The following is a 64,328-nucleotide window of genomic DNA, read 5'->3' as shown; positions in this document are numbered from 1 at the left end:
TCCCAGAACTCTGGGATCATGACCTGAGCCGAAGGCAGAGGCTTTAACCCACTGAGCCACCCAGGTGCCCCAATGCCTAGCAATTCTACCAAATGCTTCAACAAATCTGTCCATTCCAAAAGATTTAAAATAAGAAAGGAGAATCGAAATTACGTATGTTTAAGAAATATGTAGTTAAATAATAGTTTACAGGGAAAAGTAAAAAAGAAAATTTATTAGGTCTTCTTTCTTTCTTCTTCCTCTTTCTTCTTTCTTTCTTTCTTCCTCCTTCCTGGAGACCTCCTTCCCCATCTGTCTTCCCTCTAAAACTGTGCTGGAGGCTCTATAGGCATGAGCGTGTCATCTGGAAGCTTCCCTCCCTTGCTTCTTAGTTGGAGCCTCTTGGTTGGTTCTCCCTATTTTATTAACCCATTTTGCTGAAGCCCATGGCACATGGGAGGAGAGGTTTCGTGTATTTCGGAAAATGTTTTCACTCCAACCTTGCAGTTGATAGGTGGTCTGGCTGCTGAGCCGGATGTTTTCCGTTTTCCGTTTGCCTCTCTGGAATCACTCTCCACCTTTCTCCACTCTGGCCCCTGCCCCCAGGAGGCTGAGCTTAAGGAACTACATCAGTGGTTCCCTTGCCTCCTGATTTTTGCTCGAGGTCAATCTCCGGGGAGGATGGAGAGGGAAGACAGATACTTATTCCCTTCATCACTCCATTAGGGGCTTGGCAGGCAATGGCCTTCCAGGGAAAGTCATTCATCCACTTGACAGACTTCTCTTTCTGAATCCTCGAAACCGCTACTTCCCCTCCTTCCTTAGGCTTAGTGATGGGAACAGCAGAACGTTGAGGACTGTGGTATCTCTTCCTAGTCTGTCTGTAGTAATAGCCCTTTATCAAAGGCTCAAATTATCCTAATTTTTTTTAAAAAAGATTTTATTTATTTATTTTATAGAGAGAGACAGCGAGAGAGGGAACACAAGCAGGGGGAGCAGGAGAGGGAGAAGCAGGCTTCCCACTGTATAGGAAACACTATGCAGCTTGATCCCAGGACCCTGGGGTCATGCCCTGTGCCGAAGCCACATGCCCCTTAAGGTCAACTTTAAAGTAATTTAGCTCCAAATCACATTGGGGTGTTGATTACAATCATAGTAATATAAATTAATTTGGGGGAAAACGACATTTTAAAATAATTTCATTCCAAATCTCATTGAGATATTGATTACAATCGTAATATAAATTAATTTGGGGAAAATGACATTTTTTAAACTTCAATCAGGGTAAATCTTTTAGTTACATCTTTTGTATTTCTGAGTGAGGTGGTTTAATTGTTTCCATATTGGTAGCACACACTCCTTGTTGAAATTTCTGGGGATTCATTTTAATCCGTCCCTGTGATGGGATTAGCTCATGATAGAGATGATAGAGCATGGGATTACTCATGACAAGAGCCTGACCCCTGGACGGCTGTTCACCAGAGCCTCCCTGAAGTCGGAATATGGCCTGGGACCTGGAAACACCTTGCTCCAGCCACACAGACTGAGTTTTCTGGGTTTACCCCAGAGGGTCCCACGCCTTCCCTGTTAGATTCCTGCAGCCCTGCCCCCATGGTGCACTTAAAATGAATACATTTTATTTTTTGTAAACCATATTTTAATAAAGTTGTTTTTTTTTAAATGAATGAATTATTGATGCATGCAGCAATATAGAAAATTCTCAAAGAGAAAAGCCCCAAAACGTTATGCTGAGCTAAGCAAGCAGACACAAAGAATGCAGATGCTTCTATTTAATGAAATTCAAGAACAGGTAAAGCTAATCTATGGTACTGGAAGCAGAACGGTTGTTGCCTATGGCTGTGGGTCACGAGGGAATTATGTAGGGTAGTGGCAATGTTCTCTGTCTTGTGTTGGGGGGGTTCTTACATGGACTTATGCATGTATTGAACGTCCTCATACTCTTAAAATCTGAGTCTTTCACCATCTTTAAATTTTACTTTTATGTAATTTTATGGAAAAAAAGACACATAGGAACAATAACAATGAAGACATATTTTGCACACATGGAATTGTTGAGTGAGTCATTTCTGTACATTGATTCTTCTTGCAAATGGTTGTGTAACAGGTATTTCCAGGGCAAAGGGCACGGTGGATGACACAGCCACCTGACACTGAGAAGCCACAACCTGCTGGACAGTCCAATGCCCTGTAGGGCATGTGGCTGTAACCCAATGTTTTAGAAATGTGTATAGTGAACAAAAAATTACAACATTAGTCATCAGCTCAACTGTATATGGAGAGCAACCGGGAGTCAGACATCACTCCGGAGAGGCAATAGTTGCCTTTTCCCAAAACCTTGGGCTTGGAAGGGCTCTTCCTCCAAGCGCATGGCATGGGAGCCATGAATCCTGGACAAAAACCTGTGCTCCGGCAATAAGAAAGAAGTGGGGTGGCTTTGGGGGCAACCAATACTTCCTGCTACACCTCACATTCTTCTCAGCTCCATAGGTATTCTTTCCAAGTCCCATGTCGATGTCCAGATCCATGTGCCACGCACAACTCCCAGGTGACATTGCTTTTCCTTCAAATGTACAAACCTCTTCTGGAAGATTGGGAACTGCTGGCCTACAATTTTCTGTGTGCAGGGTTCAATCCTCTTGGAAGTGCCTCGTTACTCAGGGCCAGGGCCCAGATGCTCCCAAAGCGTCACGGGGACCATAGGATCTATGTAACTAGGATTACCGTTCACCTATTATTCCATATCTGTGGGAAAGCTCAAGTTGGTTGAGTACAGATCCATGACAGTCCAAGAGCTTTCCCTTTTATGTTACTATCATGCCTTTAAGTATCCTACTTACTGCTCCCCATTGTGTTGGGGGGAGTGTGTGGATTGTGAGTTTCCTTGGCCATAGAAAGAGGATTGTCTCCCTGGTATGGGCTGGATGGGGTGCTGAGTGGAGTGGCAAACATGACTACCACTTGGATGAAGATGGCCTGCTGCTGTCTGGCAGTTCTCAACAGACCCAGTGAAAAGGAAAGCTGAGCTCAGGGGGAGGACAGGCTACTCCCTGGGGATTGCCAAGGCTGAGGTCCCTGTAGAGGCTTGGAGATATCTTGAGCTCATGTTCTCTTAACTGCTCAGCACCTTCCCTTACCCTTTCCCACTACTGTCTTTCTCTAGTCTAGGGGCCTAGAAAGTTCTTTCAGGTGTGTATCTGACCTTTTTGGGTCTCATTCTTAGACTGCATGATTTGTATTTCGGGTTTTTTTTTCTTTCTTTTTTTTCCTAGTTCTCTGGTGGCTGAACTGTGCCCAGCCATTTGGGTCAGGGGCATGGCCAGTGTGGGTGGAATGGGACCAAACTGATGAAAGAGAAGTTGAACAAAGGAAGTCTGAGTGGGATAAGGGGGGGTGCAGGAGAGAGAGAGAGAGAGAGAACATAAGATTAACCTTTCTTTGCCATATCATCCAGCTCCAGTCCTAGATACAAGTAGAATCAGGAACTTAATTCAGTATGTACTACAAAATTACTCCCACAAGGTAAAAGGGTTAATGCAACTTGCGAAGAATGCTGAGAATTGATTGAATGAGGATGGTATCGATTACTTGCTGCTTGTAATGGTTCTCCAAAATGTCAAGTAAACCCATTATCTTCCTCACCAACTGCCTTGTCTATAGTTAGTTGATCTCATTAGCCCTTTGCCCTCATTAAAATGGGTGTATTCTCTAACCGATCACCAGCTGTGTAATATTGTCTAAAGCAGTGTGAAGGATACTTTCTGCGGTGATGGAAATATTCTAAATCTACATTGTCTGCCATCGTAGCCACCAGCTACACGAGGCTAGTGAGCATTTGAAGTATGGTTAGCATAGGAACTGAATTTTTCATTTTATTTAATTTTATCAATTTAAATTTAAATAGCCCTGTGACTAAATGGCTCCTCTACTAGACCATGCAAGTCCACAATTTACCTGCGTGTTCTGGTAAAATGGGAAAGGACTTCGAACTGCCCCAGCTACTGAGGGAATTGGCATTCCACATAATACAGAACGGGTGCTCAGTAAACCCTCACTGAAATACCTAAATTGTTACCCTTGAATGGAGTGGAGGGGCTTGGATTTTATATAACAGCAGTTACGGGGGTTGGGACAGATGAAATTTCTCTTGCCAAGTCTCTCCATTTCCTTGGGTGAAACTCAGGATGTCCCTTCTAGAACCAAGGATTTGTTCTTGGGGGGCAGTTCCATTTTGTGTAGTAAGGTGCTGGACGTAGTTACCAGGTAAGGGAAAGATATATTTCAAGTGAATCAGGAGAATAATTTGTTGCTAAAAGGTAGGAGGACCTGGAGGTTCTTAGTGATGAACCATCACTTCCCAAAGTGTAGACAGAATTTATGTATAAGAACCAGGCTGGATCTCATAGTCTGGCTTAGACACCCCCCCCCCCCCAAAAGTTCCCTGACGCCAGGAAACTGCATCTACCCCTCATTAGATGATGAACTCTCTTGGACAAATATTGCCCAATATTGTATTTTGCTGTAGTACCCAACACCTTCATCGAGGCCTTCCTTTCTCTCACCACTGCATCCAATCTATCCTGCTGAGATTAACTCTCAGATGCTATCAAATCTATCTTTCTTTTCTCTCCTGGTTTCTGTTGCTTTCGTCAGAGCCACAGCAGCTTCTTCTGGGACCATTGCTGTCGGCTCCTTCCTGCTGCTCTCGCACTCCTCTAATCAGGATTGTGGTGCACAGTTGGGCAGTTTGTATACTGCACAAACAGCCTGCATTCCTGTGCCCTAGTGTGGATCTTTGTTTATCTGGAGAGAATACCTTCGTGATGTGCACGCAGGTGCCATATAATCCTGGTAGTATAGACCTGTACTATCTAAGACAGTAGCTACATGTGGCTACTTACCTTTTAATTAATGGAAATAAGTAAAATTTAAAGTTGAATTCCATAATCATACTAGCCACGTTGCAAGGGCTCAGTAGCCACTAGTGGCTAGTGGCTACTGTATTAAGCAGTGCAGAAAAAGAAAATTGCCACTATTGCTGCCAGTTTTGTTGGACAGCACTGGATGGACTTCACTTCTAAACCTATCTCTATACAATTTGCTAAGGTGAATGATTTTAATACAAATCTAAATATGACCCTCTTTTGCTTAAACGCCTTCAATGATTTCCACTTCCATCAGTAGTGATCAGATAGCAGGTGGTGAATCAATTTTGTGGGTCACAACCAGCGTAAGAACAAAACCAAGCTTATAAGGCCCTCTCTGATCTGAACCCTAGCTAACCCCTAACTCTCAACACTGTTTTTTGCTAGGTTCCACTAATTTAGAACTGCTGGTGGATTCGCATGAGACAGATCTTTCTTTCTTCCTCCTTTACTGCCCTCCTTCCCCCCCTCTCTTTTTCCCTTCCTTCCTCTTCCTTCCTTCCTTCCTTCCTTCGTTTCTTTCCTCCCTCCATCCCTCCTTTCTTCCTCCTTTCATTTCCTCCCCCCCTTCACCCTCCCCTTCATCCCCCCCCTTCATTCTTTTCCTTCCTTCATTCCTTCCTCCTCTCTTTCTTTCTTTCTCTCTCTCTGGTCAAGCTGAACCCTCTCTTAGGAGTTCTGGTTCAGCCTTCTCTTTGCCTGGACTTCTACTCATCCCATAAGCCTCAGCTTAAGAAACGGATACTCCAGGAATCCTGCTCTGAACGCTGCAGAGCGGGATGGATGCCCTTCTCTGACCTTTCATCACGAGCCGCAGACTTGCGTTAACAGGGTTGTAATACCATACTGATTTATTTAAGTGTTCGTTTCCGGCACTATTCCAAGTTCTTTTAGCGCAAGAACTATGTTTCTCATCTTTGTATCTCAAAGGAGAAAGACAGCGCCTGAAACATACTAGGCACTCATTCAATAAATATTTGTTCAAAGAATAAACGAGGGAAGGAAAGAAAAATCAGTCAGCTGCGCGGACAATGTAAGTGCATCGCAGGCTTTGGCCATCAGAGGGCGCAGGCGCACCTCGGCTGGTGCGCAGGCGCGCAGGGAGGGCGGGCGCCGTGGCGGCGGCAGCGGCGGCGGCGGCGGTCGTGGCTGCGGCCGGGGGAAGTGAATGGTTTTACCCAGAGGGCCCTGCGCCGCCTTTCTCCGCTGGCACCGGCGCTGCTCCCTGCTCCTCCTTCCCGGCCATGGCGTTCACGTTCGCGGCCTTCTGCTATATGCTGGCGCTGCTGCTCACCGCCGCGCTCATCTTCTTCGCCATCTGGCACGTGAGTAGCCGGGGCCGGGGGAAGAAGGGTGAGGAGGCGGTGTAGCCTCTTCTCGCCCCGGGTCGGCGGTCCGGGCGGCTACGGCCACCAAAGGTGCGCGCGCCGGGCGACGGGGCCGGAGCGAGGCAGGCCGCGCCGTGAGGGCTCTATGAGCACTCCGTCTGAGAGCAGGGGGCTGCAGGTCCGGGGGGTGCGGGTCCAGGCTGCGGTGGCCCGATGGATGCGCCCGCTGTGTCCCCTCGAAGGCCGCGCGCGCCGCTACTCCTCCCTGGATGGGTGGGGCGGCCGCGGTCCTGCGGGGGCCCCTGCGGGACAGCGCTTCGCCCGCGCGGACCTTAGCCGGCCCGGGGCGCGGCATCCCCGCATCCCCGGGGAGGATGTCAAGGGCGCACGGAGGCTTGCTGCGTGCTTAGCGGGAATGAAGTTTGCCAGTTACTGTTATTTAATCACATTGTCTTTCTTTCCGGGTTTCTGCCGGAGTGTGGCCCAGATGAGATCGGAGAGCCTACTTTAGATGAATTTCCTACTCTGTTTTCAGCACTTGTTGGGCGCTCTTCGAGTAGAACGCCCTTTTTTCCGGATTCTGTTCCCTTGTGAACTTTGATGCAGATTGGATTCATCACTTTGTTGACTGCGTCTCCGAACTTTTCCCCTAAATCATACTTTGACCGCCAGAGTTTCTCGAGATACTCTTCCTAGCCGATCCTGTCTTCAGGGTAGCTGGGTTCAGTAGAGGTAGTTTTAATTTGATTTCGAAAATGCTCACAAATCTTAAACTTCCCCAGGGCAGTTTTTTGTTTTCCTTTTTCTTTCTTTTTACTCACATCTTGCTGCAGGATAGAAGCACATCCTTACTGGTTTCTGTAAGGAACAAGTAAGTTCCTCGTGACAGTTCTACAACAGATTTTTAAGGATTCTTGTTTCTCTAGCACAAAATTAGAAGCAGCCTTCTGGAAGTCAGCATTCATTAAAAATGTATCTTATATTTGCTTCGCCCTCATATTCTTTTAGTGACTTCTGGAATATTAGTCTTTTGAATGATTGGACATGTTCATTCATGTACATTTTAAGTCAGGTTTCATCATGCCAATAACAAGGATTTCTTAGGGAACATAGCCTGGCAGAATGATTTAAATGGCAGCAGTGTCTTGTGTTTAAAAAAAAAATTCAAATGTAGAATGATAACCATAAATTACTCTCTTTTGATAAAGAGTGTGATTATGTTTGTAATTATTTTAGAACCTAACTGCAGTATAGTGGGGAATGCTTAGGTAGGCTGTTCAGTAACTGCTCCCTCAAAACGCTTGTCAGTAGGAACCAATAAATTAAGAGCAGTTTAGGCTCTTTGGTGGAAGAACAATAAATAAAGATAATTTGGAATGCAAACTAGCTCCACTTTAGTAAGCCTGTGGTGGAAGTGAAATGTGTGGCTCCCTTCCATTTGTAGATGTGAATTTAAGTCATTTCCTGCTTGATGGGTACTCTTTGTCTTTTTGAGACATGAGGATTCTAAGCAAGAAAGCTGTGGATGGCTTTGTTTACATTTTGAACCTGTTTGTTTGGCGTAAGGAAAATCTGAACTGCAAAAAAAAAAAAAGGGGGGGGGGTAATTTGGGGCACCTGGGTGGCTCAGTCAGTTAAGCATCTGCCCTTGGTTCAGGTCATGATCCCAGGGTCTTGGGATTGAGCCCTGTGTGGAGCTCCCTGCTCAGCAGGGACTCTGCTTCTCCTTCTGCCCCTCACCTTGCTTATTCTCTCTCCCTCCCCTTCCCTCCCTCTCAAATAAATAAAATCTTAAAAAAATAATAAAAAATAAATTTTAAAAATGGGTAACTTAGTTTCGGTGTTGAAATGAGAATGTTTCTGGTAATGTTAAGTCCTATTATAGGATTTTTAAAAATTCATTTATACTCCACAGATTAATTGAGAGCTTTTATCCTTGGGGATTTCTTCATAGTTCAGATGATTATGCATCCTTTAGGAACAGATTGAAAACTCTAAAGTATATAATTTTGATTTTTCTATTAACTGCATAACCTTCAGTTTATTTTCTTAGGTCATTTAAGTATCAGAAAACTCATTTGGAAATTTCAAATAGATATTCAAAGAATCCTGTTTACATTAATCATTGTATGGAGGATTTTTTTTATGCTAATGGTTACATCTGTCAGTTTACTCCTAGTTCATGTGATTGATACTCCGTGGAGAGTAGAGGTAGGAGCATAGGTTTGTTTGAACAGAAGTCATTCCCTAAAGACATGCACCAAATTTGAAGGTATCCTGAATTGCATAGTTTGTTATCTTTAGGTATATATCTTTTCTGCCTTAACACTCTGTGGGACTTTGTGAATATCTTTGTCCAGACGCACAGTCACTAAAGATAACGAAAACCAGTAGGTTAATCTTTACAGAAGAGTTGAAAACTCCAGTTTATAGTACTCAAACAGAAGCTCATACAGTAACATACCTGTTAAAAGATCCCTTGAGGTCACCTGAAGAAAATGTCCAGTCAAAAGAGTTAGTTTTAAAACATAAGATTTATATTCTGCTATTAAATTGGATCTTACTGTAGGCAAGTAATTTTATTTGCGATGACAGTCCTTACTTTGAACTTTATTACTAAGATGCATTGGGGATATATCACACAGCAAATGTCAGGTATTTGGTTAATAATATCCATAAGTAATCAGAAATTAGTATCTTCTAGTTGTACATTTATTTATTGTTTCTTTTTAAAAAATTTTATTTATTTATTTGACAGATAGAGATCACACACAAGTAGCAGAGAGGCAGGCAGAGAGAGAGAGAGGAGGAAACAGGCTCCCCACAGAGCAGAGAGCCTGATGTGGGGCTTGATTCCAGGACCCTGGGATCATGACCCAAGCCGAAGGCAGAGGCTTTAACCCACTGAGCCTCCCAGGCGCCCCTACATTTGTATTTTTAACATTTATAACATTTATACGTGTTAGGTTTCATTAACAAAGGCAAATGCCTTTTGGTAAGTTCTGTATTCTTTTTAAGCTAGCCCCCCCCCCCCCCCCGCCCCCGACTGGGCTCTGTCCCTTTCCTTCAATAGATATTGATTGAACATTTGAGTATGTGCCAGGGCTAGGGATATAGCAGCCAGCACAGCAAAATTGTCATGGAGTTTACATCTTGATGTCTAATTATGTTTTTCTATTACTATTTTAGTTAGAATTTTTATTTGGTAACGTTGGTTCATTTTGTAAAATTCTAGAAATTAAAAAACAACCACCATCTTTTTATGAAGTGAAGAACTTTAACAGGGAAATAAACCAGCATAGTAAAAGCTAGGAATATGGAACTCCATTGATTACTGGTAATATTGAGTAACACAGCCTCACACACGAAGATACTATTCCTAATTCACAAGTGGAAAGGCAGACTGAGTTCTCTATCTCCTGGATGACCAGTGGCAGCAACTAAAATAATTCTCCTATAAACTTGGTGCCTGTGGCTTCTTATTTTGACATCTGACCAAGTACCACAAAGTGGTGTGTTGCCCCTATTTTGATTTTTAATACATTTTGACTTTGAAGTTGTGCATTGAGTGACCCTGTTTTACAGCCACATTTCTCCAGAGTGTAGACATTTATAACTGTTTGACTCCTCTTACTGTGAGAAGTTGGTCTTACCTGGGTTACCCTTCTTCAGTCTTCAGTCGGGAAATCACCCTCAAGTGTAGGAGATGTGCATAGGACCCAGAAGGAGGTTGGATTGATGACTTTTATCATGGCCTTGAACGGGGCAGCTCTTGCTTCTGTGATGCCATTAGGTGCATTAGAACAAGATGCCTCTTGGGGCAGAAGAATTAGGAAAATCCTCCTGCCCACGCAGACACAGCTCCTCCGTGCAGAGCCTGATGTAGAGCTGATGCCAGGGTGCTTGGCAGCAGGAGCTCAGGCTGGCTTTGAGCTTCCACCCTGGCCTTCTGTCCCATGCAGAAATTGCACTACTCTGTGTGGCAGTCCAGGCCTGGTATTCCTCTATTCTGAGGCCATTTCTTGTTATTCCCTATTGAAGTAGGACTTTCAAATGTATGTATTTGGGCACAGTGGGAACAAACTGAAACATGTGAGTCCATCTCTAGTGTCCCACTGAGCTCTGATATGGGTGGGGCATGCACAAATGATTAAAAATACTTCACTCCGAGGGGCACACAAACCTGTACACAGATAACTCCACTGGAAGAAATGCCATATTGGTAGTATCGTAAAGCCCTGTGCTCTGGGGCTGTTAGACATGTATGCAATTATTTCGGCCCCAGGGAGTCAGGGAAACCTGCAGAGTGGAGCTGATGTAGGAAGAGGGTTTTTAGATGACGAATTTTTTTTTTTTTTAAAGATTTTATTTATTTATTTGACAGAGATCACAAGTAGGCAAAGAGGCAGGCAGAGAGAGAGAGGAGGAAGCAGGCTCCCCGCCGAGCAGAGAGCCCTAGAGCAGAGAGCCCTATGCGGGGCTCAATCCCAGGACCCTGGGATCATGACCTGAGCCGAAGGCAGAGGCTTTAACCCACTGAGCCAACCAGGCACCTCTAGGATGAAGAGTTTTGATAGATAGAAAAGATCATTTTAAGAAGAGAAAATAATTTCAATAGAGGCATTGAAAAATTGAAAATTGAAGATATTTATCACAGTGATACCAGATCATTTAAATGGTATTAGTTATTTATTAGGACATAGTGAATTTACTGTAAATTGGTACATGTAGTATTGGTATACTTTTGCTTTTCTTTTATTAACTTTATTCAATTATCATTTGATGATGAGGCAGGTTTGTTGCTGCTTTTTATTAAAGGTCCTAACTAATTTTAATTTTATTTTAGATTATAGCTTTTGATGAACTGAAGACTGATTACAAGAATCCTATAGACCAGTGTAATACCCTGAATCCTGTAAGTTATAATATAGGATTTTTCTTTAGATTTTTAAACTGTTTTTGCTCTTAATATAATTTGAAAATGGCCAATATACTCAGTGGCATGACATATTTGTTCTTTTTGAAGTAGGCAGGATTTACAAAAATACTCTTTCTCCTGCTTGACTGTTCTGACTATTATTAATCTGCCAGTGATCTTGTCAGCTGTCATACTAACATTCTTCCAATCTGCTTTTTACATTGTCGGCCAAAGACAGTTGAAAAGGTCAAAAAGATTAAAAGAGTCAAAATTGCATTAAAGGTGTGTACTGCTTTTTAGTTTAATGTTTTAATGCTACATTCATTTCATGGGGAGGGTTAGGGTATTTGTATTTGTAAAATGTTCTGTTTGGTGTGCTTGTTCATATGCCTGTTGAGGTTTATGATTTCATGAAATTCTGCATTTTATGCAAATGTTTGCTTGCTGGCCCAGTCAAGTAGGGAAAGCTGTTAAATGCTTATGCATTTTTAAAAATGTTATAGCCATAGGCACTTTTATATTAAATTATTTGGTGCAGTGTTTGAAAGTTGGTTAACATGAAATGACTTTAATAGATGGTAAGATGGTTTTTCTGTTGTGACTTATCGGGAGATAGTCCCAAAGTGGAGTCTTCAGTAACATGTCTGCTTTTATCTTTCGTTATGTCTATTCTGGAATTAATTATTCACTCTTTCAGCTGATGTTTATTCAGAACCTTTTAGGGGGATAGCTCTTTCCTTAGGCTCTGGAATCAGTCATGCTGACCTTCGGACTCACGCTGCCAGAATTTTGTGGATAACAGTTGGTCTACAAATGTCTACATAGTTATTTCTAATATAGATCCATTCTAAATTTCTAAGCCAGACTTGTCTTACATTAAGTTCTGAGCTCTGATGGATTTCGTTATAACATGGCTCCATTGTGCTTAGGGATTTATATATATTTTTGGCTTCATTTAGTTTACTCATTTAGGAAGATTCTCCTTTCACCTGTAGGTTTGATTTTGCCTATTTGGTCAGAAGCTGAAAGGTTGTTTGTAAGAAGGCCGTGGGTATGTCTCCAAGAAATAGAATATAATAATTTATCTTAAAAATTACTTAAGATGAGAACTTGTGTAGGCTTTAGTTGTATAAAACTATAAGACACTAGCACACCAGAGGGATTTTATTTAGAAAGGGGTCTTTAAAGTGAGTGTGCTACTTTATCATTGTTTCCTCTATAAATATGAGTGATGGCGATGGATTTTTAGTTTGTCTCTAGAGAACTGCTACAGTAAGACTTGATATAGGTACAATTAAAAGTATTAACTTACTAGCTGTTTCTCTGTTCTTACGAAATAAAATAGGTGAAGAATCTGCTTTCTCATTGGAAAGTAATAAGGTTGATTGTAAAGTATCTTAACCTACTGTTGAAACTGATTGTTACCAAGAGATTAAGGAACCAAAATTTCTTTTTTTGACATTTGTTCATTAATAGTATTCTGTCTTCTTTGGCTTCTCATTACTTCAAATAACCAAACGATGATGAGGATGATAAGAGCTGGAATCAGATGAGGGCTTTCCTAGGTAACAGGCGCTGTGCTTTTCTTGAGCTTTTTCATTCAGTGCTCATGACCAGCCTGAAGGGTAGGTGTATTGTCATTCTCTTGAATAGGAGGATAGGCTGCTGCTTAGCAGGGTTGAAGCACTATACCAGCAGGGTCACACAGCTAAGGTAGAACCAGCATTTGAATCCAGACAGCTGGATTTTTACACTCATGCTTTGGTATTTCCCTAATATACGATAAATTTAAGAGGGACTAATTTAATTTTTACATATGTGTGATTTCTGACTCTCCTTCATGGAAGGAAATTCTCACTTAAAAAAATACATGTGCTTAGGACCTCCTAATGCTACATAGATTACAAGGAAGTTTTTGCAACAGCACAAGTTAGTGTTTGGATAGGGTGCCGATAATTGGCTTACTAGCAGCGCATCTGACAGTTTTCCCTATTTAAAATTTGTTTTGACAATTCTGCCAAAGTATGGGGGAAGACAAATATTATTTTTAAAAATGTGAGCCTTAACTAGAGAATATTATGATTTGCATTTAAGTACTATCATTTCAGCCATATTTGCATGAGGAATTTTTTTGGGTACTAGCTTTTGAGTAAACATTGGTTCCTAAATGGAACAATTTTTGTGCCACTTATGGGGAAATTTCACCATTAAAGAATGATTGGAGTGGACTGGTTTTTATAAGAGATGCATTATAAAAGTTTCTGGATGTTTTTGAGGAGAAAGGAGTGTGGCATGTGTTTCATATTAGAACTGGAAGAGTTGCAGATTATCCGTATTCTCATTCTTATTAAAGTATATTGTTTAAGAGCCATAGGTATTGTGCTTTCAAAATAATTTTCTCCCCATATCTCAGTCTGGAAGTGTAGGATGAAAACTTGAATGATGATTTGTATTGTTAGCTATCACTTGGCTTTGGAGAGCTGAGATAGACTTACTATATTGTAAAGAAAACTCCTGTAATTTAAACTAGCATTATAAACAGCTCTAGTGGAACTCCTAATACAATACTTATTTTTCTTGGTTTGTCCTGGTTGTAGTCCTTGTGTTTCAGAGATTTCCTGTGGATGTTTTCTTGCAGAAGTTTGATTTTGATCTTAATTAAATGGTGGCTTAATGGTTCATATTATTTACAAGTTTATATACCTATGCGGAGTTTATCTTTTGTTATTATATTGCTTAAGTTTGTAGAAGATACCTGGTTAGTAATATAGATTAGTTGGTTTTTGGAATTTCATTTAAAATATATTCATTAAAAAACTTTGCTTTACAGCTTTGAAATGGAAAAAGTGACTTGGGAGTATTATAAAGTGGGCTTGAATATGTAGTACAATTGTAATTATTTATACAGCAACGGTTTCCTCTCAGGAATGATCTGATGATGTTGAGGATTCATATAATTTTACTTCGGTATGATACAGTCATTTGAGAAGCTGGCTCTGGCTGTGACTTGCAGGAAGTTATTTAGCTTAAACTTGCAATGAAAAGTTTGGGACTTTCATTTAACAGAGTCATTAGGCTGAATGAAGTCTTTAGGATGAAAAAGATTTATTAAAAATAAAGCATGAATTCTTGGTCATATTATAAAAAGCATTTTGCTTGAATTAATTTTTCTCATTTAGTATCACCTACAATAAAAAAAATCATTTTGTTTTTGAGTTCTGAGTGTCTCTGGGTCTGCTGTGTCTGTAGTAGTTCACTGGAAAGCAGGTTTAAAGAAACAGGAAGCCATGTCAGAACTGGAGCTCAGGAACTGGGAAAATTTCAATTTTATGGTTCAGAACTGTCTTTTCCCTCCTACATTGCAGAATGCACATTGTTTGCATCTGTGTATATTAGTATTCTTTCCCCCCGACTGTGCTGAGATTATTGGCTTTTGGCTTTCCATTGAAAAATTACTTTTGTGATAGTGTGATGTGGTTTGCTAAATATTGTTTATGTAACATTCCTGGTTTCTGTTAAAAGCTTTAAAACACTAATATGTAAAATATTCCAAAAGAGAGTTTTGTTTTGTGGATTTTTTAATATAATGTTGCATGTGACCAGATACCTTCTTTTTGTATTTTTATCATTACTGAATGGCGGAAAGAAAAAGTATTCCAAGTGATCAGCAAATAACTGAACTGTCTGGGTGGTAACTTTGTGTAATTTAACCTGTTACTGTAAGAATATGAGTTTTAAATTTGGGGTTCTATTTATTCTTTTAGGGCAAGCTATATCATTTAGACAGTTTGCTTGTAATTCTGCTTTTGGTAAAAAGTTAAATATGGAAACAGACCTCAGTACCATCTTTTGGGCCTGATTCTTAGAAAACAGTGAATTTTTTTCATTATGGAAACTTGGTTGCCACCTGCTTTCAAATTAGCATTTGACATACTGCCAAGGCATTTTGATAACTGGTTTGTATTTTTCTTCCAGCTTGTACTCCCAGAGTACCTCATCCATGCTTTCTTCTGTGTCATGTTTCTTTGTGCAGCAGAGTGGCTTACGCTGGGTCTCAATATGCCCCTCTTGGCATATCATATTTGGAGGTAATATTTGGATATATTTCTAATACTTTACCTAATTATATTTTAATTATACTATGGTTGATACAGTTATCTTGCATTCTAGTCACCTAAATGAAAACTGAAAATTGGTTGGCATTTATTTTAAAAACCTAGCAGATGAACAAATCACTGTTTCAATACCTTTTATGGTGCTTACTTTGTTACTCTTTAAAGGAGTTTTTCAAACAGTGAGTTTTAATTTACATATAATAGTGTACATAAGTCTGAAGCCCCATCCCTGTCAATTACCCTATACCTCCCCGGGACAGCAGTGACCTCTGTCAACTTGTATAAGTTTTGCCCATCTTTGAACTTCACATAATTCAAAATGTACAGGGTGTCTAACTTCTTTCTCCATGTTTATGATTTTAAATTTGGTTGTTTATAAAATATATTCACATTTCATAGCTACTAAAAGTTATGTCTATCTATATAATAGAGTTAGAGGGTTTTTTTTTTTTTTTTAAGATTTTATTTATTTATTTGACAGACAGAGATCACAAGTAGGCACAGAGGGAGGCAGAGAGAGAGGAGGAAGCAGGATTTCCGCAGAGCAGAGAGCCTGATGTGGGGCTCGATCCCAGGACTCTGGGATCATGACCTGAGCCGAAGGCAGAGGCTTTAACCCAGTGAGCCACCCAGACGCCCCTAGAGGGGTTTTTTTTTTTTTTAATAGGAATATTAAAAATCTCATTGCTCTTGGGAAATATACTTAAGAAGTGTTTAGGTGTAAAGTGGTATCACATCTGTAACTGATGGTATCACATCTGTTTTGTAAAAAATGTGTGCATATTTGGAGCTAAGACTAAAAAGAGAAGGGTAAAGCTAGTGTGATTAATGTGAGCATTTGGAATATTTTGGTGAAGTGTTCTTGCACCTTTTCTGTAAGCCTAAAATTATGTTAAAAAGTTATTAAAAGGAAGAAAAAATCTCACTTCATTTTTACAGTTATTTTTCTTTTTCTTGTACTTATGAAATTGTCGGGGAGACCAGATAGGACTCCTGATCTCTTATAGGGACTCTTGTTTTAAAATTAAGATGATAAGAGGAAAGAACTCCACCCTAGAACTAAAGTTACTCTTCCCTGTGTGGACCATCTCTCATTGCAACAAATGTTACTGGAGAAGAAAACCCCTCCTTCCCATCTTAAAGGTTGTCTTCCCTTTTGGAGCAGCTAATTGACTGTGTTTGTTACAGGTATATGAGTAGACCAGTGATGAGTGGACCGGGACTCTATGACCCTACAACCATCATGAATGCAGACATTTTAGCGTATTGTCAGAAAGAAGGCTGGTGCAAATTAGCTTTTTATCTTCTAGCATTTTTTTACTACCTATATGGGTAAGTTTAAAAATAAAATGAATACATGATTTCCTTTTGCTTCCAAAAAAGTCTGTAGGTATTATGGTCTTAACACCTTAAAATCCACTTAAAGAAGAACTCAGTGTCTCGCATGGTGGAGACTGGTAATGGCGCAGTGCACGCCCCAAATGCACGCACACTGACTATGATTATAAACTGGTACTTGTCAAGGTGGCCAGCTGGTGTGCAATCAGAGGCAAAAAGTTTGGGCAGGGGAGCTGCTTCCTAAATTTTCGGACATAGTCGGTCAGTGAAGGATAATCCTCATTCTCCTGGCAAAGTGATGGCCTTGAGAGAATTGCAAAAAAGTGTGAGTTTGCAAAAAAATGTTTGCTTGGATTCACTGTCTATTTTGAGATGATGTTTGATTTTTTTGTCATTCTTTACAAACTGTATGCTCTAACCTTTATTTTCTGGCTTGCTTGACCTGAATGGGCTGAATGAAAAACAGATCTGTCCTATATGATGTTGCAGTTATTGATTCTTCTCCCTTTATTCCATGATGGACTCATATCATTCCTCCAGCTCAGTGTTTCTCAACCTCAGCACTGTTGACATTTTGGGCTGGATAAATCTTTGTTGTGGGGGCTCCTGGGCACTGCGGGGTGTCAAGCAGTGTCCCTGGCCTCCACCCACTAGACTCCAGCAGTACCTCCTTTGGTCACCAAGACCAAAACTGTATCTAGATGGTGCCAGATGCCCCCTGCGGGGCAAAAACCAACTCTGGTTGAGAACTGCCCTAGATAACCTGTAGATTCTCATTAAAACGAGAAAAGGACACAAGTGTGGAATTAGATTTCTTTAAGCCACATAAATATACTTTCTCATCTTATTAACATATATTCAACCAGACGACATTCTACCTGATTGTTTTCTTTCTTTCTTTTTTTTTTTAAAGTTTTTATTTATTTATTTGACAGAGAGATAGAGAGAGTGCACAAGTAGGCAGAGCGGCAGGCAGAGGGAGAGGGAGCCCGATGAAGGGCTCGATCCCACAACCCTGAGATCATGACCCGAGCCAAAGGCAGACGCTTAACCGACTGAGCCACCCAGCACCCCTCTTTTTTTTAAAAAAGCACTTTCTGTGTGTTGGGCACTGTGCAGGTAGCCACACATATACACAGCTGCTGTCTCCAGTTACCGAACAGACTGAGCCACCCAGACGCCCCTTGACTTTCAAACTATGAAGAAAATTGGCTGTGTAAGATGGAGTTGTAATCATTCAGCTTCTTCCTATTCCCCTCTCCTTTTTGTTACTTGAAAACTTGCTAAGTATTGGATGGTAGGTTTATATTCTTATTTCTTTTTATTTCATATAAGTTTCCATTATGGAAAACAATGAAGTACGAGACTGAAATTTATGAAAAAGGTATGTTTATGCTTTTAGAGGTTATAATTGTGAAAATGAGTAGCCTTCAGTGCATTTACAGATGCTCATTTACGAAACAAAAATAAAAAGTTCTGAAAAGTGAAATGCCAGGTGTCATTTTCATTTCCTGTTAATTTTCATTTTTTCAGTTTCTTTAACAAATGCCTGGAACAGTGCTGGCATATAGCAGGCACTCAGATGTATTTGTTGAGGGGTGCCTGGGTGGCTCAGCTGGATAAGTGTCTGACTAGATCTCAGCTCAGGTCTTGATCTCAGGGTCATGAGTTCAAGCCCCATGTTGGGCTTCATGCTCGCTGTGGAGCCTACTTAATTAAAAAAAAAAAAGACATACTTGTTGAAAGGAAGAAATGAATCATTGAATAAATGATAATATCGGAGATGTACAGTTGAGGGAAAATGTGTGGCAGGAGATGGTGGCACTAGGTCATTTCATTTCTGCTTTAAATTGTTAATTGAGTTTACACAACCCGTTGCTTTGTATTTCCACATAGAGATCCATGCTTTTGAACCATGCCTTTCTCACATCATTCTGGTAAAATTGCCCTGAATTAAATGGTTATTGTTTTTATTTTGCTCATTTGTGCACTTTGTCAGCCCCGTTGCTATTGTCTAGAGCCTTTCTCTAATGGGGAGGTTTCTTAATTGACCATTCCCATCTGTAAAAAGGAGATAAGAATGGCACCCACCTCCTGGGACTGCTTGGAGGACTCAGCGAGGTCATGTACATAAAAGATCTGGTGGAGGGCCCGGCATGAAGTGAGCCCTCGGGAGATGCTCGCTGCTATTGTTAGACAACTCCGGAGCAGTGTACTGTTTGGATTGCTTCTCTAAGCTCTGGTCCCCTATTAAGCTTTCAGCTGTGCTGTTCTCCTTGCTAAAATTGGAAAAGAAATAGGGGACAACCACAGCACATGCACTGAGCCAAGTCCTACCTTAAGCAGAAGTCCATAAATGCAAATCGAGATCATACTATGAATTGGTTGGTCGTTGGTCTTTTTACTTTCTGTGGTGGCATGATACTATACACCAGTTTGCTTTGTAAAGCAGACTCAACTTTTTGGTGCTTTCAGTTTTTCTAGTTAGAATGTTTGAATTAATAGGCTTTTTCTTCTTTTCAGCATGATCTACGTTTTGGTGAGCTCTTAGAACAACACACAGAAGATTTGGTCCAGTAAGTGCATGCAAAAAGCCACCAAATGAAGGGATTCTATCCAGCAAGATCCTGTTTCGAAGAGTAGCCTATGGAATCTGATCAGTTACTTTAAAAAAATGACTCCTTATTTTTTAAATGTTTCCACATTTTTTGCTTGTGGAAAGACTGTTTTCATATGTTATACACGGATAAAGAATTTAAATGGAATTACGTATAAATTAATATAAAATGATTACCTCTGGTGTTGACAGGTTTGAACTTGCACTCCTTAAGGAACAGCCATAATCCCTTGAATGATTGCATTAATTATTGACTATCCTTAGTCCATTGGAAGCTTTTGTTATATATAGGAACCTGTAGGGCTCATTTTGGTTTATTGAAATGCCATCTAATTATAAATTAGCTGTAGATATCAGGTGCTTCTGATGAACTGAAAATATATATCTGACTTGTGGGAAACTTCATGGGTTTCCTCATTTATCATGTATGTGATTATATATGGACACATTACAAAATAAGAAGAGTGGGATTTTTTTCCCTTCAACTTGAATATTATCCCTGTATATTGCATGAATGAGAGATTTCCCATATTTCCATCAAAGTAATATACTTGCTTTAATTCTTAAGCATAAGTGAACATGATATAAAAACATATGCTGAATTACTTGTGAAGAATGCATTTAAAGCTATTTTAAATGTGTTTTAATTTGTAAGATATCACTTAATAAGAAATTGGTTATTATACTTACTGTTCTAATCTGGTGGTAAAGGTATTCTTAAGAATTTGCAAGTACTTTAGATTTTCAAAACTGAATGAGAGAGAACACTGTATAACCGTCCTGCTGTTCCTTTAGTGCAATACAATAAAACTCTAAAATTAACTTATTTTCAGTGCATTGTTTTAAAGATTACAAATAGCTATTTCTTACACTTGCTTAATCCATAATAAAGACGTATTACTGTCAGTTTTTTTAAAAAAATAGTAGAGTACGATATCGTGTATGTGCGTGTGTTGTTTGTTTTTTTTTAATATCATGCCTGCATCTAAAAAGGAGTATTTTTAAATGGCTGAAAGCACATTACCCTCTGTCACCACTTGACAAGACTTACAAACACTGATGGCACAGCATCATCATTTTTTTTAACCAATTAAAAAATTATTGTGAGACTTAAAATGTTAAAATTTTTCCCCCCTTTCTGAAACAGCAGGTCTCAAGGAAAAATAACTTGTTAAATTTGACTTTTTATTGCTGCTTGTAAGGCAGGTAAATTATGGCTTTCATGTTTGGGGAAGAATTCTTGGGCTTTATTTGGAATGAGGTAGTTAAGGCAATTGAAAATAGTGTAAGTGGCTCAGAAGTTCTTAAAAGATCAGAGAAAGAGAACCACATAATGTTCATGGGAGTTTGATGGATGAGTTTGTGGAATTCTTATTCTGAGAGCTCTTTGAATTAGATGCTGTTGAATTCTCAGCAGAGAAAATGCCTCCCCACCTTTGGGAGAGTAGATGTTAACATTTTGGGGTTGCGTGACAGGGTGAGCGTGCCGAAGAAGAGGATGTAGACTCAGAAGAGTGAGGAGAGCCAGACTGTTTCATAATGAGAGAAGCTTTAAAGACCTTACATTTTACGGTCTGGAGGACACCTGGAGGGATCTGGCTGTTGGGTCAGTTCATGTAGAAAATTATTCACTGACCAGTTGCTAGGCACTGAAGATTCGTGCTCAGAGTTTGAGCAATCATTCAGTTTCTAATCCAGCCAATTATGTCAGCACCCACTCCTTATTTTTCTTTCTGGTTCACAAATACTTTTGATCATGAGAGACCTTGCCAAGTCCAGATAGGTTTCTTGGGGCCATTACTTTAGCATTCCTGTCAAAGTATTCTCACAAGCCCTTGCTGTCTCTTAGCAAGCACTACTTTCTTTTATAAGTTTTAACACATTTCCTTGTAATAATGTATTCCAGAATATTCTCCAAAATTCTGCAAGGTTTACTGGCTGCAATTTGTGGAATCTACCTTCTCATGCTTCAAAAATTAGATACATAGTCCTTCGCTGATTCCTCAAAGGTGACTGACTGCCAGTGAGGTTTACCCATGTCAGTGGTAGGTTGTTGGTTTGTAGGCATGTAAGCCATTAAAAGACTGAGTACCTGGAAGCTCTGAAGATATCTACCCACTTTGCCTTTTCTGATATTTTAGGAACTTAAATCACTTGCCAGAAGGAAGTAGAAACAAGGTACTTGCATTAGGTGGTATCCTGCTGGCTCTTTTCCTTGTTTGGAATCTATTTTGTGCCTGCCATTGATCTGGTTGGGGCAGCTCTCGTGTTCTATTATTCCTGTAGGTCCAGCTGTGGCATAGTTAGCCTTGGTTCCTAACCCTCCCAGCTTTTACCACCCTGTTCCCTATGCAGTGACAGCTGTTTACGTAGGTAATTTTTTTTCCTTGTTACAATTACTTTTGCTCTTACGTGTTTTGATTTATCTTGAAGAGTTTTCCAGCTTCCAGAAACCATTAGTATATCACACTGTGGTTTGTATCTATACTGACAATTCTTTGTTGTTATGATACTATAGATTCTCCTGAATTAAAAATCTCGTATAATAAATGTAGTCTCTTTAGCAGTTGAGTAATAATAGTATATTAGGAATATGTTCTTCAGTGCTAAGGAGGTTTAGGGGTAGAAACTTACTAATGATGTTTAATGATTTTTACAGTGCTTAACTGGTATCATCCAGTTGTCCCATGGTTGAGGAAAGTTGGGTCCCAGGTGATGGATGGAGTGCTAATTTGTTTGAATTTTGGATTATTTTTCATGGAAGGGGGAAGTGATAGGAAATGACCAGACAGTTGCTTTTGACATATGTCAAGTATTATGAAAGCATATGAGAAGCCTCATGGGTTATACCATGAACAGCCTGACCTAGCAGTCAAGATCAGATCTGGGGATCTGTAACACAGTATATGGTAGTTTGTGGTATGTGTCTCCTTTAAAGCCTATTCAGAGGGGCGCTTGGGTGGCTCAGTCGGTTAAGTGTCTACCTTTGACTCAGGTCATGATCCCAGGGTCCTGAGATCGAGCCCCGCATTGGGCTCCCTGCTCCGCAGGGAGCCTGCTTCTTCCTCTCCCTCTGCCTGCTACTCCCCCTGCTTGTGCTCCCTCTCTTTCTCTGTCAAATAAATAAATAAAATCTTAAAAAAAAAATAAAGCCTGTTCAGTATATTTGGCCTGAGAAGCACTCGTGCTGATAGCTCTCATAGAGCTCTTGTCCGCTCTTCAGATCAACATGTTTTGAAAATATGTCAGATGTGTGCATGGAGAGGGGATAGACATGTAGATACACTCTGAAACTAGAGAAGTTTCACGGAATATTATTGCCATGGTGCAAATAATGACTTCTGTGTATCTCTTACACCCTGCGGGGGTGTGAGCTTTCATTTTAGGTGTGGCTATGTCAGAGCAGGGTGATGTTGTATCACACTCAAATAATCTGTATTTAAAAGTATTCATGTTGTTTATTATTTATATGTCATTCAACAGGCACAGATGTACATGTCAATAATCAGTTGTATGGTGTAATTTTAAGTTAGAAATTTTGACAGCAAAAATACTTTAAACCAACTCTATTTTCAAAGGGAAAAGGTAAATATATTGATACTTGTCAAGCATTGTTCATAAAAGTACTCATATTTATCCTTTTGGGAAACTACTAATGTTAGTCCCAAATTATTTAAGCTGTTTTGCTGAAACCAATCTCTGATCTGTGGTCAGAGCAGCATCTAGTGAGTCCCTCGTATCAGTGTTATAGCTCAGAAGATGATTCTGAACGAATGCTTTAGTGTGATGCCAAGAGAAAAAATGTGGCTCTGTTTCTGGATATGTTGAATAGCTTTCTTAGAACAAATTCCCTTTGATTAAAATGAAGAGTCCTGAATCTAAGTATCTAAAAGGAGTAAACAGCTCTGCTGCTTGTTCTACTTAGTTCTGGGAAACAGTATCAACCATATAAAGTGACTGATCTGTGGGACTAGAGTGAAGGTTTTATTCTACGTTAATTTTATTAATGCACATCGTGGACATGATGTAGAGAGCATCTTCACACGGTTAAGTTAATTTTACTGTATGATGTGTTTTCTAAACCTTTAAATCTCTTTGCTTACCATGTTCATGAAGCCTGAGGAGAATTTTTTAAATAATAGGTCGATGACTAGGTAGACCCTACAACTACGAGAGAAACATAGAATGTAGTTAGCCATCTGTGCTCCTGGTTTGTTAAAATCTGAGTTAACCTGATTGGTGCTGTACCACTATCCAAAGAACATGCCCTTAAGTAGTCCTACCTTCTTAGAGCTTGACTTTTGCTTTTGTGTATTAGATAAAAACCATTTCAAATGTTTCCTTGTGTAGTTTATGGTTAATGGCTGAGTCTCTGTTAATTCAGTTACAGCAGCTAACTCTGGCTTGTGTGTAACCAGGACTCAAGCTTGTCTCTCTGCCTCCTCCCACCCATTGTTTTGAGGGAGGTCTATCCCACAGGTTAGGTAGAGAAAATACTTTTCCAACAGTGTGAAATTACTTTTTTTTTTTTTTTTGAATAGTGCTATTCCATGTTTCTCTGCTAATGAAATAATTGATGTTTTCCCTTGACGCTTAGTATTAAAGTTGTTAAGCATTTTAAACATGGAAGACTTAACTAGCATTTGCAGTAAAAATGAGAGAAGGATCCACTTTGAAAGTTCAGTTGATTATTAAAGGATTTGATTAACCCATGCCAATAGCTTCCCTCCACTTTCTTTAAGTGTTCATGAATAAGTTCTATATTCATATTAAGAGAAAGCAATGTAAGATTTGGTAATGTCAGTTTCAGTACTGTGATTTTTAAATTGTATTTGGTACTGAAACTGTGAGGAATGTCTGTTATTGCAAGCTGTACTTATTTAAAAAATTTTTCTGGCTGTAACTTTTGGCATTTATTATCTTAGATAAGAAACCCCTAGTTTAAATATTCAGATACTGGTGGACTATATGGTTCTCCCATCTTCCTTAGTATTCTTATAAAATCTCAAATTCCTGAAGTAATGCATATATGAAAGTATTAAAATACTGATTTTATATTACGGAACATACTGGTTCTCTGGTCTGAAGATCCCAAACAGCGCTAGTAATTGTTTTAAAGTTTTCCCCAGTGAAGTTAAAGTAGTTCATCAGCAGCAAGAAAAGTGTGAGGCAAGAGAGCTTTTGGCAGTTACACCAAATTACATCAAAACAAAGTTTTGATGCGGTGACATTTACTTTGTCTTGTGTGGAAGTGCCTGTGACCCTTGGTTCACCTTTGTGATTGCCAGCAAAGAGACTGCTGTATGTGGCACTGAAGCCACCGATGCCTATTGAAACATCTTGTCTACAGTGCTGACTGCTCAACATTACAGTTGAAGACAAAAAGACATATTCCGTAGCATGGGGTGAGGTGAAGGAGCGAGAGAATTGGAGACTGTTAATCTGTGGATAAGTGCTTTCTTACATAAATGTGAAAGAGGGATTAAATTCATTGCATGTAGTTCCTAGGGTTAAAAAAAAAAAAAAAAAGAATGCTCTAGGAACAGAGCAGCTATCTGACCCAGTGAATTCCTCTTATCTGAAAATGTTCCAGCAAATGCTGGCTAAACAAACACCTGTTGGGGATGATCCAGCATTGGGTGGGAGGTGACCAGAAGAATCATAGGATCGCTCACACTTTGTGTCTATGAAGTAGAAAAAAACATGGGAGGAAATGTGGGAGAAATAGAGGGTGAAAGTTACTTGATTTTAGCTTGGGTACTCAAACCAATTTTTATGCTTATTACCATGCCATGTTCTACCTGTAGTTACACATGGTAAAAGGAGGTAAAAGTGTGGTAAATGATAAAAGTGGCAGTCAAATATTTTAACATATGCTTGTTTCAGCATTACTTCCAGGTAAAATATTCGAGAGAAGCCAGTTCATTTCTAAAAAGGAAAATTGTATAGCAATTTTTTGATCTATAAGAGATGAGAGACACAATCAGGATTTGTCAATAAAAACTTTAGGATTATCTGCACATAAACATTTACATTCGGGTTGGCCACACTAGTAAGTTTCATTTCCATACAAATTATGTTAAATAGCTCTTAAATTTCAGACATGGTCATATATATGTTATTTGAAATTCTTTTTTATCTAGATACAGATCTTGATAATGAATCTCTTGATGATAGATGTGCAGCTAGTTTGTCCCGAAACTCATGAAGATAATTATATTGCTGAAAAAAGTAAAGATACATTGAAATATATTGTAGAAATCTAGTTAGCAGAGTATTCACAATATTAGTAGGAATCAGGAATCAAAAAATAATTGCTAAGAACAGTTCTACATCCTTTTGGATAAGGAAGTGTTTGCCTAATGAGAAGTTTTCCCTTTTACTAAAGCTGCATATAGTGTGAAGAAACTTGCTTTAAAAATCAGAAGGTAACATGCAATACACATGAATGTTTTATAAATTGTAAAATCCTTTTACTGGCAGCAGCAAATTAAAATTAAAAATAATATGTGAAGGCATTCTTTTTGCTAATGTATTTTCCTCTGGGGGATAAGTAGGGAGGAGAGGGTACTTTCTATAGCAATTAACAATGGTATATTTCAAGAAAATCTATTTCTTAATTTATGGAAGCCCTAGATTGCTGCTTCTTGTGATGATACAATCCATTTGGAGCAATGTTCATAGTAGTCAATATTAAAAACACGAATCTTAACAGATAAGTGAAATAAAACTTTAAATAATTTATTTGGAGTTTTAATAGCTTCCCGGAGGATATTCTTATTCTGCCAATAATCTCATTTTTTATAGTTATCGGGAAGTTGAAATTACCTCCTACTAGCTCTTATCAGCACAGAAATGGGAAAGCCTGTCTGCTACGGAGTGCTGAGGTGATCAGCAGACAGCCCACATAATGTGGGCTCAATTCACTCCAAAATTAAAGATGTAAAACACACAGTCGGATATGTTTGAGCATTTGGTTTTGTTTCAGAGGGAGACCTGAAAACATCTTGAATTTGAAGGATCCCTGGATTTTAAGAGATAAGAAGGGGAATTCTGTTTTCAGAACCTATACAGTGAAGTGGATCCTGTATGGATTGTTTTGAATGACCTGAGTTAAGCCCCGAGAATCAGACTACTTGGAGAATTTGTCAGTTACTGTAATAATTCACATTCATGGCCCTTCCATAGACCCCTGACCCTGGGAAGATGGACTCAAGTCCAGGAAGCCCCTGAAGGCCAGGACTCTCGTGCCTGATCTTCTGATTTAGTCCTAATGCTGAGACAGTGTACTTGGGAAAGGAAGGCAAATTGGCTTTACAAATCTAGAAATAAAGTAAAATCTGCAGGATCTTTCAGGAACGTTAATACAAAATAATATCCTTGGGGCACTGCTACTGCAGAGATTTTTAAGTGTTAAGGGGAAAGTAAATGCGAAGTTGTCATTTTAGTTATGCAGAGCAAAGGATAATCAGCATAGCTTTGTGGGGTTTTTTGTATTATAGTCATTCATTGGTCTTTGTTAACTGTTTTGGTGATAGGAGAGGATCTTCACTAGATTTTTCTGGCCAAGAAACTACCAAGTTTATAGGAATACTTTCATTTGGAAAAGTTAAATAAATATTAAATTAAAAATTTCCCAATTTTTGCAAATAAGAGGATTCATTCTGAGACTGGGCAAAAACTGAACAGTGGTAGATCCTGCAAGAGTAAACTGGGAAGGTCATATTTTTCATTAGCTTGTTAGAAACACCGTGAACTTTTTCAGACATTTAGGTTATATTTAAATGTAAGTTTTGGGCAGGTGATGTACGACTAACAGAATGCTTTGGGTTTTCATTGCCCTCTTGATGACGGGACTCCACTGTGTCTATAACCGTCCCTAAACCAGGAACACACAGCCTCCTTACCTTGATTGTCTGTATTGCTCCAGACCCTCGCAGGTCTCTCAGGCTGTCGATGGCTTGCTGTGGTGAAACTGTGTCAGACAGGTAGAGGAGGAGACAAGCGGCCACTAATGGAACACGTTAGGAAAATAGTATATTATTAAATAATTAATGATAAGGTAGAGCATTGCATATTTAATTAGACTTCTGCTGGTACAGAAGATGGAGTTTAGTGTCATTGTGCAAAATGGATTAAAAGACTTCTAGCATGTATTTTTGACAGTTAAATTATGATTTTAAATGACTGGTTGAATTGAAGTTTAAACTGGCTTCACTCTTTATTGAGCTCTATTTAATATACCATAGAATTCATTCATTTAAAGTGCACCATTCAGTGGATTTTAGTGTATTCACAGATGGGTGTAGCCATCACCACAGTCCATTTTAGAACCTTTTCATCCCCTCAAAAAGAAACCCTGTCCCCTCTTGTCATCGTCCCCCTGCCCCTGTCACCCTGCCCTAAGCAACCATTAATCTGCTTTCTATAGATTTGCCTAATCTAGATATTTTATATAAATGCTTGTGTGACTGGCTTCTTAGAATAACGTTTTCAAGACACATACCTATTGTGATGTGTCACTACTTCATTCCTTTTTATGGATGAGTAATATCCCATTGTATGGATGAACGTTTTGTTTATCCACTGTCAGTTGATGGGCATTTAGGCTGGCTCCATTTGTTGGCTCTTGTGAATAATGCTGCTATAAATGTTCACGTACAAGTTTTTGTGTAGACGTGCTTCCATTTGTTTTGGGCAGGACTTGCTGGGGCACATGGTGACTCTATGTTTAACTGTTTGAGGAAGTACTGCCAGATCTTTGTCCAAAGCAGCTGCACCATTTCTCATTCTCTCCCTCAGTGTATGGAAGTTCCAATTTCTCCACATCCCAGTGGATTTTTTCCATTATTTGGATAATAGGCATCCTAATGGGTATTGAGTGGTATTGTTTTGTGGTTTTGATTTGCATCTCCGTGATGACTAATGATGTTAGACAACTTTTCATGTCCTTAATGGTCATTTGTATATTTGTCATTTGAAATATCTATTCAGATCCTTTGCCCATTTTTTAATTGGGTTGTCTTTTTATTGTTGAGATGTAAGAGTTCTCTGTATATTCTAGGTAAACCCCTTATCAGATATATGATTTGTAAATATTTTTTCCCATTCTGTGAATTCTTTTTATTTTGATAATTTCCTTGGAAGCATAAGTTTTTAATTTTGATACTGTCCAACATTAAAAGGATTAACCGTTACTCCAGTATGCCACTTTGTTAACTATTTTTCTTCCTAACACATTTTTTAAAAAGTGAACAGTAATTGCATGAAGTAATTCACTTTGGTTTTCATACTTATGATGGATATTATTTAGAATTTGCTGTCAGTATCATAACACCTGCATAGGGAAAACATGGGAAACAAAACAAAACACAAGAATGTAGGTGCTAAGACGTGTATATTATGTTTTGCAGAATCCTTCAAAACAATGTTGAAAATACTTCCCACGCACTCTAGCTTTCTAGAGAAGACCAAATTAAGGGCCTTAAATAATTCCTTAGGTCTTAGCAGATTTATATATTTTTTTGTCTCATTTTAATACAAAGTGAACATATGGCCCAGAAACTGATACTTTTGCCTACTTTGAGGATAAAGAAAAATATTGAATAATGAAAACACATTTCTTACCAAGACAAGATCTCCCAAGTCCTCCATAACAGCTGAAAGGGAAGCACAGTTTTGAATATCGTATGTTTTCCTTCTACCCCACCAATTAGAACTGAAGACCTGCGCTTTCTGCCCTAATAGTGCCTACTAGCACAGCGCCTGGCACACAGAGGTTAACAAATTTTTTAAAAAATTTTATTTGTTTATTTGACAGAGATCACAAGTAGGCAGAGAGGCAGGCAGAGAGAAAGAGGCACAAGTAGGCAGAGAGGCAGGTGGGTGGGAAGCAGGGTCCCCGCTGAGGAGAGAGCTCAATGCGGGACTCGATTCCAGGACCCTGAGATCATGACCTGAGCCGAAGGCAGAGGTTTAACCCACTGAGCCACCCAGCTGCCCCAATAAGAATTTTTAAATTAACCAAGAGCAGGGTGTGCTTATTTATTTGTTGGGAGGTATTCTGAACACCTCTAGTGGTCAATGCAGGCAGGGCCTTTTCATGGACCTCTTAAACACCAGGATCCACATCTGGGAAGTGGAATATGTTACTAAATAGAAATCAGACTATTTTGACCAACTGCCCGTTTATTTTCCTCTGTCTAAACAAAACTGTGGTTATAGAACAAGTCCTTGTGATGACTCTTCATTACCTAAAAAGAGTATAGAGGTGGCGTGTAACAGAGGTTTGGAGCCTGGGTTCTAGAGCCGCGCTCTCTGGGGCTGAACGGTGATCTGTCATTATGACATGCGTGAACCTAAGCAAGTGATTTAACCTCTTGGGGCCTCAGCCCTCTCACCTAAAAAATGGTGACAGCCACAGTACCCGCATCATAGTTAGGACTGAATGAGGTAACTAAATTTGTAAAGGGCTTGTAACAGAGCTTGGCACAGAGTAAAAAGTCAATGCATGTTAGGTGCTCTAGTCTAGCCTTGTGAAGAAATCAGCAGTTCTGCAGAACTGGATTTTCCAGAAAAAAATCATGATTAAACCTCCAAGCAACAAAACCATTCATCCCAATTACATTTGAAGATGCTTAAAAAATGTGTTACACAATTCCTAACTTTTTTAGAGGGTTTATTGAACCTAAAGCAGTGTCGACGACTTCTCCGGACCATGAATGAGTGTGGGGTACTGTAGATGAAGCCGGGAGAGGATGTGAGCCACAGACCAAGCAGATACTGGCTCCTAGAGTAGTCACAAGCTTGCTTTCTACGAAGTGTCCCGGATAGAGGCCCGTTTCAGAGATGAGGATCTACCACAGGAAGGTAGAGACGGGCACTTCAGTGTTTCTCTGCAAGGTGAATACTTCCTCATACCTTTATCTTTCCTCCTCTGATTCCTGCTCATCCTTCAAAACCTAGCTCAAATTGCCTTTTCTGAACTGCCTTTGTGCCCCATGGAAGCTGTCACTGCCCTTTGTGCCGCCTTGTGTATACCTTATGAGAGTCTCACTGCACCTACGTGGTTGTGCTGTTAGCACAAGGACTGAATGAGGGCGGGGAGTGGACCTCACAGTGCCTGTTTTGTATTCATAATGTTTTGCATTCATAATGTATGGTACACTGTGGGTGTTATGGGTTGAATTGTAGCCCCATAAAGGTGTGTTGAAGTCCTAATCCCCGGTACTGTGAAAGTGACCTTGTCTAGAAATAGGGTCTTTGCAGATGTAATTAAGTTAAGATGAGGTCATAGGGGTAGACCTAATGCAGTATGACTCATATCCTTTTTTTTTTTTTTAAAAGATTTATTTATTTGTTTGTGAGAGAGAGAGAGAGCACAGGCAGTAGGGAGGAATAGAGGGAAAAGCAGACTCTCTGCTGAGTAGGGAGCCCAATGCAGGATTCGATCCCAGGACCTCAGGATCATGACCTGAGCTGAAGGCAGACGCTTAACTGACTGAGCCATCCAGGTCCCTGACTGGTATCCTTATAAGAGGAAATGCCCCAGAAGACACAGCAACACAGAGAGAATCCTGTGATGACAGTGGCAGAGATTGGAGTGATACAGCTGTGAACCAAGGAACGCTAAAGAGTGACGGCCACCAACAGAAGCTAGGAAGAGGCAAGGAAGGATTCTACCAGAGTCTCAGAGGGCATATGGTCCTGTTGACACCTTGATTTTGGATGTCTACCTTCAGAACTGGGGGAGAGAAAATTTCTGTTGTCTTAAGCTACCCACTTTGTAGTACTTTGTTACAACAGCCCTAGGAAACAACATAGTACAGTAGGCAAGCAGTTTCGCTGACTTTATAAAGGAACAAAAATGCACAGGGAGAATCAATGGGATAGCACCAGCAGTCAACAAAATGGTAGAAAAAAATTTACCAGACCCAGTTTCTGAGGGATAAACTGTAGAGCCATTTAGCAATGGAAGCACTCAAAGATGGCAGAATGGATAGAAAATTAGTCACCGTAGAACACCTTCAAAAGCTCTAAGATGATGAAAATTTCCAGTCATCAGATGCTTTATTTTATGGGAGCCAGAAGCATTCATCTATGTAACCATCTTTCCATTCTGTTTGTATTCTGTTCAAACATCAGACAGCATTTGGTGTGCTAGAACCCACTCAAGTAAAATTCATTAAATTTCACTAATCTGAGCTAGTTTGATCTCTAGAAACTTTTCAGTAGAGGCTGTTTTCAAGGATGTATTAAAAAAAAAAAAAAAAGAGGAGTGCCTGGGTGGCTCAGTCATTAAGCGTCTGCCTTCGGCTCAGGTCATGGTCCCAGTGTCCTGGGATCAAGCCCCACATCAGACTCCTAGCTCAGTGGGGAGCCTGCTTCACTTTCTCCTATTACCCCTGCTTGTATTCCTTCTCTTTCTGTCTCTCTCTGTCAAATAAATAAATAAAATCTTAAAAAATTAAAATTAAAATTAAAAATCAGAACTGATTTGAAAAATGGGTCCCCAAATTGAAAAATATTTTTTGCGAGCCACATGTAATTATCTAATGCTATTTTACTTAGACTTATTAAATAATTTAGTATAGACAACTTTATTCTAAAATTTTGCTTTTATAATTAGTAAAGCAGTTAGTAATTGCTTATAATTGTAGATTATGCTTTTCTCTAGAGAAAGGCTGGAAACTGTAGAATGTAGGATGGTGTCCAGTTCTCTGTACATTAGAGTTCATTTCGGCCACAGTGTGTGTCCCCAAAGCCCCGTGCACTACTTTGTTCACCTTTGTAATGGGAACTGTGGGCACAAGGCCCCCCAGCTCTAGGTCTATGGAGAAGCTGGCTGGGCTCGCCCTTTCCCTTGGTGCCATGAGACTACCTGGTTATTTGGTATAGTCTGCATACTTTCTAGTTCAGAGCAATGACTTTAGGGCTTTTGAGGTATCAAACTATTTAATATTCTATCTTGTTCCAGAAAGGATTAAGCAATTTATTAGGATACAAAAAGTACAAGAATCACAGAACTTCTGCTGTGTGTCTCACTGCAGGCAGAGCATCTACTGCATTATCCACAGCATCACTTCTAATCTTTGTGTTGCTACTGTCTACTGCTGATTGGCACTCCCTTTTTCCTTTCTTAAAGCTACTTTTCTCCTCTCGCCTCCTTTTTTCCCCCCTTAGCTCATTTTATCTCATTTTAAATTTCCATACCAGCAGCTTGTGCATGGCCATTGACAAACAATGAGAGAACCTCTTTTGGTCTGGTGGCAAATTGATATCATCAAATATAATTTTACAGTCATATTTTTAAGATTGCTCATTGCTTATGATTTCTTTGCTAATTTTTAAAAAAACTGACCTTCTTTTCCCTCAAGATTTTTAATTTATTCATTTGAGAGAGAGAGAAAGCGAGCAGAGGGGAAGGTCAGAGGGACAGGAATAAGCAGACTCCCCACTGAGCCGGGAGCCTGATGCAGGGCTCGATCTCAGGACCCTGGGATCATAACCTGAGATGAAGGCAGATTCTTAACTACGTGAGCCACTCGGTGGCTCCCCATGCTGACTTTTTTTTTTTTTTTTTGGTGGTTAGAAGCAACTAAGCCACTGAAAGGCTGACCAGTGAGTGAGTAAGGGTATCGTAAGAATGATGCCCCACCTTTTTTGGAAGGAAGAGGGTCCCAAAATTATAAGTAATGCTCTAAGGCAAAAAGAAAGAATAAAAAGCCTGTAAATCTGTTCTAAAAATTTCCAAATCTACTCATTTAGTCCTTACCCTTCAAAAGGACTAATGGCAAATATCTGAGTGCTTGCCCCGTAGCAGACATTATGCGAGTACCTGTCATGCTTTATCTCCTTTTGATCCTTTCACCAAACTGTAAGGTAGGTAGTAAATGAATAAGGATGCAATAACTAGAAAAATCTTTCCAACTGGGGCATTTCTCATGTTATTTATGGAGAAAAGAATAACGTACTGTATTAAGGTTTTTCGGTTATTTTTAAGGCAGATTGTAAGCTCCTCCATTATTTCACAGCAGCTGGCTATGTCAGGAGTCCCTCCATCTGGAATTGGATGATGATGAGTGATAAATCCATACTGATGGTAGAGGTCCAAAAGGTTTGGGACTCTGTATTTTGACAGTTCTCCTCTGGTGCAGAAAACAAATATGTCTTGTATACCATAGCTCTTTAGTTCTTCTGCCAACAAACCAAGATACGGATACAAATGTACAAAATATTACAAATTTGAATACAGTCAAGACAGAGGATGTGGTGTTAAATTTCTTAAGCCAAACTAAGTAAATAACAAATGATAATCTATAAATTTGAAATACTTATTAATAATCTAAAACAATTTTGATCTGTCCTCAAAGAAGGGTAAAAATCAAGTCACTAAGCACAAAATAGGAATTGGAAACACCTGGACCAAAAGGTGATTAAAATTAATCACCTTAATAATAAAATCATACTATAATATAATAATCATAATTGTATTATATTATAATAGGGTAATAGTCTTATGATATAGTGATTATATTATCATACTATAACAATTATATGATATTTATAATATTATAATTACTTAATAATTCAAAATGTTTTAAACTGAATTTTAAGATGAGTCAACTATATTGCTGTTCTTGAAAAAAATCTTTTTTCCATGTGGCTTTAAAAATAGATTTTAAAACATCTGCTATTTCAAAACAAACTCTTGTGCAAAAACAAAAGCATATTTCTTTCCCATTTTCTTCTCCCAAAATCAATGTTTGCTATTTTCCTCCCTCTGCTGTTTTGTTTTACCCTAAGCATTGTATGTAAAATCTCCTGCATGCCCAGGCTGCCTGAGCTCTTGTTCTCCTTTATATTTGTACTGTGTCTTGCCACCATGCATTTCATTTTATGGACTAGGTCTCTAGGAAATAAAACGTTAACTATGCTAGAATTAGGTGACTTAGCTAATTTCACTATAATGAATATGAACCAAGCAATAGTACTATAGGTCATTCTATACACTAAAACATTCTTACGGCAATATTCACTCTAGAGTCTTATGTTCAAAATGAATAACTAATTCTGGCTGATCTCAGCCTCCTCTCTCCCTGCTAAATCCAGGGACTAATTTAACGAAGTGTCTTTTATCATGAACCTCCAGATTTGTACTTGAAATGTGGCTAGTCCAAATTGAGATGTATCGTAAGTGTAAAATACATATCTGATCTCAAAGATCAAGTACAAAAAATCTGTATCTCATTAATAATTTGTTTTAGGCTTAAAACCATTAAAATGATACTATTTAGGCTCTGTTAGGCTAAATAAAATATATCAAGTTAATTTCATCTGTTTTTACTTTTTTAATATGGCAGCTAAGAAAATGTAAAGTTACACATGTGGCTTCTATGTGACTCCAGACATGCTGCTTTAGATAATAATATTATGTTTTCGTACTTCTAAAAGAATTAAAACTGAAGCCTGCACACTTAACCATTTTTAAGGTGATTTTCTCTCTGACTTTTGCACACAATGGATAATTTCTATTACACAGTGGTTTTCAAACTTTCCTAGAAAGGACTCTGAGGAGGGAACCATAGGGGCTGATGCAGGGAGAGTCTAGGTCTCTCCCACCAGACTGTCATCTTTTATACTTTGGATTCCATTTAAGATCTCACTGGAAAACAAAAGGTTTGGTAAAATATTGGAAACCCCTTTGACAGAAGATACTAAATGAAAGGGCTTTCCAAAATGTTCAAGACTGGTTCTTGAGCCAGTGATTTTCATTATAGTTTGTTTATGTCCTAGATGTTCTCCAAATAAAAACTCTCTACCATGGCAGGTATATCTAAATCAGAGAATCTTTACAAGTAATTCGAGAGTCAACTAATCTTTTAGCCTCTGTAAATCTTTTTTGGTAGGTAAGGAATAAATTAGAGAAAGCAAATTAATAAATTGATATCCCAAAATAGCCAGGAAAAAACTTGAAGGTTTAAAAAATTTATACCGGTCAGAATCAAGATGTGTGTGTGTGTGTGTGTGTGCGTGCATGTGTGTATTTATATTTATTTTGGTATATTATGGGGACATTGGTAGGGCTATTAGCCTTGAGATATTCCAGGCCAACCAGGATCAAATGTTTTGAAAATCCAGGTTTTTTAGTTCCATGGAATATGTAAATTCCAAATTGGGGTGGGTTATCAGGATATTTGTGGGGTGAACATCCTTGAGCACAGGAAGATCAGACCCTATTCCATCTTTCCCACCCAGATGCTAGCTCTCTAAATTTTCTACCAAGGATGGACAATTTCACTACTATCTCTGGGTTCTTGGCTCAGGCTTAATTTCTACCATCACAATCATGTCTGTAAAGGACAGTATGTTAAAAGATCTGGGCAGTGAAATGGCAGTTTTCTATTTACATACTTTCTTCCCTCTAATTTACACATTTTAAACTCAAATGCAATTTCTATGTGTAACTACAATAATCAGTGAAAAGCGATGCTGTATTTAGTAAATGAGGAGTTAGTTCTCTGTGCCCTTTGCAAATATCTCTTTGTGTGTCAGAATAAGTCTACAGTTTGAAATTATGAAATAAGAAACATATATTTCGTATACTGAACAGAGACTAGCATTTGTTCTTTTTGACAAAGAGATTTTCAGTGTTATTAAGGAAAAAACAATTAATATGGTTGTTTCATGTTATACCTACCTGTGTCTTTTTGGATATTTCTTCTAACATTTTTAAATTTACAACCTATAAGCAGTAATAAGGCAAGTGAAAAGTCAGTTTTTGGTCACATATAACAAATATATTTAAACACATACACAGTTACTTTACAAGGTCATACCTCTATGATCATTTATATGTTTCAATTTCATTTTGAGTGTGGATTTCAATTGCTCATATTCCTAGGAATATAATTGAAGGGATTCATAGACCCCAGGTGAAGGAGCTCCTAATCCATAGAGTCTTTTTTCTGTGTCCTTTCTGTAAAAAGTACCTGCCGGTTGCCCTCAGCCTCACCTTGTACCCCAATGCTGTTTTTTTTTAAGATAGGTAAATCAGAAATGCAGAACTGTGAATGGGTCTGGAAGGGCTGAAGAGTGATTTCTATTCTTTTAGCTAGAGCCCACATGAGGGCATCCTAAAGTGAGTTCTCCAGGCTGATGATCTAGGAAATTCTCTTCTTGCTCAGTACAATGGTATATTAGCTGATAAACAGATTATCTTAAGTATATCAATAGAAGCCAACGGTAGTGTTACCTACCTGGAAGAGCACATAAACCAAGAAACTGAGAACAATTCACTCGTGACAGGGGTAGCCTGAAAAGAATAAAACTTTAAGTTTAGTTCAGTTTTTAGAAAGTTGTAAGTGGAAACTGAGTTCAAGAAATGTGTGCTTGGCATGGAACAAGGGTGTTTTAAAGTTTTACTGCAGTCACAAAACAAAAATGCATATGCAAATATAATAGTATAAAACATATTTAAGTTACCCTGTGGTATGTTATCTGAGATATTTTGCCTTAGTCATCTTGGGGAATTGTCTAGAAAATGACCTTCTGATGATTTCATCCCCAGCATTCATTCTACATTACTATTTTAAGATTTCTTTGTAGGACTTCCTTAAACAGATATAATTTCATACGATAAAAATTGCAGGTCATTCCTTGTTGTAATGGATTTTGGTTAAAATAAAATAATTTCAAGAAATCATATTCCCAGTTTGCAGTACTCAGGGACAAAGCAGATAAAGGCTAGCCTGGTCTATAAGACAGAAGATGAGTTTAGAGGAAAATAGGGGGCATTGTATAAATACCATGTGACTTTGAAAATTAGATGAGTTTTTGAGTTTTAAACGGGGTTGTGTAAGGGGAAATGAAAGATAATTGCTATTTGATGACAGAACAAAAGGAACTTTGGAGGTAACACACTCTTTTTCTCTTCTTATAGTTGGAAATGGTGTTTTCTTAGAGAGATTATTACATTTACAGGGATGAGAGAAAGCATTGATTGTTGTAGAGATTCTGGTGTAATAAGTCACTGCCAAGATTTGGAATTTGATTCTATATAGAAACATTTGTTTTTGCTATTGTATCTATGGTAACATGGCATTTATCTTAGGCAGGGTCTGCTAATAGATGCATTATTGTGGCAAGTAGTTCTAGGATTTGACTAAATGATAAACAATTAAATATCTCATCCTATGTTTGGTATATTGTTCTTTTGTCATAAAGGAATAAGTAGGTTTGGGTACTAAATTGGAGATATGTTGATCCCGTCTCAACTCCTTACTTGTTTCTACTATGGTTTTCTGAATGCATGAAGAATTGACTTCCTCCTCTGCTCATCCCCCATCCAAAAGAAAAGTCTTCTTCTATCATAGACAGTAAATAAATCATGGAGTTAGAGGATCCCTTAAAGATCAGAATTACCCAATCCTCAGAAGAGAATCACTAAATATTTTCAAAATGTGGACTACACTATCTACACGGACTATGATGTATACATCAAATAATTTAGCTCACCATTGATCAGAAGTGATCATTGATCAGAACATACCATGATATCTGAATTGGAGTTTGTTCATCTTCAATAGGCTCTTCGTCTGATGAGTCAAACTCACTTGTTTGCAATGAACTAGGCTTCAAAAGAAATCAGTTATGTTAAATAACTGTAAAGAAGAATACGTATGTATAAGCTGATCCTTGCTTAAACACACACTGAATGCATATTTGCAATTTATTCAACTTGGAATATCAGAATGATCAGTGATATAAATACTAAATTACTGAGTTTACCATCCTATTAATAATTACAGTGCTCTGAAGTAGAAAGAGAGTTGGACTGGGAAAAACCAGCATCCTGGTTTTGGCTCTGCCATTTACTGTATAATCTCGGACAAGCAACCTCAGTTTATTCTGGGTCTCTGTTTTCTACAACTATAAAGTGAGGAGACCTATTCATTAATTCACAAACATTTCTTAAACACCTTCATTTGCCAAGATTCATTAATTCACAAATATTTCTTAAACACCTTCATTTGCCAAGATGCAAAGATCCATAAAATAAAAAGCTTCAGTACAGTTGGAGAGATGTGTGCATAGATTAGAAAAGAAAGTTATAAGTGCTAAGATGGAAGCATAAACTATGCATTTTATTTATTTTTAAAGATTTTTTTTTTTTAATTTGATGGGGAGGAGGGAAAGAGAGCACAAACACAAGCAGGGGGAGTGGCAGGCAGAGGGAGGGGGAGGAGCAGATTCCCGGCTGGGCAAGGAGCCTGATGTGGGGCTCCATCCCAGAACCCTGAGATCATGACCTGAGCCAAAGACAGATGCTTAACCAACTGAGTGACTGCTTAGAGAGGTGGAGAAAGCTTCAGAGGAGATAAATTAGCTGGGTTTTGAAGGACAAGCAGGAAGTTTTTAGGCAGATAAGGAAGAAGTTAAGGCAATAAAGGCAAAAGGAGAAAGAACTTGTTTTCAGGAACTGTGACATCAGAGCAGAGGTGATGAAGCCAGATAAGTAGTTTTAACTATTCTCATCTCTCAAAAAACAACCCCAATATGGCCTAGTAGTTTGGTTAATGGGGGGTGGATGGGTAGAATATCATGCCCTCAACTTTGTGAGTTACTGGACTGGAGAGATTGAGATGGACTTTGTATAATAATCTAAGGAGTTGGAACTCAATCCTGTAGGCATAATTTCTACATAAGAGTCAGTTGTTTAATAGGACCAATTAAAAAAAAAACACATCTTTCTTCTTATTTCCAAGTTGGAACCACTGAGAGATAAAACAGCGGAGAGGCAAGTGGATGTCAATATGTTAGTTTTATTACTGAGTGTCAAAGGGAGGATGTGGCTTTAAAAGTTAAGTGGACCTGTCAACTCTTCACTCCAGAATTGGACTTACCTACCCAGTGCCGGGCAGCAGTGAACAACACACTGCAGAGAGAAGAAAGGGTTCAGCTATTTTGTTCGGCTCCTCCCAGTCTGGGGGATCAGATCTCTCGCTCGGTCCCTTCAGGGAACAAGCGGGAAAAGAGGCCAGGAGTGAAGGACAGCTGACACCCCTCCACAAGGAAACAAGGGATTGGCAAGGGTAACCAGCTAGTGTTCTTTCTAGCTCTGAAGCTATACTCTAGAACGGTTTTGTTTGTTACTACAAGATCACATTACAGAGCCATTTGGGCTATGGATGTTAGTTGCTTTGGATCTCTTTGCGTTATTATTATCAACTCAAATGAAGGTCCTTTAATATTCAATAGGTTGTCAACCCTGGTGACAGGTGATTGAGTCAGGTGGGACCTCAGCTCTTTGCGTCTGTTTTTCCTTTCCCTTTAAAGCAGTTTTGACGATTCAAGATTTTCAGAGTGTGGCTCCTTCACTAAGGCTCTTCCAGCTAGGTTAACAAATCCTAACAGAATCAGACGTTTCTGCTCCCCCAGGTCCAGAGATTCTGAACCCCAGAAAGGCACGCAGTGCCAGTTGGCTCCGGGGGATGGTGACGCGCCCACAAACAGGGGTTGGCAAAGGTCTTTCCTCGAGTTTTCCCCGTCTGCGGTGAGGACCGCTCACCAGGGGCGCGCGGGGCATCCCCGGGACATCCTTTGGGGCTGTGTATGAGGCAGACTGATAACACTGAGACCTCTCAGCTGTCCATGCCTCAGTTTCTTCCGTAAAACCGGATTCAGCCCTTTCTGGCAGGGCTGTCGTGAGGCTTAGGAGACTCCGCAGGCGGCAGTACCCAGCCGGTGCACAACAGGTGCACAGCGAATGTCTGTCGTCCCCACGTCCGCCACCGACCCTGTTCCTTCTCAGTCATCGCTCTCCCCCGTCCAGGGAAGCGCCACCTCCCCGACCCAGGACGGTTACAGAGCGAGTCAGGCCGCGACCAGGCCAGGGCTGTCCCCAGGCCCGAGAACTGGCCTCGGGGCCGCTTCCGTCCCTGTGGCAGCGCTCGTCCAAGTCTCGGCCCGACTCACCGGCTTCATCGCTGGCCGCCCCGCGTCCTGACCTGCTGCCGCCTCTCTCCAGCAGCACCGGCGTCCCAGCTAGTGCCCCGCGCCGAGCCCGCCCCTTCGCTCAGGTCATTGGTAGATTCTTCTGGGAGGTGGAGCGCGGCGTCTTCTAGGAGCCAATCAGACCCTCTCGTTGTTTTTTCCTTCGCCCCCGAGTGCCTGGGCTCGGCCTTTAACCGCCCATTGGTTTCTAGGGGCCTTTGAAAGACGCGCGGCTGGAGGGCCCTATTGAACGTTGATTGGCTGGGAGGGCGCCCTCCTCCCCGCCGTGGGGAGCCGGGAGAGGGCGGGAAGCCGGAGCGAAGAAGGCATCTGAAGGCAGCCCCAACACTTTGGGGACGCTGGAAAGCCTTACTTTCTCATGACAGGATTCCAGAGTGATACCAGGGTAGGGTATTTTGTTTCTTAAATTTTCAAAAATCTTAAGGGCATAGAGGGAGCACTATCCTGGAGCGTCTTATGAAAACACTTCATTCCCCATAGACTTTATACTTACGGTCATATCTAGTCAAATAAATACGATGGACAGGGCTAAAAATCCAAAATACAAACATAACTTGTATGTTTGGTATTTTGGGCTCTAAACTATGCTAGAATCTAGACAGATTAGGTTGTAGATCTACTTTCCTGTTCTGTAAATGTGAATGCAATGGTATTGTGAGAAAGGAAGATAAGTCTCCAGATGATTTTTCGTGCTAGTGTTTTTACATAATCAGCTATAATCTTGAAAAACTGTGGTTGATTTTCCTCTCCCCCACTCTTCTGTCCCCATTTAGCTGGCCAGGAGAAGGAAGTCATCGGGACCCATATTACCTGCACATCTGCAGAATATGTGGAAATTTCAGCTCCCTGACTCATGTTGTGAAAACCAGTGGGTGGAGAGCAATAGAGGAATTGTTTAGTAAAGAAGAAAGCATAGTTTGACTTGGAGTCTGTATTAGTCAGGGTCCTCCAGAGAAAGAGCACCAAGAGGATAAGAGACAGAAAGAGATTTATTTTAAGGAAGTGGATCTCCCACTTGTGAAAGTTTGGCACGTTTGCAAAGTCTAACAGAGTTGTCTATGGGGCTGGAGACTCAGGAAGGAGGTGCAGCTGAAGTTCAAAGGCAGTCTGCTTTAGAACCAAGACTAACAGATTTTGCAGAAGCTGAAAGGCAGATTGCTGCAGAATGCTCTCTTGTCTTTTGTTCTATTCAGACCTTCAACTGATTGAATGTGGCCCACCCACATTATAGAGGGCAGTCTTCTTCACTCACAGTCCCCCAATTTAAATATTAATCTCATCCAAAAACACCTTCACAGAAACATCCAAAATAATGTTTGACCAAATATCTGGGTGCAATAGCCCAGCCAGGTTGACACATAAAATTAGCCATCATAGACATGTTGGATTTGATCGACTGATTGATACATTCATTCAGAGAATATTTATTGAGCACCACTTGGGTCCTATGTACTATTCAAGATGCTGGGAGTGAACTGGAATGAATTAACCAATATCTCTGCATTTATGGGGCTCACATGTTATAGGTGAAGAGAGTTAGGCAGTGATAGGCACTGTGAAGAAAAATTAAAATAAGCAGAGCCTGATGAAGATGCTATTCTAGATAGATAAGTGAAGGAAGGCATCTTTCGAGGAGATGTCATTTGAGACATCCAAATGAAAAGAGAGTGAATCATTTGTGGAAAGGTTTTCTGTCTGTCTAAAAAGTCTGTCAAAAAAGGAGGTGCAAAGGTCCTGAGGTAGGAATGTGTTAGGTATATTCCAGAAATAGCAAGGAGGCCAGTTTGGAAGAAAATGAATGAGGCAGAGAGTGGTAGGAAATAAAGCAGGGGATTGCAGGAGGCTTAAGAGCTTCTTTTCTAAAGGATTCAAGAAAGAGTCCAAAGAAAGAATTGGACCTGGGCTTCAGGTAAGTCCTCCCTGGTGGCTATTCAATACTCCCTCATTCTCTAACTCTGACCTTCTTTCCCCTTCTCCCAACATTGTTTTCACAGATCTCTTTAATCTTCAGCATCAGGGGTCTCTTCTGTTTCCTCAGAACATACCTTCTTCCTCAGAATGGATGAAGTCCCAGCTCCATCGAGTGTTGTTCAAGTTCTGCCACCTCTGGCCTCAGCTGGATGCGAACACACAATCAACCTATTCTGGCCCCTGCTGAATCTGCAGAGTCAGGAGGATGAGCTCTAGTTCCATGGTAGGAGGGAGGTGGAGGGTTGGGGGTCAACTGGGAGCATTTCAACTTTTGTTTGTTCTCTCCATCAGCAGGGCTGGGTCTGAGCTTTGTCTTTGCCTAAAGACAAACACATCTCACTTCTATGATGTAGTTTTTTGTTTTTTTGTTTTTGTCTAGTCCCAGGGTTGGCAAAGTGTGGCCAATGGACCCATTCCCACAGGCCTGTTTTTTATAAAGTTTTATTGGCATACAGCTACACTCAGTTGTGTAAGTATTGTCTGTGGCTGCCTTTGCACTATGGAGCTGAGCGTCTGCAACAGGGACTGTATAGCCTACAAAACCCAAGATATTTACTGTCTGGCTCTTTACAGAAAATGTTTGCCCAATCCCTGATATATATAGCCTATGAGAGAAATGTATATTTCTTCTAGCAACATGATGTTAAGTCTCTGCCTTATTATGTGAAATGATGTTCTCTGCTTGGTGTGGTCCCCTTGTTATGGAGGGTCCCACGTAAGCTGACAAGGCCTTTGGCTGAGCCATCTGGTTAAATGGCTTTGTAGTAACCTGGTTCCTCTCTAATTTTCGAGATTGTCGCCTGAGAGGAGAAGTGAGGGCTTGGGCTCAGCCTGCTGCACCTATTGTCCTCAGTTAATTTTTGGGTTTGTGACATCATGGCTGTTAACAGAAATGTATGAGGTCAAAACAACGTGGAAGATTAGTCCAACTGTTTTGTCTCTGAGACAAAAGTGTTAACATATGTTCATATACAGATGAGTATTTTGAGAGATGCTCAAAGAGAAATGAAACATGGTTGCTACCAGTAGTCGCACTTTGGATGTATGTTTTACAACTAGATCCATAGTTTAAAAATGTTTTAACGTTAATACTAATGGATTTGACATGTGTAACACATGTTAGGGGAGAGAACAATGGAAACTTAGAGCAGAATGCCACTTGAGAGAACGTACTTCCTCATACTTGATATGCCAAGTTTAGAGTTTCCTGTGATGATGACTGTCCGACACAGTCTATGACATGGCGGTAGGCATATGTTGTTTTCCTGTTGCTTTTCCCTTTGGAGAGTTTCCCCCTTTCTCATTTCATGTGATCTTGTTGAGCAGGTGGTTGAGACTGACCCATAAACGTACCCTATCCTTTGGTCACAGTTATTGGTCCAGGCAAAGCACACGACACTGGAGCATCCTTTCTTGTTTTGTGAGCTTTGGTTGCTGATGCTCTTATTTTCTTCTTTACCTTCTTTAGGCTTCTGTTTTACCCCAGAATGATGCTTGATTTGCACTGCATAATTGGAGTAGATTATAAAATCTATTTAAAATATTTTAAAAATTTAAAATGCTATTGTATTTTATAATTGGAATGCCTATCACAATTTTACTCACCCCACATGCTCTTCTGCAATGTGATTTTGCCATGCTCCAGCATAAGGTAGAATATAATACTGCTCTTAAATATGGCTGACCTTAATGACTGGTGTGACGAATAGTGACAAATGATAAGCTCAAAAACCACCCAGATCAAGAGCTGGAACATTACCAGGTCTTTCGGACTTAGGACAGTATTGATTAATCTCACTTGCTTGTAAATGGTATACATGTGGAATATCTTATGTCTGGTTTTTTATGTTCAACTTGGTGTTTGTGAGATTCATTCATGCTGTCATGTGTGGTTGTACGTGTCATTCTTATGGTGGTATTCCACTATGTGAATACACTGCAATTTATTTATCTAGTCCACTGTTGGCAGATGCTGGGGAGTTTCCAGGGCTGGGCTATTACGAAAAATGCTGCTATAAACATTCTTGTCCATGTCTTTTGGTAAACACACGTGTGCCTTGCTGTTGGGCATATAGTCTACAGTGCCAAACAGTTTTCCAAAGAGGTTATACCTATTCACATGCCCGCTGGCACCGTGTCAGAATTCTAGCTCGACATCTTTACCAACATTTGGTATTGTCTGTCTTTTTCATTTTAGCCATGGGATCAGTGGGTCATTTTATTTCAAAGTGGTATCTAATTTCAAATTGCTGAAAAGCTACTACTGATCACTTGGATGACAGAGAGAACCAGGAGATGCCATTCTTTAAGAGGGTAGCAAAAGTTCAAAATTTTTAGGAATTTTGGGAAAATGTTCCTGTATAATGTGTTAATTACTAGGTATACACATTTTCCTGTATTATTTTAGAAATGTATGTATCACTGCAACATACATATTTGAAGGGTATGAGCCAACATTAGACTATGAAACTACTGATATGAACTGAGTGGCTCCAAATTAAGAAGGTTCTAATTTAGACAACATCAATGAGCTCCTCATGCCGTGTTGGAAGAAATATTAATATTAAGGCAGCCCTTCTGTATTCCTCATGATAGTTCATTGAGCCCTCATGAATGACCTCCCATATGCTCTGGGATATAAGAGTAAAGCACCCACTGTCTTTGGCTCTCCTGCTTTTGCTTGCTAGGGTAATGTGTCTGGTCATTGCCCTAGCCTGGAGCAGCAGCCTTGCTGACATCCACCAAAGGTGCTGTGACTGTCTACTGCTGTCCCACCCAACTACAGCGCCAACCACACCTCCTCTCTCACTGCTGTTGAAATTGCTGGTGCAGGATTTCACCAACCCTTGCATCTTCATGTTCTTTTTTTTTTCTCGTGGAATCAGCATTTACTTTTTTTCTTCCCCAGGGTTCCAAGATTCATTGTTTATGCACCACACCCAGTGCTCCATGCAATACATGCTGTCCTTAATACCCACCACCAGGCTCACTCATCTCCCCACCCCCCTCTCCTCCCTCAGTTTGTTTCTCAGAGTCCACAGTCTCTCATGGTTTGTCTCTCCCTTTGATTCCCCCCAATTCACTTTTCCTTTCCTTCTCCTAATGTCCTCTGTGTTATTCCTTGTGCTCCACAAGTAAGTGAAACTATGTGATAATTGACTCTCTCCTTGACTTATTTCACTCAGTATAATCTCCTCCAGCCCCGTCCATGTTGACACAAAAGTTAGGTATTCATCTTTTCTGATGAATAATACCCCATTGTATATATGGACCACATCTTCTTTATCCATTTGTCTGTTGAAGGGCATCTTGGTTCTTTCCGCAGTTTGGCGATTGTGTCCATTTCTGCTATGAACATTGGGTTACATATGGCCTTTTTTTCACTACATCTGTATCTTTGGAGTAAATACCCCGTAGTGCAATTGCAGGGTCATAGGGTAGCTCTATTTTTAATTTTCTGAGGAATCCCCACACTGTTTTCCAAAGTGGCTGCACCAACTTGCATTCCCACCAATAGTGTAAGAGGGCTCCCCTTTCTCCACAATCTCTCCAGCAGTTGTTACTTCCTGTCTTGTTAATTTTGGCCATTCTAACTCAATGTGGTTTTGATTTGAATCTCCCTGATGGCTAGTGATGATGAACATTTTTTCATGTGTCTGTTAGCCATTGTATGTCTTCTTTGGAGAAGTGTCTGTTCATGTCTTCTGCCCATTTTTTGACATGATCATCTGTTTTTTGAGTGTTGAGTTTGAGGAGTTCTTTATAGATCTTGGATATCAGCCCTTTGTAGTGTCGTTTGCGAATATCTTCTCCCATTCCACGGGTTTCCTCTTTTTTTTGTTGACTGTTTCCTTTGCTGCACAGAAGCTTTTGATCTTGATGAAGTCCCAAAAGTTCATTTTCGCTTTTGTTTCCTTTGCCTTTGGAGACATGTCTTCAAAGAAGTTGCTGTGCCCGCTATCAAAGAGGTTACTGCCTATGTTCTCCTATGAATCTCCAGGATTCTGATAGATTCCCACCTCACATTGAGGTCTTTCATCCATTTTGAGTTTATCTTTGTGTATGGTGTGAGAGAATGGTCGAGTTTCATTCTTCTATACATAGTTGTCCAATTTTCTCAGCACCATTTATTTTCTACGGAAATTTTAATGAAACAGCTCTTTTCAATTTCACTGCTTTTTAAAGCCACGGTCACAGGATGTTGGGTGTGGCCAACACTGGGCAGAACTGGAAATTATCCCTCCCCTCTGGTCCTGTCTTGATGTCATGGAGCCCAGGGTGTGTCCTTTGCCTTTCCCTTCCTTTCTGATGAATTGCTTCCCAGGAGTTTTCTGGCCTCTCCTGTCTCCAGTCCTGGTAAGATTATCTCACTCTCCACCAGCTGTGCCTGGTCCTGTCTGTCCTGAGTGCTTGGTCTCCAGCTGGGGTGACTGCACGTCTGGGTCCGCCTGGGTCAGTCCTATGCCAGTTACTCCTGCACAGCTCTCTCTTTTATTTTCACAAGTTTCTGGGTTTGGGTGGTAAACTGTATGGTCACCCTCTCTCCAGCCATCTTTAGGGAAGTCTTTCAGAGGTAAAGCCGAATCAAGAGCACATTTTATTTTATTTTATTTATTATTATTTTTTAAAGATTTTATTTATTTATTGACAGACAGAGATCACAAGCAGGCAGAGAGGCAGGCAGAGAGAGAGGAGGAAGCAGGCCCCCTGCTGAGCAGAGAGCCGGATGCGGGGCTCGATCCCAGGACCCTGAGATCATGACCTGAGCCGGAGGCAGAGGCCTTAACCCACTGAGCGACCCAGGCGCCCCAAGAGCACATTTTAGAGCAGTCAAGATAGAGACTATATAGAGGAGGATTCTGAACTCCCCAAGGCTGGTGTTGACATTGCAGTGACCTCGCTCACTCCCTGGCTCGCTTGCTCGCTCTCCACTGCACTATTCCGAGGTAGCCCTGCCGCTGGTGCTTGGCTCCACCTACAGGCTGGTCTCTGTTCTGGTCCCAGATGGTTTCTTCCTTGCACAGGGCTGGAGCAGAATGCTCTGAAACTCATCTGGAGGTTAATACTTGGGGTGGTGGTGTATGTATGCCCTCGTGTGCCCACATTTCCTCATCTGGCTCTGCTGTGCTCCTCAGATGGTTTCTCTTTTGTTCATATTTTAGTTCTGAACGGGGCCCTGACGATCTCTCGCTATTTCCTCCGTCCCGTGGTGTGCCCTGGAACTGGACTCTAGCTCCTGGCCTTCAGTCACGTGGGTCCTGCTGTCCACTGCCAGCTTGTCCCACAGTCCTGTCCTGTGCCCGCCCTATTCCCCCTACCAGTGTACTCTGCCCTTTGTAACTTCTTGCCACGCTTGTCTGCTAGCTTCCCCCCTGGAAGGCAGGTGCTCTAGCGAAAGGGCAAGGCCATCCACGTCAAAAGACCTGGATTGAAGCCTTAGTTCTGCAGTTACCTGTGGGACCTTGGACCAACCACCCAGTCACCTAACCTGAATTACGATCTCCTCATCTGTAGCCTATGAAATGATATTCCTGCTTGAAAATTGACTTCTGGGCTCAGAGAATTTTCCAGCGAATCTGGTATACAACAGTTACCTGGAGCCGGATCAGTCTTTGGGAAAATCAGATTTCTGAACTTGAGGAATCAAGGCTCTACATAAAAGAAGCTGGGGAAGAGAAACCGGAACAGCCAGCTTGATTTCCCACCTTCACGTCAGGAGAGCGTTTGGCCAGCTCCTGAAGCCGAGCTATCTACATACCTCACAATGACTTCAAGCCCAGAAAGGCCTCGAGTCAGACAGCTTCTCACAGGCAAGTGCGGTTAGAACCTTTTCCCCATCTCATCTCATTGGGTTTTGGGCAAACTTCTCTGAGAAATTCGTCAGGAATGGAGAAGAGTCCGAAACTCTCAAACCTCTGCCTTTCAGTCATACTTAGGTTGCTTTTCAGTACCATCTAAAATAAGGAGAAAGAGTTATTTTCATCACTTTGTACTGATGTGAGTTCAGAATGAGTTGGAAGCATGTATGTTAAAAGCATCCATATTAATGACCTAAAATATAAAACAGAAGTTGGCAAGGCCAACCAGATAATACTTTTGTTCTTCCTGGAATGGAAGGTGGCAGTGGAGAGAAGTGGTTTCAGTAAACATGTCTTGCCTGCGCAGAAATCCCCAGGGTAGGACGCAGATCTGATTAAATGAGTCAGGCTTACATTTATTACGGTATATTATGAACATTTTCAGCATTCAGAAGCGACTGGTGTCTCCGTGGATTTGGCCAGTTCCTGGCAATTATGCACTTGGCTGCTAGTCTAAGCCAGCATGCCAAATGCCTGGAATGACGATCCACGTCTGAGTGGCTTTCAGTCTGGGAAGGATGTTGTTCAAACACCGCGTTCCTTCCCAAGGTGGCCAAATCCTGGTTACAGCTCTGTCCTTGAAATCTATTTATCCAGAAACTTGACCAGAAAGGATATGGCTACATCCCTTGCCCCATTCAGCTTCCGCAGCACACACCTGGCAGACCTTGTGTGGGTTTTACAGGGTCTGTCTGTTGTATGCCTAGTGCCTTAATCAGAAAATCACATTTGGAACATAATGTTTCAGATGGATTATTAGAAAACACTAATTCTTTTAGAGACTGTGAAATCTGGAGGCCTGGCCCAATTCCAAACTAAGTAATGGCGTTCTTTTTTGAAATGTCCTTCCAGTTTTATTCGAATGAGTGGGAACCAACCTGTCCTCCATGATTCCTGACCCACAGTTGTTCTTTGTGCTTCCCCTCCCAGTGGAAGCTGGTGGAACAAACAAACAAACACACACACACACTGTTCAGGAATGTGAGCAAGGACTGTCTTGGCATATATGCCAAGGACTAGAGGACTAGAATATGCATTCTACGAGGCAAGAATTTTTGTCTTTTTGGTTAATCATTGCTAATGATATCTAGACCCACATCTGGCTCATGATACCACTTAGTAAATATTTATTGAATGAATAATGAGTGAATATATAATTGGTTATAAGTCCAGCCTCTTCTTAATTGCACAGTAACTATCATAATGTCCATTTCTTGTCCATTTCTTATTTTCTTTTGTTCTTCTTCTTTTATATTCAGTTTAGAGAGAAGACAGTTACAGGCATCTCTCTACTAAATAGGGCAAATGGAAAGTCAGTATAGCACCTCGAAAGGGGCCTTGTGTGCACGTTCCAGGCTTTTTCACTTATTTCTGCTTCTCTCCCTCCCCTAGCCTTTCCCACTCTGTTCAAAAAGAGGCCCTCCGCTCCTGGTTCAGCCTGTGGCCTGGCCTGTCTCCAAGGGACATTTGTCTGTACCTATAACATGATGTGGCCATGATGATGCTTACCTCTTTTCCTCCAGTTCAAACGAGGCATCCCTTCACACAAGACAGATCCCTTTCCTCTGTGGAATTTTGCAAAATTACTGACTTCCTCTCTTTGTCTGCTCCTCATCACTGGCTTCTTCAGAGTCCACAGAAGAGCTCAGGTTTCTCTGATACCAAACACACACACCACACGCACCCACCACCACCAACCCAATGACCCCCCAGCCCCTCCAAAATAGCCCCATATCACTTTTATCATCACAGCCCAGTTGTTCAATAGAAAGAGATTGCACTTTCTCACTTCTTTTTTTCTCCTCTTATCCTTTGCAAAACTAAACAAGAAAAATTTCTCTCAGTAGGAAAATATAAAGTCAGAAAATATGTCTCTCTTTTAAGAAAAGAACCAGATTTTATTCTTCTTTGCTAGCTAGATTTCTTAGGATCAGAGCATAAATCCCAAATCTAATTGCATTTTGTTATCATGGAAATTTCTTTTGGCAAAAATCTCTTGATAGTAAAGGAGAAACACACAAGAACAATCCCTTATTGTAAAACTTGTTCATTATCCAATTAAGAAACACTCATTTAGACCCCATCTATTGGAGTGTAAGTTTGATGGACTGACCAGGTGAGAGTAAATGATGGTTCTTAAAGTGAACCAGTAGATGTAAATGAACCAGCAGAATGTTCGCTAATCTTTCTCAAGGTGCATTCTTCAAAAAATTTAGAGAGGCCTTGCAGACTCCTCCTGGTTAAAGGGAACAATTCTAATGCTCTCTTTCTTCTTCAAAAGTAGAGTCCTTCAGAAAGTAATTTCTGATGCTTATTCCTGAATCCTAAATACATCCCAGTGTCTTTTGCTTGACTTGGTATTATCTTCCACATTAGCCACACTCAGGATTTTAGCCTGCATTTCTGGCATTCTTCTGATACACTCTGGGAAGGTCATCTCCTGAGGATATCTACCTGTCACACACAGTAGACACTTCAGGAGATCCCTCTGTAATTTTTTATCCTGATGACCAATCCCTTCTTGAAATTCTTTCTTCTCTCAGTTCTCAAGGAATAGGCTCTCCTAGCTTTCCTTCTCTGATTCTTCCTCTTCTGACTGTCCTGGAAACATTCCTCAGGCTCCTTTCTTTGGCTGTCTTCTAACCCCCTATACTCTCCCTGGGCTGTTTTATTGATCCTGTGGCTTCAGCTACCAATGAGCCCATGAATTCCTAAGCTCCACCTCTGGCCCTTACCTCTCTTCTGTGTTCCAGACATGTCCACAACTGCCTTCACCTTGATGGCATCAGGAGGTAAATCTCACCCCATATAAGGCTGGAATTATGATCTCTTTCTCAAACTTGCTTTTCCTCTGTGTCACTATAGCCTCACTCCTGAGCATCATCCTAGCTCTTTTCTATTCCCCACACTCAGTGACTAGGTGTTTATTGCCTTTTCAAACTCCTTAATACCTTTGTTTGGGTCTCCCCCTCCCCTCTCTCTCACTATCACTGCCCCAGATCAGACCTTATCAGTTCTCACTTGGAATATTGAAAGAGTTTCTCACCTGCCTGCTTGCTTCTGCTCATCACATTTTCGGCGCATTTTCCATGTGAATCTTGATGATTCCAGAGGGATCAGTTTGAGATGCTAATCTGATCATGTCATTTCCCTATTGAATACCCTTTACCTTTCCCCACTATAGTGAGGAAGAAGTTCAAACTTTGAGCATAGCATGAAATATTATTTGTTAATTGCCCCCTCCCCACCCCGCCCCACATAAACTATGCATCTTAGCCTTCTTGTTGGGGGAGTTCAGACTCAAATGCCTACAGTGAAGGAGATGGTGGGGACCAGATGTGGGTGTTGCGAATTGGAGAGTTCATAACCCCATCTAAAGGGGACATTCTTTGGCTCCAGCCTGTTGTTGCTGGGTGGGAATTTGGGCCCAGTCCAGCCAAATTAAAGATTTTTTTTTTTTATAAGAGCTGGATTTTTATGTTAAACTTTCTGTTTATTAAATGTTGGAAACTAATTTAAAAAATTAAAAAACACTGTGTGGTAGTTCATTATGAAAGTGAAAAAGAAAAACACATGATCTGTGGACTAAATTAAACACATCTGTGTAAGATTGTGCAAGATTGATGCCTGTGTCTAGAACTCCCCCTGAATTCTGCATCTTAGCCACATGGAACTGCTTCCAATGCCCTAAACATGTGGTATGCCTCCTCACCTTTGTTTTTGCTGGCTTGCTGGTTTGGAATGGCCTCCTTCCTCCTCACGCTCCTCCCACCCCACCCACCCGTGTCCCAAATAAATGCTGAGGAGTTTGGAGTTTATCCTAATTTGTCAAGACTCCCCTCCTAAGTCCCTCTTCTCTGAAGCATTTCTTGGCATTCCTTCACTCCACTTTAGGGAGAACTAATTCACTTTCCTTTGCCCTCCAACAGGTTCTGTGGAACTTCTGGTTTTGTTTTCTACTGGTTTCCATAATGCAGCCTCTAGACCTTAAGCAGCAAGGGGACAGTTTCTATGACAGATTTTCCATGCATCCCCAAGACGTGGCACAGGGATTGGTACATAGCTGGCACTTAATAGATATTTGTTGAATAGATAAGCTGGATGTATACTTTCTAAAATTGACACTCACGGGCGCCTGGGTGGCTCAGTGGGTTAAAGCCTCTGCCTTCGGCTCGGGTCATGATCTCAGGGTCCTGGGATCGAGCCCCGCATCGGGCTCTCTGCTCAGCAGGGAGCCTGCTTCCTCCTCTCTCTCTCTGCCTGCCTCTCTGCCTGCTTGTGATCTCTGTCTGTCAAATAAATAAATAAAATCTAAAAAAAATAAAATAAAATTGACACTCACCTGAGTTTTCGTCAAGAAATGTCAAAATGTTATTTTATAGTTGAAAACTTAATATCTTTCCAAATCCTCATAATGGGTATTATGGTATCGGTGCCTCTTTTGGAAGCCAGTCCCCAAAGATGACTGCCGGTGAACATGCCTCCCAGTGGGACACTGTATGACTTCCAGGGCTGGGTCAGAAGAGATCTTACGGCTTCCATCTGAGTTTTTTGGAGTTCTTGCTCTTTTCCAATCTCTCTGGCAACCCAGCTGCTCTGCTTTGTGGAGAGGCATGAAGAGGTCACATGTAGGCCACTTATGGACTCCTGTTGAGCTTCAAGTCAATAGCTAGCACCAGCTGCCAGCACGGAAGTGGAGCATGTTAGACACCCAGGCCAACTAAGCCTTCCTACTGAAATCCTCGTCAACTTCACACCGTAACTGCATGATGCGCAGGGAGGTCTGCCCAGCTGAGCCCATTCAACCCACAAAACTGTGTGATAATAATAAAAGTTACATTTCAAGCCAATTAAGTGTTGGAGTGGTTTGTTAATATAGTGATGGACAGCCAGGATAAAGGAAGCTTGGAATTACTATGTCAAGAATCGTTTCACCTGTCGTGCTACAATTGATCTTGGAGTTCTGTGTAGTTCCCATCAGTGAATTATATCCCACTGCAACATTTATATATTTATCAAAAAATCTGAATTAAGTTCTCCAACAAGCCCATCTCCTTCAAATTCTCTCACAGGGACTAATGTGATGATGAAAAATTGCCAGTATAAATTCCACCCTATAGTAGCAAGGGCATTTTTCATTTCATTAGCATGGAATTATAGAAAATATTTCCTATGGTCCTTTCTATGGAGCAGCCATTCTCTAGCAAAATAATCTATGGCAGATTTTAGTCAATAGCATTTATTTGGTTTCTAGATGTTGGAGAGCTCTCTTCCCCATTTTTAAAATTAAGGTAATTTACAAAAAAAAAATTAAGGTAATTTACATACAGTGACATACACCCTTTTCAGTATCAGTTCTGTGAATCTTGACAAGTGTGGGCGCCTGTGTAATCACCATCACACTCAAGCTACAAAACAGTTTGATTTCCCCCCAAATATCCCTATGCCCCTTTGTAGTCAGGTCTCCCCCTTGACCACTGATCTTTTTTTTTAAACAATCATTTATTGAGGTGAAATACATATAATGTCATATTAAGTATTTTAAAATGAGTAATTCAGTGAGTAATGAGTAATTCATTTTACTACATTTATAATATTGTGCAGTTCCCACCTCTGTCTAGTTCCAGAACATTTCTGTTATTCCAAAGCAAAACACCTCACAGTTTTCTCTCTCATTCTCTACTATCCCCAGGCCCTGGCACACACTACTCTACATTCTGTTTCTGTGGATTTATGTATTCTGGGTATTTACTATAGATGGAATCATACACTATATGACCTTTTGTGTGTGGCTTCTTTCACTTAGCGTAATGTTTTGGCTGTTCGTCCTGTTGGCAGCACATATCGCTACTTTATTCCTTATTGTGGCTGAATAATATTCCATGGTACGGATATGATCTGTTTTTCGTCTCTCTGGTTTTGCCTTTGCAAGGATGTCATATAAATGAAATCCTATGATCTGTAGCCTTCCTAGTTCAAGGAGACGTTTTGATCTTTGTTTTAGAGGCTGTGGGTGCCTTCAAAAGTCTCTATCACTTGTTAAACTTTTCTCCCAATGGTTCTGTCGAGGCATGATATTTGGGGGTCCTAACTTGTATGTACTCTCCTTCCCTATGCTTCATCAGACTTCCTCATTTTTACATGGAAGCCCTGCCTAGAGCGTGGGCATCAGTGATGTTACTCACCATTGCTTTAGGGAAAGGTTGTTGGTGTGAAAGTAGAGAGCACAAGTGTCTGACCCTTCACCTTAAATTAAAAAAAACATTTTATGGATATAAGTAAGATCTGTGAAGAATACTTAAGGAGTTAGGTTTTTTCACTGTGAAAGTGAAGGTTTTTCACAGAAGTGAAAACCTGTGGGCTCGGCAGCACGGGGACGGGGCGGATGGTGGGGTGGGGAGGGCTAATTAGATGTAGAAAGAAGGGTATTAGATGCTGTTGTGTTCCTGGAGAAAGGAGTGTTGCTGCTCCCCACCCCCTCTTTGGAGAGCGTGGTTGGGGGGAGGGGAGCATACCAGGACATTCAACTATGTAAGGGGATATGAGGACAGAGGGAACTGGTGATTATGTTCAGAATGGGGTGTGGGAAAGCAAGGCGGACGCTGGAGCTTCCCAACTGCATTGGTGAGATGTCCCCAAAGACGTGTAGATAAGGCCTCGGAATGTGTCAGCACAGAGAGGGGCTCGGTGGCCTACCTAGTTTCCGGGCTGAATGAGCCATGGGAGGGCAGACATGGTTTCACACTGAGAAGGACTTGGAAGTTAGCCAAGAGGCCAAGCAAAAGCAGGTGGGCCTGAAGGGGTCTCTTGGTGGGGAGACCAGCCGTGGTGAGAATATATGTGTTGTGTGGCTGGAGACCAGATGGGAATTCAGCCCCCTCAGAAAATGCTGGCCTGGATGGTCATCCGTCAGAGCCAAGGGCCAATCGGGGCTGAGCATCTCAGCAGAAGCCAGTGTAGGACAGATGATGGCAATGAAGGACAAGATGCCTTCTGCAGATGTCATGATGCTGCATGAGCCCCAGAAGCTTGGAAACCACTAAGGGGAAAGCAAGGGGAGGAGATACTTGAGAACTGATTTGAAACTTGAAATGGCTTAATGTACTTGGAATTAGCTAGGAGGGTAATTTCTGCCAGCGCATGGAATGGGAGCTTTAGATCGAGGATGTGAGTGGTGGACTGATTAGTCTCTCTGTGCCCATCTTTTCCTCTGGCAAAGAGAAGGGCTATCATGGTACCTCCTTCATAGAGCTGGTTTGAGGGTCCATACAGCATTTAGGATCGTGCCTGGCACACAGCAAACAATAAATATTAGCTCTCGTTATCTGCAAAATACATACGTACCTCTATATCACAAGCAAACAGAAACAGAGAGTGATAGGAAAATAAAGACATTATTTGCAAACCTTACCTGTTGTGGTTCTGTGCTGTTGTACAGGTGAGCCAGGAAGTCAGAGTTCCTGCCTTTTGGAGAATTCTTTTTTTTTCTTTCTTCAAGTTTTTTTTTTTAAAGGATTTTATTTATTTAAGAGAGAGACGGAGAACAAGCCGGTGGGAGGGTCAGAGGAAGAGGGAGAAGAAGACAGCCGGCTCAGCAGGGAGCCCGGTGCAGGGCTCCATCCCAGGACCCTGGGATCGTGACCTGAGCTGAAGGCAGATGCTTAATTGACCTAGGCGTTCCTCTTTCTTAAAGACTTTATTTATTTATTTGAGAGAGCGAGTGTGAATACGAGGGTTGGGGGAGGGGCAGAGAGAGAGAAGGAGAAGCAGGCTCCTGTCTATGTGGGGCTCGATCCCAGGACCCCAGGCTCATGACCTGAGTCGAAGGCAGCCGCTTAACTGACCGAGTCACCCAGACGTCCCTGGAGCTTTTAGTTTAAGGCATCCTCAAACTTCCGACAGTCCTTACTGCTGTTGCTAAGGCTGAATTAATCAGTCAGTATTGACTGCGTGCTACGTGAATTCAGATGACGGCAGCAAGGAACTGGATGGTTGTTTCAGACATGACTTTCAGGGTCTTCACATCTGGGAAGTCACTTGGATCCTGCTCTCAAGTTTGTGCCTTCACAAGCTTAACTTTATCAATTTACCACAGCGTGTAGTCTTCCTATGACTCTTCCTCTCTGTTTTTCTCTACATATTACACTTAAAAATATTTTCTTTCTCTGTTTTTCTCTACATATTATACTTAAAAATATTTTCTGTTTAAAAGGTATATTGGTCAATTTTATAATAGTGTATTATTATTAGTGTTATTGCCAGGAATCAGTAGCCAAAATATAGTATGTAATGTAGTCTTCCTTGTGGCTCTCTTGCTCATTCTAACTTTGCCCATCCTAACAATATCAGGACTCTTAAGCGTACTAACCCTTTCATCCTTCACAGTTCTGTAATGATGGTTGGTGTCTATTGACGTCTATTATGATACTGCCCTATTGGCTTGCAGCCAGTCAGTTACTGCTGGGTTGGTTTTGAGACCATTGGCCACCTTCCCCATTACTGGTGGTCGCCCTTTTTACTGATCATCCTGCTCTTCTGTTTTCGGGCAGGCAGGTCCTCTTACTTTGTGTTCATTATGTTAAAGTTCAAAACTTAGTCCTGTGAAAAGAGTGGTGCGCCTAGTCTGATTTTCCAGCACTAGAATGAAATAATTAACCCATAAAGTCCATTAAAAAAAGAAATCTACTTTATGTTGGGAAAAAGCTTTTTCTTTGATATCAAGTCTTCTCTAGGAAACCACTAGGCCTGAGGGTCCCACAAAACCTGCATTAGAACCTTATTCAGTAAGTAAGATTGTATTTCATTGATTTGGGGTAATAAATTCAAGAGTTCAGATGCTGCTTCTTTATGTTTGAATAGGGGGCCCAACATTGCCTTTTCTTCCCAATACTTACGTTTTTCTGACATTTAAAAATTCACGGGTGACTAAATTGTTACAGTGAAGTACTTGGAAGCCTTTTGATTCTGGAGAGTTCTGGGTACAGGAACATCCCATAGTGAACACTAATACCAGGCTCCGAGGGAGAAGGATGAGCTGGGTAATAAACCAAACCGTGGGACTCTGGCAGGCTCTTACAGCTCAGACAGAAGCGAAACCAAGGACACAAAAGGAGGCTTCCAAAGGCCACAGCAGGTTGCTAGCTGGAAAAGAGACTCAGTCATTTATTTTTAAACAACCTCTACCAGAAAGTTGCCTTTTCTTTCCCCTTCCCAGCTTTATTGAGTTATAATTGTGCTTTTCCTTTACGCTGTTTCTGGACCCCTCACTGCTGTGCCATTGATGTGCAGGCTACAAACAGCCCAGCTTCATAAGAAAGTGTAAGTGAGAACCAGTGAGGAGAAATTAATGTGCTTTTTTAGTGCTTTTCCTCACGTTCCTTCCTCAATTGCCTTCACTTAGGCAGGAGTGCCAGTGTGAGCAAGGTCTCTCCCGTGGCTTGCTGGGCCGTGGAGTTCAAGGCCACTGGAATGCCTGAGCCGGGAACACACGGCGCTGTGCAACCGGGCTGATGGGAAGCCCTGAACAGCTTGCTGAATTATTACTTCATCCTCGGCCGAAGCAGCGGGAGGCGAGATGATGAGTGAGGGAAAGAGCCCGTGGACTTCAATGTGGGCTGAGGGAACCAAAACAAACACAGAGAAGACAGGCCAATATTTAAATCTGTTTAAGGGATGGAGCACGCAGGAATGTTTGACTCTATTTTGTCTAGTGAACAGATTTCATTTTTTAATGGCTGTGTTAGTCAGTGCAAAGCAGAATCGTGGAATGGAATCTGTTTTTCTTCCCCCTCCCCTGAGCCACATGTGACTCACAGGGACATTTGCCTGTTCTGGGTGGACAGAAGGTGGCCTGCAAGTCTTAGAGGGAGACCAGTTCTGAACTCACATGCTGTGCCCGGAAGCTTAGTACATTTCTCCTTCCTGAATAAACCTTCCCTAAGAATATCGGGATGAGGAGAAGACCTTGCAGAGAGCAACAATAGCATTCACAAGTCGTGTTTTCCTGTTTTCCAGGCTGCTCGGCTCTGGTTGAAAAGCATCAATGTCCCGGACATAGAGCCCTTCCCTTTCCCCTCTTCCGCTGTTGCAGTAGGTGGCTCTCTGCACATTCTTCTTTGATCCCCCCATAGGATATTCTTCTTCTTCTTCTTCTTTTTTTTTTTATCGCCTCACACCAGAGTTTCATGTTTACATTCATCTTTCCACTTTGTCACCCTCCTGGATAGTCCATTGCATTTCCCAACACCTCCATACCATTGTTCGGCTGTGTGATTCCAGTTCTTCCCCCCGACCTCCTGCCATTGTCACTGGCCAGGGAAAGCCAGTCCCTTACCTCATTGTTCTATTGCTTTATGCAAATATTTTTTACTGACTTGAAACCAAATATTTTGATGAACAGAAGATGACCATTTAAATACATATTCTATCCTTGTGATTACATAATGAGGCAGAATATTAGAGTGAGAATATAACAGTAGATGTGCACACACACACACCACACACACACACACACACACACACACACACACACACACACACACACACACACACACACACACACACACACACACACACACACACACACACACACACACACACACCCTCCTTTGGTCTATGGAGGGAGAGCACATTACCCAAAAGGGCAGACAAATGAATCCAATCTGTGTTTACATTATAATTGTCCAAGGAAACTGCCGATTTCACTTCTTTTTGACATTCTTCTCCACTTTTCAGGAGAATGTTGGAGGATCTAGCTTGCCGTGGGTGGCATGGGTTTAGGGGATGGTAATTTTTCAGTCATAAGATTAATAAAAATACCTTTTTTCCGGTCTTAGTTTAGCAGTAAGATGCAATCTAGGCTCAGAGCTGTAGAGGGCGCGCGTGTCTCAATAATAGCACAGCCATCGGCCCTAGAGAAAAGGACCCAGGTGGTGGAGGAGAGAATATCCTTTTCTTAATAGGTATTTTATGCGAAAGGAGATAAGGTGCATTTGGGAATAGCCACTAAATCGTATTGTTTTCACATTACCTTTTATAATATTTTTCTTGAGAATAAGCTCCTCTTCTAATTTGTATCCTTTGGTGATGGTTTCGTTAGAAGTGCGCAAGCCCCATGCAGTGAGAATGAACGTCTTGTAAGATTTTATACCTTGTTTGCTTCACACAAACTCCTCAGAGAGGCTTTCTTCTTCGTCAGTCGGGTCTAAAATAGGCCTCTCAACATTAAGCTTTTTTTTTTTTTTTTTTAATTAGAAAAACTTAAATTGCATTCTGATTAACATGACGTTTTACATAGCATAGACGTCACCATTTTAAAGTGTACTATTTGGTAGGTTTTAGTATAGTCAGAAGATTGTACAGTCATCACCGGGACGCAAACCTCAGAACATTTCCAATACCTTAAAAAGAAACCCCATACCATTGGGGAGTCGCTGCCCACCCCCATTCCTCCCAGTCCCTGGTATTCACTAATCCACCTTTAGTCCCTGGGGTTTGTCTATTCTGGACATTTCACACCCACCTCTTTCGAATCATTAAAGTACCCTGTTTGTTTCCTTCCTGGAACACAGGCATTTGTTTGCTTACTTACTGTTTATTCTACTCCATGAAAACTTGTAGGGTTTCTTTCCAATTCAGTCTGCCTAGCAATGACGTGAGCTCAGCCTCGCAGTGTGGGGGTAAACCCCGGGGGGTTCTGGGGTTGCTGGGCAGCATGACCTCTAAGAGCTCTTCCAATTCAAAGTTTCCACATTTCTGTGCAACATCTTCCCGTTTGCTACATTTCCAGTAACCGCTCTTTGGGCTGCCGGTCTTCTCCAAGGATTTTCTGTTCTTCACTTGCAACCCACAGAGTCATAACTGATTTAATCCCATTTAACCAAGGGCTGTGTTGTGCTTCTAGAAAACTCTTTAAGGGCTGGGACCATGCTGTGGCAATAAAAATAGCAATGTTCAGGGAACTTAGGCCATGTGCCAAGCATGGGGATATGTGTGCTACTTGCATTTTTTTCACTTATTTCAATGGTCTTCTTACCACCTGGTGGGATCAGCACTACTATGATCATCCCATTTTGAAGATGGGAACACCATGGCTTAGGGGAAAGGACACAGTTTACTCAGCTGGTTTGTGGTAGAGCAGGAACTTGAGTCCTGGCAGTCAGCCTCTGGGGTCACTTTCATAACCACTTCATTCTCTCTTCAGCTTCCTAGGTTTCAACCTTGTGTTTGCTCAAAGTGCTGGTATAATGTTTGCCTGTAATATATGAATTAATACTATTGTACTATTAAGATTCTTCACAACAATGACATCATAAACAAATATTTCTTGCAGTTCTTAGCAGAGTCCTTGTTTTATGGGGTTCTCTGCTGTCCTCAGGGCTAGGGAAGTGACCAGCTAGTGTCCTTTGGCACATCTAGGGGTTATGTAAGCATCTGTGCATGGATGAGAGGAAGAATTCCTGTTGGTGACAGGAGCTCATGCGTCCAGAGCAGTTGGCTTGTAGGAGAAGGTGTTTTCCTTCAGGAAGAGATCCCTAAGAGAAATCCCCAAGAGAAATGCCTCTGAATGTCTTAGGAGGTAAATTAGCCAAGATTCTCCAGAGAAACAGGACCAATAGGACACACACACACACACACACACACACACACACACACTGCATAAATGAAAAGATTTATTCTTTTTTAAAATAAAATCTGCAAGATGGGCTGGAAGGTTCGAGATACAGCCATGAACCAATGCTGCAGTTCAAGTTTGAAAACTACCTGTTGAAAAATTCCCTCTTGCTCAGGGAAAGTCAGTCTTTGGGTCTAGTCAGGCCTTCTGCTAATTGGATAAGGCCCACCATATTAGGGAAGGAAATTGGTTTTACTCAATGTCCACCAGCTTAAATGTTAACCTCATCCAAAAACACCCTCACAGAAAATCCAGAATAATGTCAGCCCAGCTCAACTGGGCTCATAAAACTAGCCATCAAAACCTGGTACTTGGTGCTTGGGTTCTGCAAGGGGGTCAGTATTGGAGAATGTTCCGCCTTCTATATAGTGAAGGGAGTACAACTCCACTTCCTGTCAGGTACAATCAGTTGGTTCTCCAAGGGTGTTCTTGGGGTAAGGATGTGTCTCTGTCACTTGAGGTTTGCTCAGAGAACAAGTACTTGCTTGAGACCCGTCATTGCTCAGACGGTCCATGAGCAGATGGTTCCTGCACTTTCTAGTGGAGTGGGCCTCAAGGACCTACTGACCACTCACCCAAAGAAAGCCTACTTGCTGTTGACTTTGTCACCTCTGGATCACATTTTTTTTTTAATTGAAGTATAATTAACATACAGTGTTATATTAGTTTCAGGCATACAATAAAATGATTAAGCAATCCTATATATGACTTAGTTCTCATCATGATAAGTGTACTCTTCTTCTTCTTTTTTTAAAAGATTTTATTTATTTATTTGACAGACAGAGATCACAGGTACGCAGAAAGGCAGGCAGAGAGAGAGGGGGAAGCAGGCTCCCTGCTGAGCAGAGAGCCCGATGTCGGGCTTGATCCCAGGACCCTGGGATCATGACCTGAGCTGAAGGCAGAGGCTTTAACCCACTGAACCACCCAGGCGCCTCTATCTGCCCCCCCACTCTTTTTATACCACATCTTTATTTGCTTATCTGTCAATAGATACTTGGTTGCTTCCATATCTTGGCTATCCTAAATAATGCTTCAAGAAACACAGGGATGCATATATATTTTCAAATTAGTGTTCTCATTTTCTCTGGGTAAATACCCAGTAGTGGAATGACTGGATCAAATGGTAATTCTAGTTTTAATTTTTTGAGGAAGCTTCATACTGTTTTTCACAGTGGCTGCAAAAGTTTGCATTCTCACCCCCAGTGTATGAGCATTTCTTTTTCTCCACATCCTCAACAACACTTATTACTTTTTGTCTTTTTGATTCTGACAGGTGTAAGGTGATATCTCATTGTGGTTTTGATTTGTGTTTCCCTGAGTAGTGATGTTGAGTATCTTTTCATGTGTCTGTTGGCCATCTGTATGTCTTCTTTGGGAAAATGTCTCCTCAGGTCCTCTGCCCATTTTTGAGTTAAATTGTGTGTGGGTTTTTTTGTTTTGTTTTGTTTTTGGTGTTGAGTGGTCTAAGTTTGGATATTAACCCCTTGTTGGATATATCATTTGCAAATATCTTCTCCCATTTAGTAGGTTGCCTTCTTGTTTACTGATGGTTTCCTTCACCATCAAAGCTTTTTATTTTGGTGTAGTCCTAGTAGTTTAATTTTGCTTTTGTTTCCCTTGCCTCAGGAGACATATCTAGAAAAAAATGTTTCTATGGCTGATGTTAAAGGAGTTACTGCCTATGTTTTCTTCTAGGAGTTTTATGATTTCGTGTCTCACATTTAGGTATTTAATCCATTTTGAATTTATTTTTGTGTATGGTGTGTTAAAGTGGTCCAGTTTCATTCTTTTGCGTGTAGCTGGCCAGTTTTCCCAGCATCATTTATCGAAGAGACTGTCTTTTCCCCATTGTGTACTCTTGCCTTCTTTGTCATAGATTAATTGACCATTCAGGGCGTGTCTTAGTCCATCTGGGCTACTGGAACAAAATATCATAGACCAGGTGGCTGATAGACAACAGAAATTTCTCAGAGATTTGGGGGCTGGGAAGTTCAAGATCAAGGTGCTTGCAGATTTGCTGTCTGGTGAGGAGTGCTTTCTGGTTCATAGAGGGCTGACTTCTCGCTGGGTTTTCACATGGTAGAAGGGGTGAGGGAACTCTCTAGGGTCTCTTTTATAAAGGCACTAATCCTTTGGTAAAGGCTCTGTTTTCATGACCTAATTGCCTTCCAAGGGTCCCACCTCCTAGTACCATCACCTTGGGGGTTAGCATGCCAACATATGAGTTCAGGGGGACACAAACATACAGATCATAGTAGGGAGTGTGAGGCAGATGCACAGAGGGCTGGCCAGAATTCAGGGGAGACACAGTGGTGCTGTGGACCAGATGGCTGTGAGAAGAGGCTGGGTTCTAGATGCGTTTTGAAGGCCAGGCCAACAGGATTTGCTGCACATAGTGAGGCCTCTGTGAAGCATGTGTGGGCTGGGGAGCACTGGGAGAGAGGTTTAACATTTACATTCTCATCCAGCCCTCTTTTGCACATTTACACTTGAGGTAGGAAGAAGATGGCCTTGAGATTTTTTAGGATTCTTGTCCTCAGCGAGAGAGGGTCTGAGGACTGCCTTTGGGGCTGTTTCAGGATGTCTGACCAGTTTGGTCTTAATGGGCAAGGAACCCTTTCTGTGGCCAGTCTCTGTGGCTGAAAGTGGATTGTCTGACTGCCCATCTTCCTGGTCCTTCTGTGTGGTGGACATCCGTGGTCCAGTGGCCGTTCAAAGGAAGTGACCTCATAAGCCTGCCTTTCAAACCACACAGGATGGGTCCTTGTGCGACATTCAGCCATCTCTCTGGTTTACACCAAATTCAACAACTTGTGGCCTGCAGATACTCAGTATAAATAGCTGGAAAAGCCTGACCTTGACAACCTCATTTCTCATTCCTTTCTTGTTACAGGTAATAGAGCTGAAAATGTGGTTTTAATTATAGCACTAATGAAAACTGAAAATCCAGACAGACACTTGACGAACTCTGCTGTGCTTTATATTACATTTGTGCTAACTACAAAGTGCCCAGCTGGGTGTAACATTATCCCCCTTTCCTCGAGCATCCGCCTGACTGAAGCTGTATAATTGATGTGTACTTTGGCAGGAGGTCAGCTTAAAGGTTTTTTTTTTTTTTTTAAAGATTTTTTTTTGGAAAACATCTTTAACGGTATTTGGGGAAAGGAATACGTTTATTACCTGGGCTGAGAGAACATTTCTCTGTATTGCCCGACCCTCCCCACCCCCATTCCAAACTTCTTCTAGAGCATTCCACACATTATCTTCAGGGAATTCTGGGCCAGAAGTGACCTTAGAGACTTACTTAACTTGGAGCCCTGTACCTTTGTCTTTGGCCACTGATGTTGCCAGGGCAAAACAATGCCTTACCAAACAAACCCATTTAGCTCTCTCATCTTTTCTGTCAGAAGGGCATGTTCAGTGTCTATGAAAGCGAGAGTGATGCTGGCCATATCCCCATTGGCGTGGGCCCAACTATCCTCACCTGCCAGCCCATGGCTGCCACGTGGCCTCTAAGGGAGTTCCTCAGAGGTAGGGTTTTGAAATAAAATACGGGACCCCCACTTTAAT

At 40.9% G+C, this 64,328-nt stretch overlaps 2 protein-coding genes and 1 long non-coding RNA gene across 4 annotated transcripts; 2 read left to right on the top strand and 1 right to left on the bottom strand.

Annotated features, from left to right (window-relative positions):
- The first annotated feature begins 6,012 nt into the window (after positions 1–6,012).
- On the top strand, positions 6,013–20,065 carry CNIH1 (cornichon family member 1). Its single transcript, XM_080808069.1, has 5 exons — positions 6,013–6,247; positions 11,097–11,165; positions 15,144–15,256; positions 16,472–16,615; positions 19,145–20,065. The coding sequence occupies exons 1-5, from the start codon at positions 6,167–6,169 to the stop codon at positions 19,170–19,172; spliced, it is 435 nt and encodes a 144-aa protein (XP_080664195.1). The 5' UTR covers positions 6,013–6,166; the 3' UTR covers positions 19,173–20,065.
- A 5,103-nt stretch (positions 20,066–25,168) lies between these two features.
- Positions 25,169–40,304, bottom strand: CDKN3 (cyclin dependent kinase inhibitor 3). Of its 2 annotated transcripts, XM_080809165.1 has the most exons (8): positions 40,215–40,304; positions 37,789–37,871; positions 36,497–36,552; positions 35,938–35,982; positions 33,212–33,434; positions 28,866–28,897; positions 27,146–27,249; positions 25,169–25,460 (listed from the first exon to the last, which is right to left on the bottom strand). In XM_080809165.1, exons 1-8 carry the CDS (start codon positions 40,221–40,223, stop codon positions 25,374–25,376), a joined length of 639 nt encoding a protein of 212 aa, XP_080665291.1. In that variant the 5' UTR covers positions 40,224–40,304; the 3' UTR covers positions 25,169–25,373. The 2 variants fall into 2 exon arrangements, with proteins under 2 accessions (XP_080665291.1, XP_080665292.1); XM_080809166.1 differs by lacking the exon at positions 35,938–35,982 and having other exon boundaries at positions 40,215–40,300.
- A 7,298-nt stretch (positions 40,305–47,602) lies between these two features.
- Positions 47,603–52,932, top strand: LOC308346513. The gene is made up of 2 exons (XR_013967190.1): positions 47,603–48,034; positions 52,012–52,932. It is a non-coding gene; the product is annotated as an uncharacterized lncRNA (long non-coding RNA).
- Positions 52,933–64,328: the final 11,396 nt, after the last annotated feature.

Source organism: Martes martes, assembly GCF_963455335.1.
Source record: "Martes martes genome assembly, chromosome: 7".
NCBI classification, from domain to species: domain Eukaryota; kingdom Metazoa; phylum Chordata; class Mammalia; order Carnivora; family Mustelidae; genus Martes; species Martes martes.
The sequence above is the reverse complement of the archived record's forward strand: the minus strand, read 5'-3'. Positions and strand labels throughout refer to the sequence as shown.

What these genes read in the sequence shown, in the direction of transcription:
- CNIH1 (XM_080808069.1), top strand. Translation starts at nt 6,167, where the DNA reads ATGGCGTTCACGTTCGCGGCCTTCTGCTATATGCTGGCGCTGCTGCTC. An exon ending in TCTTCTTCGCCATCTGGCAC is followed by an intron (nt 6,248 to 11,096) that starts GTGAGTAGCCGG and finishes ATTTTATTTTAG; the next exon opens with ATTATAGCTTTTGATGAACT. An exon ending in TTGGCATATCATATTTGGAG is followed by an intron (nt 15,257 to 16,471) that starts GTAATATTTGGA and finishes TGTTTGTTACAG; the next exon opens with GTATATGAGTAGACCAGTGA.
- CDKN3 (XM_080809165.1), bottom strand. An exon ending in TGGTTTATGTGCTCTTCCAG is followed by an intron (nt 35,983 to 36,496) that starts GTAGGTAACACT and finishes TACTGCTTATAG; the next exon opens with GTTGTAAATTTAAAAATGTT. An exon ending in AACCGAAAAACCTTAATACA is followed by an intron (nt 28,898 to 33,211) that starts GTACGTTATTCT and finishes CTTCCCTTTCAG; the next exon opens with CTGTTATGGAGGACTTGGGA.